Source organism: Mauremys reevesii, linkage group 14 (assembly GCF_016161935.1).
Source record: "Mauremys reevesii isolate NIE-2019 linkage group 14, ASM1616193v1, whole genome shotgun sequence".
NCBI classification, from domain to species: Eukaryota; Metazoa; Chordata; order Testudines; family Geoemydidae; genus Mauremys; species Mauremys reevesii.
The window spans coordinates 22,832,239-22,903,533 of NC_052636.1; the positions used below are offsets into that span (position 1 = coordinate 22,832,239).

The 71,295-nt window shown below is 52.4% G+C and overlaps 2 non-coding genes across 2 annotated transcripts; both read left to right on the forward strand.

The window, feature by feature from the left end:
• The first annotated feature begins 27,719 nt into the window (after positions 1-27,719).
• Positions 27,720-27,793, forward strand: TRNAT-AGU. The gene has a single exon. It is a non-coding gene; the product is annotated as a tRNA-Thr (tRNA).
• A 17,373-nt stretch (positions 27,794-45,166) lies between these two features.
• Positions 45,167-45,239, forward strand: TRNAF-GAA. The gene has a single exon. It is a non-coding gene; the product is annotated as a tRNA-Phe (tRNA).
• The last annotated feature ends 26,056 nt before the right edge of the window (positions 45,240-71,295 follow it).

Below are 71,295 nucleotides of genomic sequence, written 5' to 3' on the forward strand. Positions count from 1 at the left end.
CCACCAGCCACTGCCCTCTCCTGCACCCCTTCACCATTAACCCTGTGCCCCCTCCTGTACCACCAGCCACTGCCCTCCTGCACCCCTTCACCCCTAACCCCTGTGCCCCCTCCTGTGCCACCAGCCACTGCCCCTCCTGCACCCCTTAATCCTAACCCCTGCACCCCCTCCTGTGCCCCCAGCCACTGCCCCTCTCCTGCACCCCCTTCACCCCAACCGCTGCACCGCCTCCTGCGCCACCAGCCACAGCCCCTCTACTGCCCCCCTTCACCCCTAACCCCTGTGCCTCCTCCTGTGCCACCAGCCACTGCCCCTCCTGCACCCCATTCACCCCTAAACCCTGTGCCCTCTCCTGTGCCACCAGCCACTGCCCTCTCCTGCCCCTTCACCCCTAACCCTGCACCCCTTCTGTGCCACCAGCCAGTGCCCCTCTCCTGCTCCCTTCAGCCCTAACCCTGCACCCCCTCCTGTGCCACCAGCCACTGCCCCTCTCCTGCACTCCTTCACCCCTAACCCTGTGCCCCTCCTGTGCCACCAGCCACTGCCCCTCTCCTGCAGCCCTTCACCCCTAACCCCTGCACCCTCCTGTGCCACCAGCCACTGCCCTTTCCTGCACTCCTTCACCCCTAACCCTGCGCCTCCTGTGCCCCAGCCACTGCCCTCTCCTGCACCCCTTCACCCCTAACCCATGCACCTCCTGTGCCACCAGCCACTGCCCCTATCCTGCCCCCTTCACCCCTAACCCCTGCACCTCCTGTGCCACCAGCCACTGCCCTCTCCTGCACCCTTCACCCCTAACCCTGTGCCCTCCTGTGCCACCAGCCACTGCCCCTCTCCTGCACCCCTTCACCATTAACCCCTGTGCCCTCCTGTACCACCAGCCACTGCCCTCCTGCACCCCTTCACCCCTAACCCCTGTGCCCCTCCTGTGCCACCAGCCACTGCCCTCTCCTGCCCCCTTCACCCTAACCCCTGCGCCTCCTGTGCCCCCAGCCACTGCCCCTCTCCTGCCCCCTTCACTCCAACCCCTGCACCCTCCTGTGCCACCAGCCACTGCCCTCCTGCACCCCTTCAGCCCTAACCCTGCACCCTCCTGTGCTGCCAGCCACTGCCCCTCTCGTGCACCCCCTTCACGCTAACCTCTGCGCCCTCCTGTGCCCCCAGCCACAGCCCCTCTCCTGCACCCCTTCACCCCTAACCCTGCACCTCTCCTGTGCCCCCAGCCACTGCCTCTCTCCTGCCCCCTTCACCCCAACCCTGCACCCTCCTCTGCCACCAGCCACTGCCCTCCTGCACCCCTTCAGCCCTAACCCTGCACCCCTCCTGTGCCACGAGCCACTGCCCCTCTCCTGCGCCCCTCCACCCCTAACCCCTCCCCTCCTGTGCCCCAGCCACTGCCCCTCTCCTGCACCCCTTCACCCCTAACCCCTGCGCCCTCCTGTGCCACCAGCCACTGCCCTCTCCTGCACCCTTCACCCCTAACCCTGCACCTCCGGTGCCATCAGCCACTGCCCCTCTCCCGCCCCTTCACCACTAACCCCTGCGCCCCTTCTGTGCCCCAGCCACTGCCCTCTCCTGCCCCCTTCACCCCTAACCGCTGCACCTCCGGTGCCATCAGCCACTGCCCTCTCCTGCCCCCCTTCACCACTAACCCCTGCGCCTCCTGTGCCCCCAGCCACTGCCCCTCTCCTGCACCCTTCACCCCAACCCCTGCGCCCCTCCTGTGCCACCAGACACTGCCCCTCTCCTGCCCCCTTCACCCCTAACCCCTGCGCCTCCTGTGCCACCAGCCACTGCCCTCTCCTGCACCCCTTAATCCTAACCCCTGCACCCTCCTGTGCCCCCAGCCACTGCCCTCTCCTGCACCCCTTCACCCCAACCGCTGCACCTCCTGTGCCACCAGCCACTGCCCCTCTCCTGCACCTTCCCCAACCCCTGCCCCCTCCTGCGCCACCAGCCACAGCCCTCTACTGCCCCCTTCACCCCTAACCCCTGTGCCTCCTCCTGTGCCACCAGCCACTGCCCCGCCTGCACCCCATTCACCCCTAAAACCAGTGCCCGCGCCTGTGCCACCAGCCACGGCCCCTCTCCTGTAGCCCTTCACCCCTAACCCTGCACCCTTCTGTGCCACTAGCCAGTGCCCTCTCCTGCTCCCTTCAGCCCTAACCCCTGCACCCCCTCCTGTGCCACCAGCCACTGCCCCTCTCCTGCACTCCTTCACCCCTAACCCCTGTGCCCTCCTGTGCCACCAGCCACTGCCCTCTCCTGCAGCCCCTTCACCCCTAACCCCTGCACCCTCCTGTGCCACCAGCCACTGACCCTCTCCTGCACTCCTTCACCCCTAACCCCTGCGCCCTCCTGTGCCCCAGCCACTGCCCCTCTCCTGCACCCCTTCACCCCTAACCCCTGCACCCTCCTGTGCCACCAGCCACTGCCCCTATCCTGCCCCCTTCACCCCTAACCCTGCACCCCTCCTGTGCCACCAGCCACTGCCCCTCCTCTGCACCCCTTCACCCCTAACCCTGTGCCCTCCTGTGCCACCAGCCACTGCCCCTCTCCTGCACCCTTCACCATTAACCCCTGCCCCCTCCTGTGCCACCAGCCACTGCCCCTCTCCTGCCCCCTTCACCCTAACCCCTGCGCCCCCTCCTGTGCCCCCAGCCACTGCCCTCTCCTGCCCCCTTCACTCCAACCCCTGCACCCTCCTGTGCCACCAGCCACTGCCCCTTCCTGCACCCCTTCAGCCCTAACCCTGCACCCCCTCCTGTGCTGCCAGCCACTGCCCCGCTCGTGCACCCCTTCACGCTAACCCCTGCAGCCCTCCTGTGCCCCAGCCACTGCCCCTCTCCTGCACCCCTTCACCATTAACCCCTGTGCCCCCTCCTGTGCCACCAGCCACTGCCCCTCTCCTGCCCCCTTCACCCTAACCCCTGCGCCCCCTCCTGTGCCCCAGCCACTGCCCTCTCCTGCCCCCTTCACTCCAACCCCTGCACCCTCCTGTGCCACCAGCCACTGCCCTTCCTGCACCCCTTCAGCCCTAACCCCTGCACCCCCTCCTGTGCTGCCAGCCACTGCCCCTCTCGTGCACCCCCTTCACGCTAACCCCTGCGCCCCCTCCTGTGCCCCCAGCCACAGCCCCTCTCCTGCACCCCCTTCACCCCTAACCCCTGCGGCCCCTCCTGTGCCCCCAGCCACTGCCCCTCTCCTGCCCCCTTCACCCCAACCCTGAACCCCTCCTCTGCCACCAGCCACTGCCCCTCCTGCACCCCTTCAGCCCTAACCCCTGCACCCCCTCCTGTGCCACGAGCCACTGCCCCTCTCCTGCGCCCCTCCACCCCTAACCCCTACGCCCCCTCCTGTGCCCCCAGCCACTGCCCTCTCCTGCACCCCCTTCACCCCTAACCCCAGCGCCCCAGCCAGTGCCACCAGCCAATGCCCTCTCCTGCACCCCTTCACCCCTAACCTCTGCACCCCCTCCGGTGCCATCAGCCACTGCCCCGCTCCCGCCCCTTCACCACTAACCCCTGCATCCTCCTGTGCCACCAGCCACTGCCCCTCTCCTGCCCCCTTCACCCCTAACCCCTGCACCCTCCGTGCCATCAGCCACTGCCCCTCTCCCGCCCCCTTCACCACTAACCCCTGCGCCTCCTGTGCCCCCAGCCACTGCCACTCTCCTGCACCCCCTTCACCCCAACCCCAGCGCCCCCACCAGTGCCACCAGCCACTGCCCCTCACCAGCCCCCCTTCAACCATAACCCCTGTGCCCCCTCCTGCACCTACATGGGGACACTGACCTGTGTGCATGGAGCAGCTGGCATTGCTGCCCCCTGCTCCTCCCTGGGACATTACTCCTCCGGGCACCCCTAGGGGCTGCGGGGTGGGAGGGCGGGGGGGGTGCGAGAAGGGACATCATCCGAGCTCCCTGCGTCCAGGTCACTTTCCTCAGCCGGGCTGCGTCAGGGGAGGGCAGAGAGCAGCAGCTTCTGATGCTCCCCTCACAGCCCAGCCCCGGTGGGGAAAGTGGCCAGATCGCAGGGAGCACATAGTGCTGCTCCTCGCTCCCCCCACCCTCTATGGGGCCACGGAGGAGCATTGGGGCAGGGGAGAGCAGTGAGCACCTTTGCACGGCCACACGGTGCCCTTTGACCCCCTGGAGCCCTGGGCGGCTGCCGGGGGCCCCACCCCTAAGGCCGGCCGGGCTCCCCAGCATGAACAGCAGAGACACAGGGAGACTGGCCACACACTCTGTCCAACCATTGCCATTGCAGGAGAGAAGGTGTCAATGGAATCGAATGCCCTGGCTCAGACAAGAGAGACAGGGAGATTTTGCTGTTCATGGATCCATGCAAAGGAAATTGTGTCTGTGTGAAAATAGGGAGGGAAATGTAACACCCACCTGGTGGTGCCCAAGGCGGAAGGGACCCCTATGGGATTAGAGCAGGACACGTTCTCAAGCAGCATGTTTCTCACTCTGCCCATCTGTCAGGTTTGATGATTATCAATGGAAATATTTTGCCATTGGGTCGTGTGTTTACACAGAAATTGACATTTACTAGCAAACACGTAATTCTCCCAGTCCTGCCTAGCCTGCCGGGGGGGAGTGTAGAAGGACAGAGTCACTCTGCCCAGAGCCCATGCCAGGCCTGGGCTCTCCATGCTGCCCACTTCCCACAACGCTGGGATACTTCCCTGACCTCCCCCAGACCTCTGCCCCCCACCCCCACTGCTGGGCTCCCCTCCCCACACTGTCCAACTCCCCTGCTTCCAGGATCCCTCCCCTCTGCCCTCCTCCCCTCTGAGCAAAAACTCGACATTATTCCAGGGCCACCCACAGGATTCAGGGGGCCTGGGGCAAAGCAATTTCGGGGGCCCCTTCCAGACAAAAAGTTGCAATACTGTAGAATACTGCAAAGAATCCTGTGGCACCTTATAGACTAACAGACGTTTTGCAGCATGAGCTTTCGTGGGTGAATACCCACTTCTTCGGATGCAAGCAGTGGAAATTTCCAGGGGCAGGTTTATATAGGCAAGCAAGAAGCAAGCTAGAGATAACGAGGTTAGTTCAATCAGGGAGGATGAGGCCCTGTTCCAGCAGCTGAGGTGTGAAAACCAAGGGAGGAGAAACTGGTTCTGTAATTGGCAAGCCATTCACAGTCTTTGTTTAGTCCTAAACTGATGGTGTTAAATTTGCAGATGAACTGGAGCTCAGCAGTTTCTCTTTGAAGTCTGGTCCTAAAGTTTTTTTGCTGTAGGATGGCCACCTTAAAATCTGCTATTGTGTGGCCAGGGAGGCTGAAGTGTTCTCCTACAGGTTTTTGTATATTGCCATTCCTAATGTCTGATTTGTGTCCATTTATCCTTTTCCTTAGAGACTGTCCAGTTTGGCCGATGTACATAGCAGAGGGGCATTGCTGGCATATGATGGCATATATTACATTGGTGGACGTGCAGGTGAATGAACCGGTGATGGTGTGGCTGATCTGGTTAGGTCCTGTGATGGTGTTGCTGGTGTAGATATGTGGGCAGAGTTGGCATCGAGGTTTGTTGCATGGGTTGGTTCTAGGGCAGAATACTGGATTCCCGTGGGCAGCGGCATAGCCAGGTTCTAACATGAGGGGAAGCGAACACATAAAAAAAGGCACCACCCAACATATCAAATTACTAATTACATCTGCTCCCTCCCAATTCCTGCCCCCTTCAGAATCCCCAACACCCCCCCACTCCTTGTCCTCTGACTGCCCCCTCCTGGGACCCTGTCCCCTGACTGCCCCGACCCTTATCCACACCCCTGCCCCCAGACAGACTGCCAGGACTCCCACACCTATCCAACCACTCCCCGCCCCCTGACAGGACCCCCAATATACACCAAGACACACCCCGTAATCCAAAGTGGGGGGGCAGGGACCACGCACTGCTCCTGCCATTGAGGGTACATGGGCAGCTGCTTCTGCCCTAGCACCTGGCTCTAGTGTGTAGCCAGAAGCCCTGGCAAGCAGGCGGAGGGATCCTGCTAGCAAAGGGAGCGTTTGATTTTAGAGTCTGATCCAAACAGACCCAGCAGAGAACACAACAATAGCTCTGCCTCTGCCATCCCAGCACAGGGCCCATGAACAAGAGAGGCAGAGACGTGCTCAATACAGTGCATGAGGTGGAGAGGGAGCACAGACCAGGGACGGGGCATGGAGAAAAACCACAGAGAGGGAGAGAAGGAGAAAGTGAGGAAGGAGGAGAAGCCCGGAGGCTGTGTCTCTGGAGGGAAGGTGCGTTCAGATGCAGCATGTTAGTGAGACCCTTGCAAACACAAGGGAAAGACACAGGGAAGGGATTGCAGAGGACAAGCCGGGCTACTCACTCAGTCTCCCTTGTGGCATTGGGTAGCAGGGCCCAGGAAATGAAAATCTCTTAACCACAGAGAATTGTTAACTGCTCCCAAATCCTTTTGTGCCACGGCTGCAAGCTTAGAAGAGCTTAAGCTGTGAGCTGCATGGACGGCCTCAAGAAATCTCTCCTGTGCGGAGCCTCAAGCAGGTTTGCATTGTGTGACCCCGATGAAAAGCCCAGCAGAGAAAGCTTGCAACTGTCCCAGCTCTTTCAGCCGCGTTTGGGGCCTTTAAATCACTCAGGCTGCATCTTCCAAATAAAATGCATTAACAATACAGCTCAGGCAAGCGGCTGGGGGCCGTGCAGGCTGCCTGGGCCAGCTGATAGCACTTCCCGCTGACGGCTGCTTTTCTAGGCTTGTGTTTTGCTGTTGGACAGAGGCCCAGACTTCCTCCCATCTAACCCCCCCCCGCTCCCTGACTGCCCCAGCCCCCAGAAAGTCCCCCCCCGAACCATCCAACCCTCCCCCCACTCCCTGACTGCCCCCCAGGACTCCTCTTAGCACCCGGCAGCTCGAGCCGCTGGCTGCCTCTGGAGCCAAAGTTAAACACATGCCAGCACACAGCCCCTCCCCCGCAGCGTGCTGAGGCAGCGGGGCGGGGGTGTGTGTGCCAGGGGGGGTCTGGCTGCTGGAGGCCGAATGGGAGCAGCTCAATCAGGCCCCAAGCGGCCAATCAGCAGTGCCGCACTCTGCAGGGGGGGAGAAATCCAGATCTTTCCACCTTATTCCAAATTCCTACTAAGGCGCCACTTTGGGGGAATGTGCTCAGTGGGGGACCGGCAGCCCCCCCCTGCTCCCCCCAGCTACGCTCCTGCTTGTGGGGGCCCCTGCAAGACCCAGGGCCTGGGGCAAATTGCCCCCCGTGCCCCCGCCTCTGGGCGGCCCTGCTAGCAGCTCTTCTGGGAGCGCAGGGAAGGAATGACTCCCCCTTCTCTAGCTTCTCCCCGTGGGGCTCTGGGGAGCAGGGAGGGTTGGGTGATAAATTCCATCCAACTCCCCCTTTGATCCAAGCCGAGGGGCGTCTCAGCCTCCGCGATCCCCTTGGCAGGGCCAAACAAGGGATGTTTTCCACTGCCCAGGAGACCCAGCCAGGGACTCAAGGCAGCCCCAGACTTTCCCTTTCTCCCTTCTGGGAAATCAAGTTCAAGTTCGACAAGCAGCTAAAGAAGCCTCAACCCTGCATCTGAATTAATGTGTCATTTCTCACTGCCCGACACAAACAAATGTCATTTCAATCCCAGGTGAGTCCACTTCAGTCATTCCTCAGCCCCATTCCTTCCCCCTCCTGCCTTAGCTTAGGGCATTTCGCCACCCTGTGGGCATTTCATGTCCCTTCTCAGTTTCACACAGAGACACAATTTCCTTTGCATGGATCCATGAACAGCAAAACCTCCCTGTGTCACTAGTCTGAGCCAGGGCATTCGATTGTATTGACACCTTCTCTCCTGCAATGGCAATGGTCAAACAGAGGGGACGTGGCCACCTTCAGCCCTGGCAGTGAGATATTCACTTTCCTCTTTCTTCATGCTGATGTTGTTATTCCATAAAGCATGAACCATGGAATAAAAAGGTGAGTTTACTCCAGGGTGAGGAAAGAAAGGAGCCACCAACTCCCCAGAAAATCTCAGTGCCCCAGAGAAAAGCTGCCCCTGTTATTAGAACTAATGATGTGCTGGAGATATGTTGGGAAAAGGGACTGTCTGAATTGCCAAGGCAGGAAACGAACAATCTACAGCAACACCATTAACCACAGACACACTCTAGCCATGCTCCAGCCAGTGGGGAAATGGGCAGGAATTCATAACGTCAACTATAAAAATGATACACATCTAGAAATAGCATAATTATAATCAGCCAGTCAGAACCTCTCCATAGACCCCTTACGTGACAACCTTTCTACAATATTGGCTGCAAATATAGAACAGTGGTCGCAATGGTGATCTATACAGTTACAGATTATGTCAATAACATCACAGGAGACGACACGGCATCAGTGAGACTGATACTGGAATACTGCCTCAAGTTTTGGTGTCCTCATTTGAAAAAGATGTTGTGAAATTGGAGGTGGGGCAGCAAAGAGCCACCAAATGTTCTGAGGGCTGGAGAAAAATGCCTTCTAGTGAGCTATTGAACAAGCTCAACCTGTTTAGCTGATCAAAAGAAGATTGAAAGGTGACTTCATTGAAGTGTTGAAGTGCCTTAATGGAGAGAAAGGATTGGGTATTAAAGGGCTCTTGAATCGAGCAGAGAAAGGCATAACAAGACCCCATGGCTGGAAGGTGAAAAGAGACAAATTCATATTACAAATAAGGCACAAATATTCAACAGCGAGGATGATTCACCACAGGAACAAGCTACAAAGGAAAGTGATGGATTCTCCATCTCCTGAAGTCATTTAATGAAGACTAGATGCCTTTCTGGAATGTGTTTGCCCCCAAAGTAGCTCTTGTGTCATACAGGAGGCCTGTGATATGCAGGGGGTCAGATTAGATGCTCTAATGGTCTCTTCTGGTCATAAAGTCGACTCATTTCTGAAAAACTGAGTGTAGCATTGGGAGCAGCGTCTGATGTTTCCCTGTCTAGCCGGCTTGCTGCCTAGAACGAACGCTCCTTGAGTGGGGTGATCCCCAGGGAGTAGCTCAAACCTGCAAAGTGCCTGGCCAGGGGCAGGACATTGGCACAGCAAGGGAGGGGTGTGGCAGTGACATCACAAAGGCCTTTGGCAGGACCTCAGCCTATTGGTCCAAGGTGGTGGGGAGGTGGTGACCTCACAGAGAGATGCTGACATCAGCCAGGCAGGACAGGGGCGAGGGGCCAGGGAAACCTCAGAGACCCCTGTGGTCTTTTTCTTATCTAGGATCCTATTACCCTGTCCCAATTTTTCACACTTGCTGTCTGGTCACCCTCGGGTGTGCACATGTGGGGTCCCAGCTGCTCCCTGCCCCCCTCATTGAAGCAGGTGTGCAGGGTTACTGCCCTGGGAACTGCAGGGCACCAGCGGGCATGGGGCTGGCTGGAGGCAGGGCAGGGGCTGACTGGAGGTAGGGTCTGGCTGCAGGCAGGGCAAGGGGTGCGGGGCTGGCTGGAGACAGGGGTGTGGGGGGGCTGGCTGACTGCAGGCAGGGCCAGGGGTGCGGGGCGGGCTGGAGACAGGGGTGTGTGGGGCCGACTGGCTGGCTTCAGGCAGGGGGTGCGGCAGGAGTTGGCTGGAGACAGGGCAGGTGTGCACGGCTGGGGGTGTGGGGGCGGGCTTGGGGGGGGGCCACAGGGGGGTGCGGCAGGAGCTAGCTGGAGACAGGGCAGGGGGTGTGGCAGGGGCTGGCTGTGAGCAGGGCAGGGGGCGTGGGGCTGGCTGCAGGCAGGGCAGAGTTGCAGAGCTGGCTGCAGGCAGGGCATAGGGTGCAGGGCTGGCTGGAGACAGGGGCTGGCTGCAGGGAGGGCAGGGGGTGGAGGTCACGCAGAAAATGTCCTGAGAGGTATTTTAAGGTGAAGATAACACCATGGTTACCAGGTGACTGGCACATCCTGGGTTAAAGAAAGGAAGGGACCTGGAGTTAATAGTCTGAAGTATTTGTGTTACCAACCCTGTCACTGTCTGACCCCCCTTCAGTGCGGAGCAGGTGTGTACGTTGCTGTGTGGAACGCACAGACTCCTGCAGTGCAGGGGCAGCTGTTTCCATGGCAGAGAGCCTGGCACTTAGGAGACTTTCCTGACTTGTGTTTTGAAGCAATTCAATAAAATAACGGTGGAGCTACAATGTCTGGTCCAAAATTTCAGCCCCCCCCCCAGTGCAAAAACACTATTTTAGGATCTAAACAGGAGGCTTCCAGCGCTAGGACACCTGACCAGAGAGCTCAGTGGGGGCGTAACAGCTGCTGACGCTGATGGTACGTCCAGACTACCAGCCGGATCGGCGGGTAGCAATCGACTTTCCGGAGTTCGATATATCGCATCTCATCTAGACGTGAAATATCGAACCCCGAACGTGCTCCCGTCGACTCTGGAACTCCATCGGCGCGAGTGGCGGTAGCGGAGTCGACGGGGGAGCCGTGGATGTCGATCCCGCACCGTGAGGACGGGTAAGTAATTCGAGCTAAGGTACTTTGACTTCAGCTACGCTATTCACGTAGCTGAAGTTGCGTACCTTAGATCGAGCCCCCCCGCCCCTAGTGTAGACCAGGCCTCAGGGTCCTGGGCTAAATCCATTTGCAGGTGGAGGCGTTTCGATTTATTTGATCGATAATGAGGAAGGCGAAGATTTAATCCCAGATTTTTTTAGTAAATGTCATGGACAGATCACGGGCAAAACCCAAAAGCTCATTGCCCATGACCCGGCCATGACTTATACCTTAAATACCCGTCATTGAATCATGGGGAGGGAGGCCCAGGGGGTCCATGGCACCAGCTGTGGGCGCAGGGAGTCCAGGGGGCCCGTGGCACCATGTACTGGGGGAGAAGCCCCGGGGACCCACTGCCACTCCAGATGCTGCCAGGTGAGGGGAGCCCCAGGGCCAGCCCTGCTCCGGCCACCTCAGGACAGGTGCCAGGAGCCACTGAGCTGTGGCTGCGCCTGACACCCTTGGAACCACTGCTCAAGCTGCCCCCAGGCCAGCTGCTGGGGCAGCCATGGAGTCAGCCACAGTGGCCACTGCAGAAGTCACAGAATCTATGACTTGTGCAGCCTCCGTGACACAGAGGGATCCCTAATAAAGAGACAACCCCACCCCCTGCTGTGACTGCAGTTCCTGGAAGGAAAGAGAAGAACAGAAAGTGAAGAGAGAAGGAAAGAGAGAGACTCCCTGTCACCTCTCTCCCCTGCTCCCTCCCCCTTGTATTCTGTAACCCCATCTCACTGGGTTCCTGTGCTGGTGCCATGGGGTGACACTAGAGTTCTGGGGATTTGAGGAGGGGAAGGGGGCCTGGGCTCTTCACTTCTCAGCATTTCACACAAATTTGTCTTTGGGCTGAAATTTCTCCTGTTAGGCCTCTCAGTCAGAGCTGTACCCCACCCCTTCAGTGGGGGTGTGTGTAAATTGCAGAGCAGGCAGAGAAGTCGCCCATAAAGGGTCATATTGTTCTGGTGACTGGTTCGGACCTGGGTCACACGTCCTCTGACACAGGATCATGTGCAGAACATGGGAGATCTGGCTTGTCCTAAATGCTGTAGACTGTGAGTTCCTGGAAAGGGCAGGGAGAGGAGCAAGAGGAGAAAGGCAGAGACATTGGAGACGAGGAATTGGGGGGAGAAGGAGAGAACAGAGAGACAATAAATGATTGAAGCAGAACAGGTGTCCCAACTCCATCTTGCTCATCACAGGTGTTCAGAGAGACAGGTAGTTTTCCAGTGTCAAGTCTGAACTTTGATTCTAACAATGTGCATTGAAATATCAAGGGGATCTCCACATACCTGATCTCTTCCCTCTCCTTTTTAGTATTAATTTTTATTTTGATGTGTTTGGCTTAACCGTGATCGTCTCTTTCCCCACCTGTATTGCAATTTGGGGTTTATGTTTATTTTGCCTCCCTGTTGTTCATGTCATTATAATTGTAACAGCAAAGGAATCTGCAGTAGCAAAAACTGACTCAAAACTTCATTTCCCCATCATGCCGGAACATCCTACAAACAGCTCACGCAGCTGGAATCATAACACGCAAGGCCAGGGGATGGGAGATGCAGGTTTCCAAGGGTTCTGTCTTTCTCAGATGACACATTCCAGCCCCTTGTGTGCCTCCATCCTGTATGACCTGCTGGACTTCGACACATTTATTGTCTCATTCTGTAGATAATGTGATTGTAACACAACGTGACTGAAATTAAACCACTTCCAGATGAGGAAACAACAGAAGAGAAAATCCATTATTGCATTGGCTGGGAATCAAACCCAGATGAACTGCTTGGAAGACACCTACGCACACCACTATACCACCAATGCATCTCGCAGGAGTAGCTTTCCTGCAGGCTCTGTGTGCTGACAAAGGGGGTGACACATGACCATGGAGTTAATGAACAGGGTGGATGGGCTGGAAGCTGCCTGAGAGCTGGGGGCAGAGTTACCATCCCAGAGTGACTGAAAGGGGGCAAAGGTGAAAACAGATCTCATTGGAAGCTGGTCCCACACCCGCCCCGCCCCTAGGAGAGGGGAACTGAAGCTCAACTTCAATCACAGAAAAATCTTCCCTGAGAAGGAAGGGGACAGCTTGTTTTAAAGACCAGGTTTGTGTTTGTTTCTGGTACATACGGAGGGGCTGGGTAGTGCTGATTCCAGCCCCCAGACTCTGGGAGGATAAGGAACAAATTCAGGCTGCCAGTGACCTGCAGGAGGGAGATGATGTTTTGACAGTGACGGACGCCTCGTCCTAAAGGCCTTTGTCTGCTCCCTTCCAGTGACTGTTTGGCACAGGAATGCAGCCCCCACTCCTGGGTCTCTCCTGGGGAAATAATGTTTCTGTGCAAAACACCAAAGCTTTTAACAGAAAAGGAAATGGCCACACGATGGGACTAGTACATAAGGAATGAAACACAAGATCCTTCTCTCCTGTGCATTGACTTTTAACCTTGTTTGTGGTGGTGTTGTATCCATGTTGGTCCCCGGGGTCCTCTGGGGTGCCGGGCATTGGCCACTTTCGGGAGAGTGGGCTAGATGAACTGGTCTGACTCAGTGTGGCTGTTCTTATGTTATAACTGCTGGTTATGGAAGAGACGACCTTCCAGGCTACACAGAACTGAAGAAGTGTGTGGGGTTAGCTCCACAGCTTGTCTCTTTCACCAACAGAGGTTGGTCCTCTTACCCTCACCACCTTGTCTCTCTTGGACTCTGAAAAGTGCTTTCTCTACTCCCCTTGGAGAGAAGTTAAGTTTCCCTTTGGGCAACTATCAGGCTGAAGCAATTGTATTGACTGTGACACTAGAATTGAAGATTTAATATTATAAATAAGTGAGTCTAAACCTGAGGTTCTGGTTTTCACATTGGTTTTTCTAACTCAGTTCCCAGTTCTCTTCTAGAAAGGCCTCCAGGCTGCCTGCCCAGCCCAGCAAAAGTGGCCAGGAGAAAGCCCACACTGCTGCTCTTTCAGGTAGTTGAAGGCTGCTATCAAACCCCCCTCACTCCGTCAGTCCCCAGTCTGTGGAGTGCCTGGGATTCTTCCATCCTAAGTGCAGGACTCTGCACTTCTCCTTGTTGAACCTCCTCAGATTTCTTTTGGTCCAATCCTCCAATTTGTCTAGGTCACTCTGGACCCAAACCCTGTCCTCCAGCGCTTGGATTCTTTACATGCTTTCACAGAGCAAAGAGCACATATTCCATGATTTCATAGGGCAGAGTTTTGTGCTATCGGGAGCTTTCCCTGTGTGAATTTGACAGGTGGATCAACATAGAGACACATTGTGACCCTTCTCAGGGTGCTGAGGGCTGTGAGTCTCCTTGTTGCCACCTGCCACAAGGAAGAGGGAGTTTTGCATTTGGCAGCTGGATGTTAGTGACCAAACTCACCAGCCAGCTGGAACTCAAGGACCCTCCTCTGAGCTACAACAGCCACCTTAACCCTTGAGTTCCTTCAATGTGTCCCCCTCTGGGGTCCAGCCCAGATCACCAGATACTCGGTGAAATCCCAGATCCTCTCTTCCCCAAGTATCCCAGGTTACTAGTTTTACTGTGGACCATTGCTACTGTATTTCACACAACACCTGAGTCCAGTTATCGAACAAGCAAAAAATTTATTTAACAGTGGATAGAGATTTAAACAAACCAACGTGAGTGATGGAAACCAACTGTTACCAACTAAACAAAGGCAGAAAATGATAGAATAGAAAGGCCAGCACAAAAAACAGAGAGAGGAACAATAAGATACTAAAAGGACAATGGTTGGAACTCTCCATTTCTCTCCGTCTTTGGATTGATGGGTACTAGAGCTGTAGCAACAGTTGAGGAACCAGGGTAAATTAAATCTAAGGTTTGAGCTGCTAGTGAAGCATTTCCCACACTCACGGTATTCATAGGGCCTCTCTCCTCTGTGGATTGTTTGATGCCTAATAATGTGTGAAATGCGATTGAAGGTTTTCCTACACTCATGGCATTCATAGGGCCTTTCCCCTGTGTGGATTACCTGATGTACAGAAAGGGCTGAGCTGTGAGAGAAGGTTTTTCCACACTCCCTGCATGTATTTTTTCTCTTTCGCCTGAGGATTTCCTGCTGTGTTGTGGTTTCCATGAGGACCTTCTGAGTTCCCCAACAGGAAATAAATTTATCCACTTTCTTCCCTGGCTGGTTTCCTTGATCTGTTTTTGGTCTGTGCTGAATCTCCCAGGATTTTCCCTGCTCATGACTCCTGGACACATTCCTTTTCGATCTTTGCGATAATGGTCTGTTTTTACCCACTGGCTCAACATTTTCAGGCTGAGAATTCTGCTCCTCTTTCTCACATGCCATTGCATCACCTGCTGTGATAGAGACAGAAACCTCAAACAGGGATGGAAAGGGGAAGACCAAACAAAAACAAGTGCTGAAGACAGGTCAAATAAAAATCAGGAGCTGAACTCCCCCAAAGTCTTCCCCCAAATAGGAGAGAGGAGGGGGATGAATTCAGCCTTCACATCCCATCCAAATACGCAGGGGGAAGGGAGGAAGCTACTGCCTGGTGTCTGCTAGGATCTATAGGAAGCCATGAGCTATATTTACCCTGAGGATATGACCCCTGCAAGGGACAATAATGAACTGAGAGACCTCCCCAAGGGCTTTGTTGGGCATTCCAGATGTTTCCTTCAGGCACTTACAGATTCTGAGGTGGTTTAATGTTTCCTCACCTGTGCAGGGAGATCTCAGGATCTCTCTTTCCTCTGAACCCTGGAGGTCTGGGACCCATGGCTCTTCCCCTTGTTCCAGCTGGGAGATCACATCACGCTGGAAAACTAGAAACCCTGCTCAGATGAAAGAAAACAAAGGAGTTCAGATGATTTCATAAGACTTGGTCATAAAAAAAAAACTTTCTATTCATTTAACCTCAATGCTTAGTGTGACCATGTGGCCTGTACTTCCTGTGTTCCAAACACAAGATTCACAGCCCCAGGGGCAGTTCTCACTGAAAATGCCAAGATCAGGGCAGGCTGAAAAAGGGAGAGCAGATGCTCCCAAAACTGCTGGTTAACACTGAAGTTAAACTCACCGACCAGTCACCAACTGTGCTTCTGATCCCCCACACGGGTAATCGAGAAGCTGAAAAAAGAAATCACACGGCCCCCTTTATTCCATCCCAGTTCTCTGGCTCCTAATCAGCAGCGAGGTCCAGTACAGTGAGAGGTTATTTAAAAACTCTGCTCACATAAACAAAGTGTTCCTCTGACCCCAAAGGCTCAGCCACATCACCAGGTCAGTATAGGTTTGGATATTACCCAAAATTCCATCCTTCCAGACAATCCTTTAACATCTAAACTAAAGGTTTAAACGAAAGAAAGACAGAAAGAAGTTAAATGGGAAAGCAGTCAGATACATTCCAAAATGGATATATCAGGTTCTTAGGAGTATTGGTGAGTTGCTGGCTTGAAAGTCCGTCTGGAACACATCCACAGTTTGGATGGGTCATTCAGTCCTTTGTTCAAGGCTTCAGTTTGTAGAGAAGTTGCTCCAGAGGTAGGAAGGGGGATTGAAGACAAAATGGAGATGATGCAGCTGCCCTTTATATTCCTTTTGCCATGTGGCCTGTACTTCCTGTGTTCCAAACACAAGATTCACAGCAAATGGCATGGAAAAGCCTTGGAGTTCTCAGTAGAAAGGCATACCCCGGCATGTCTTGCTGACTCAATAGGTGTATCCCCTTGGCCCTTTCCATGGGCTCATTGTACAGCTGATGATCGTCAATGGGCCATCAAACAGGCTAGGCAGTGTTGTTCCCAATATGTCTGGGGGTGTCACCCAGAAACACTGCACAAGTCTGGAAATACAGATATACCCTACATATCTATAACTCACAATACAAAGGTGATACAAACATAGAAATAATATTATCATACTTGGCAAATCATAACATTTTTACTGACACCTTACATGGCATATCTAGCACGATTCATTATTATTTTATTATTAATACCAAAGTGTCTCACAATTCCATACAGTGTCACACTTGGTAAACCAGTGAATTCCCAGGACCAGTTCCCCAGGGCCTTGAAGATGCCGAACACTATCCTTATAAGGGATTGAAATACCCACATATCTGCTGGGAACACACACACAGACACTGTGTCTGTCTATACCCCTGTGTTCACTCTTCTAGAAAATTATGATCAATTTTGTACACAGTATGGCTTGTGAGGTATCATTTGAAAACGCATAATCTACTGAATATTATCCTCCTGTTAAAATGTGTAGTAACACTGTATGTAAAGTTATGAGATTTTACAGTATGAGATTACTGAAAATGTTACAATTCTGGGGAACACGCACAGACCAGTTCCTCAGAGACATCAAGGCAAACAGCTGGTCAAACAGCCATTCTCCTGTAGGGGGAAGGTGTGAAGAAGACATTTACATTCCATCACAGGGACCTCTTGAAGCTGTTGTGGAAAACGACCACATGATTGATTTTGAACCAGCTCAGACTGAGACTTTTTTCTTGGTTAAAAGTGCGTAGGGGGCAACAGCTATTGGAATACTGTCCCCCTGAGCTAAAAATCACACAAGCCTTTTAAAGCTTAAAACCCCAAACAACGACACATATGTTGCACGTTAATTACCTTATTTGGAATATATTGCAAAGTATGATGCAAGCAATGTTGGAAATAATTAAGAAAGGGTTAGATACGACAGAATATATCATATATCATAATTGTAAAAACAGCAAATAAATCCATGATAGACCCACATCTTGAATACTGCATGCAGATGTTGTCGCCCCATCTCAAAAAAAGATATATTGGAATTGGAAAAGGTTCAGAAAAGGGCAACAAAAATGATTAGGGGTATGGAACAGTTATGCCAGACCTAACCCCCAGTTTCACTTGAGTAAACAGGAGCTATTTGACACTGTGCGATACGGCTCCTGTGCTCTGTTCCCAAAGTGTTCTGCAGCAGGGGAGGGTCTCTGGTAGTGTGTGTGTGTCACTGGCATATTGGGGTGATGCTGAAACAGGACAGAGTAGAGGTGGCATTGTGGGGCTGGCGTGAACCTTAACTCTTCATTTCCCCTTCCAAGAACCGAGGGGACAGAACTCCTTACCCAGCGAGGTCACAGTCTCATAGTTCTCCTGCATGACATCCCAGTAGAGGGCTCTCTGAGCGGGGTCCAGCAGAGCCCACTCTCCCCTGGTGAAATGAACAGCCACCTCCTCGAAGGTCACCGGCCCCTGAAAGAGCAAGAGTCCAACACTCAGGACCTCTTTCCCCACTCACAGCCCCACTATTTGTGGCAGAGAGGAGCCAATCAAATGGAAGCTCTGGGTGGATCCCACTCAACAGAGTCCCACCCTGACCCCGCTCAGCGTATCCAGCAAATACCAGGGTGAGGGGACAAAGCGAGAGCCCCTTGTCTCTCCCAGCAGATCCATCACACACCTACTGGCCACCGACTGATACAGGAGATGGAGCCCCTAGCAGGGTCCAGGGAGAGCTCCCTGGTAGGAAGCCCAATAGCCTCCTCATTGTGAAAAGTGGGATACGAAGGGAGAGGCAGCTCCAATAAGCCTGACTCATGGGTGCCCCCTTCATATCTCACAGCAGCCGCTGGTTAGTGAGGTCAGGCTCCAGCACTGGGAGTCTGGTCAGTTTGACTAGCTCCATGTAGGTGGGCTATTTTCTTTCTTCACAAATTAGGACATTTCCACCTCCGAACTTCCTGGGTCTGTACCTAGAATCTAGGCCACTTATTAAATAACTCCCAGCAGGTTTGCCACACCCTGGCCTCCTCCTTTCTCCACCCTGTGCATTTCCTGCCCCGCTCCAACCTCCAAACCAGACTGTGCAAACCTTCCCATCTCCGGTGTATTTGCTCTCCCTCTCCTCCAGCAGGAACCCACCAGCAACCCCCTGATAATCTCTACCTGAGTTGGCTCCACTGCAGCCATTTCTCTTCCCTGTCCCACGCCAGGCTGGGATGCGCTGGAGCAAAACATGGATGTCATTCTGCAGCCTGTCTGGGGGAGAAGGGCAGTTGTGGGTGTTTCAGAACCGGTTTTAGTTAATTACACATCAGAATCCCCCAGGCCCTTTCCCTGCAGACAGACACCCTAGATTCTGCCATGCTGGGAAATGCTCAATCTGTTTATTACAATGTAGATCTGGCCCCTGCTGCCAGGCTAAGCCCACATTGACATTTATAACCTCCCTTCTCCCTCCCCTCACCCCACCGGCCAGAGAACCCCCACCAGATCTTCATTGCCAGGTTGGGAGTCCCAAAGTGTTTCCCCCCTCCCCCCAAGAGACCCCAAAAGCCAGAGACCCCAAAAGAGACCCCCACTGGGAACTCAGTCCCTCACTGCCTGCCTAGGACACCCTCCGCCCCTGCCCTCCAGCAGGATCTGCCCTGCCTTTGCCTGGCACCCTCCTGCCCCTGCGGGATCCTGATGCTTTACAGGGCACCCCTGGCCTAGCGCCGGGGATTCTCCCACACACACTCTGTGCACTGGGCACGGCAGCAATCCCAGGAGTCTGCGGGGGAAGCCCAGACAGAGCCCCTGGCTCAGCACCAGGCTCCCTCTAACCCCCTGTCCCAGCTCCCCAAGAGACACCCACCCCGGCTGTTCTGCAGCCCCCAGCGATACCCACCTCCAGGACCCACAGCCTCAGGGCTGGGCACATCACAACCACCCTCTGAAACCCCAAATCTCCAGAACCCACCAACCTCACTAGGGTACCCCCTGCCCAGCCACCCAGAGGCCTCCCCCCACCACACTCCCCCTGCCGCTGCTATCTCCCCACCCAGCCCCACCCCCACCCAGCCACCCTGTTACCTCACAGTGCCTGAGAAGTGGATAGAAAGTGACCACCGCCCCCTGCTGGCCAGTCACACAGGCAGAGGGAGCCCTGGGGGATGCCTCTTGAACTGGAGTATGGAAGGCCTGGAGGGACAAAATAGATAAGAAATGTCCATGGCCTGTCACTACCAAATAATGGCCACCATGGATCCACCCCAGAGGTGGCTGCATCTTAGCACTGCGGGAAGCAACCCCTCACCAAGGCCATTTGCCATGGGGTTTGGGATACTTCTCAACTCACACTGCACTCAGAGTGACCTCCTCATCCCGTGCCAGCTGGAGAAAAGAAAAGAGTCCAGCCAACTCTCCCGTTACCAGCTGGGAACCACTGATCCCCAAACAGGGGGAGGCCTCTGGCTTTGATGTGTATTAAATATCTGGCTGGTCTCTTTCTTTGGCAAACATTTTAACAGAGGTAAAGGAGGGAACAAATGATTCGCAAAGGAGTCTGGAAAGATGATCTCTGGGCAATTTAACCCCCTACAACATCCAGGATGGAGAAGAACTCAGGGCAACAGGTTCCCTCGAAGGAAGAAGTTGCTGGGATTTAGAAACATGGGGAACAGCCCCAAACCCGATAGGATTTTTAAACTGACATTTGATAATGACACAGAAAGAGGCAAAACCTGAGCTTTGAGAGCAACGTTCAGAAATGAAAGAGTTCCCAATCTGAGAGATTTTGGATCCATTTTGCAAATTAGAGAGAGGAAAGTGGAAAATCAGAGGGATTTTATATCAGTTGTTGATAGGAGGTAAAATATGAGTGTTTCACATCAATATTTGATAAATGAATAAAGAGGAAATGGGCAACATTTGCAAACATTTTATATCCAGGTTCAAGAATCTGAGAAAAGGTGTAAATCTGAGATTTTCTTGGTATTTTATAATTAGAGAGACAGGGGGAAATCTCAGGGCATATTCAATTAGACATAGACAACTAGAGAGAAGTGGGGCAAACATTTAGGTTATTTTATATGAACCTTTGAGATTTGCAAGGAAAATGTGTCACAAACTGCGTATTTGATAACATGAGAGAACCACCAAGATCTGAGGGGATTTTATATTGCTGTTAACGAACTAGTGGAAAAGGGGGACTGTTGGACTGGATTTTATACGACTGTCCAATACATAAACACAAAGTAATGGTTCCCCCCACCCCCACCATTGCCATGGGCAGCAGGGAGCCCTTTGAGGAGCTGATTAAAAGGGCAAGGGAGGGGGAGCTGAAAGGTCCCTGGATAAAGGAAGGGGGCAGCAGTGGGGGATGGACAGGTGACTGGCAACTGATGGTTGGGGGCAACTGTGCTGGTAGTTAGGGGGCAACAACTGGGATTGGGAAACTGGGGTCTGGGCAGTCCCCATGGGACACGTGCGCCTCCCTTCCCTGCCCTGGCAGAGACCCGGCATCTCATAGACTATCAGGGCTGGAAGGGACCTCAGGAGGTGTCTACCCCAACCCCCTGCTCAAAGCAGGACCAATCCCCAACTAAATCCCCAAATGGCCCCCGCAAGGAGTCAGCTCCCACCCCTGGGTTTAGCAGGCCAGTGCTCCAACCACTGAGCCATCCCACCCCCACTCCAGGGGCAGCCATGTGCTGGGGAATGACTCAGGGCAACAATTTCCCACCTACACAAGGACAAATCGCTGCAGATAAAATGGGTGGGAAAATGCCCCTCACTAGAGAAGATTTTAAACTGACGTTTGAGACTCATGGGGAGAACGGGGGAAATCGGGGGGGACGGGAGAGCTGATCATTGGAGGGGATGGGGGGGAATCGCCCCAGATTTTATAGCCCCATGTGAGATACTGAGAGAGAAAAGGGGCAGAACTAGAGAGAATTTGTATCGGCGTGAGAGGCAAGTGGCACAAACAGGGACAGGATCCAATTAACCCCCCTCCCCCCTTCGCCCACCTGCCACTCCCCGGGAATTTCCTGGCTGCCCAGAGACAGTTCAACACCCCCGCGTCCCACTGACCTTCCCCTACAACTCCAGCTTCTCCTCCCTGCCTGACACCCCCATCTCCCCCACCACAGGATCCCCACCAGGCCCCAGTCTCTGCCCCCCAAATCCCACTGGGGCTGAGGCAGCTATGAGGCTTCTCCCAGGTTACCCGGGGCAGAGTCACTTTCCTGCCCAGCCCCAGTGCCCCCCCCCCCCCCCCGAGGGGCTCATCACTCTCCGGCTCGGGAGCGCTGGGAAGACCCGACCGTGGAGGGGCCGTCGCTGGGGGGGGACGGCCCCGCGCAGGCGCTGAGCACGTCCTTATATGACTTCTGTGGCAGGAAAAGTGCTGAGGAGATGGAACGCTGAGGGCTGGTTTTGGCGGGAAAAACCGGTTTGGACTGGTTTGAGCCTGTCCCCTGATGGTAAACAAGTCCCCTCTCAGAGCTGGAGTCCAGGGGTCAATAGTTCATATGCTCCAGATTGGATCTTATTTTAAAGCCAGTGATTTACTTCATAAACACCTTATTAACCAACTAATTAAACCTATTGAACAGTTTATACTTCTCACACCTAACAATGAGATCAAAAAAAGAACACAGACAAACTTGGTCAGTAACGGCTAATGTCCCAACTGGGAAGCACGTGAGCTTGTTGCAGAGCTGCTGCTCAGGGACAGGAACCTCCTGGCACCCAGCCTCCAAAATCACTCAGGCTGCACTTTCTGCACGACTAGGTGCTGGCTGAGGGGGGCGTGGGAACTGGTGGCCTCTGCTGCAGGTGATGGGAATCTCAGGTATTTAAAGCCATGGCCTAGAGGAGGGAAGTGCCTAACTCCAGAGTCTGCAGCTGCCTAGGGCCAGGGCTGAGAATTTAGAGTCCCTAGTGCAGCCGTTGCAAGGTTCAAGCATGCTCAGTCCTGGCATTGCCACCCCTCCTGCGGCTAGTAGCTGCAGCTGGCTAAGGCTGGCCTCTGGGAACTGGCCCCATGGCTGTAGCCAGAGAAGCTGCAGGTGGCTCTGTGACTACTGGGGCCATTAAGCTAGAGCAGCTAAAGACACTGGAGTTCACCTCAAGGAACAGAGGTCACCAGTAGGACAGGAATGTCAGGCGGAGCAGGGAAAGAGGGAGCAGGTCAGGCTGGCAGAGGGAGCTTCCAGCTGGGTGGGAGCATGTCCAAAGTGGAAAGGAAACAAGCATGGGGAGAGGTGGTGGGGACCAGGTAGCAGACTAGCATGTAGATGGGAGCAGAGGGAGAGAGGCTGGTGGCTTCAGATTCCCAAGGGCTAAGTCCTGACCTTGGGGAGATGGTGTTTGCAGGTGGCTGGCTCACATGGCAGGATGGTGGCTGAGGGAGGGATCTGTCAGAACTGATCAGGTGTCTGCTGGCTTTAGAACTGAGCTGAGACTAGGACCACATGCCGTGACTGGGGACGTGGGGGGTACTGGAGACATGGCTAGAGAAGGTCTGAATGAGGAAGGAGATAAATCTGTGGGGAGTTTGCTTGATCACTATGAAAGTTCTGCTCACTGTGGACACTGGTAAACCCACATGGGTGCACAGCTCAATAAGAAAACCCGGGGGCTGAGGGAGCTGTGTATGGCAATGCGTACAGTCACGGAGAGGTGTGTGATCAAAATGAAAAATGTCTCTGAGGTTCAGCACTGGGTATGCTATGGCACCAATGGCACAGCCCCACCAGGCCCACACTCGGAGTCCACAGTGACTACATAGGGGCCTACAAATATGTTTGGTACCAGGTCCCACAGAAGGTTAATCCGGCCCTGACTGCCCAAGCACTATTTCAGCCACACATTTTTGGATGGACCTCCCACAGTGGGAGCTGCCGAGCCCTCCCCCACAACACACACACACACACCCCTCCTGGTGTTGGGAGGGGAACAGGAGAAAGGAGAAAAGAAGCAAGAGAAGAAGAGAAAGGAGGGAGGAAGAGGTGAAGCAAAAAGAACAAACCCCAATGTCCTCAGTGATTCTAAGGGACAAAATCCCAGATGTGCAATAAAATTCTGCCTCCTTAAGCTCATGTTTTCCATGCCTAGAATTCAACTCTCACCAGGTGGATCAGACTGAACAGGTTTCAAACCTCCAGGAGGCTCTTACCTTCTAAACAGGGACGGCTGTTTTCTAGTAAAATCACTAAAAGGGAAGGAGAAAACTCGAAAGAGGTCCCTCCTGGTGCTCACGTCCGTGAGCCCGAATACTCTCTCAGTCCTCAAAGAGAGACCTGGAGAAGGAGACTTGCTGCAGCAAAGCCACAGGGGTCTCTGAGGTTTCCCTGGCCCCTTGCCCCTGTCCTGCCTGGCTGATGTCAGCATCTCTCTGTGAGGTCACCACCTCCCCACCACCTTGGACCAATAGTCTCAGGTCCTGCAAAAGGCCTTTGTGATGTCACTGCTGCACCCCTCCCTTGCTGTGCCAATGTCCTGCCCGTGGCCAGGCACTTTGGAGGTTTGAGCTACTCCCTGTGGATCACCCCACTCAAGGAGCGTTCGTTCTAGGCAGCAAGCCGACTAGACAGGGAAACATCAGACGCTGCTCCCAATGCTACACTCAGTTTTTTAGAAATTAGTCGACTTTATGGCCAGAAGAGACCATTAGAGCATCTAATCTGACCCCCTGCGTATCACAGTCCTCCTTTATGACACAATAGCTACTTTTGCGGCAAACACATTCCAGAAAGGCATCTAGTCTTCATGAAATGACATCAAGAGATGGAGAATCCATCACTTTCCTTGGTAACTTGTTCCTGTGGTGAATCATCCTCGGTGCTGAATATTTGTGCCTTAGTTGTAATATGAATTTGTCTCTTTTCACCTTCCAGCCACTGGGTCTTCTTATGCCTTTCTCTGCTATTTTAAAGAGTCCTTTAATATCCCATCTTTTCTCTCCATTAAGGCAGTTCAACACTTCAGTGAAGTCACCTTTCAATCTTCTTTTGATCAGCTAAACAGGTTGAGCTCTTTCAATAGCTCCCTAGAAGGCATTTTCCTCCAGACCTCACAACATTTGGTGGCTCTTTCTGCCCCAGCTCCAATTTCACAACATCTTTTTCAAATGAGGACACCAAAGCTGAAGGCAGTATTCCAGTATCAGTCTCACTGATGCCATGTCACCTCCTGTGACATTATTGACATAATCTGGGAACTGTATAGATCACTGTTGCGACCGCTGTTCTATAGTTGCAGCCAATATTGTAGAAAGGTGTCGTGCAAGGGGTCTATGGAGAGGTTCTGATTGGTTGATTATAATGATGCCATCTCTAGATGTGTATCATTTTTGTAGTTGACGTTATGAATATTGGCTCTATGCTGCCCGTATTTCAATCTTGTGCTCTGCTTCCGGTGTCAGTTCTGTCTAGCCTGCTTGATGGCCCATTAAGGACCATCAGCTATACAATCGCCCCATTGAGAGAAGGCAGATACACCTTGTGACTCAGCAAGGTCTGCAGGGACCTGCCTATGGAGAGAACTCTAAGGTTTTTCTGTGCCACGTGCTGGATAGAGTGTCCTTGGGACAAAGAAAGCAAAGACCATATGGCAAGAAGCAGCAAAGAATCCTGTGGCACCTTATAGACTAACAGATGTTTTGCAGCATGAGCTTTCGTGGGTGAATACCCACTTCTTCGGATGCAAGCAGTGGAGAGTCTGTATTTGTGCAAGTTTCTTCATGAGGTTGATGGATTTCCACTCCATACGGCTAAATGCAGTGCCTTGCATGGTGTCAAGTATCAGAGGGGTAGCCGTGTTAGTCTGGTAACATATGGCAAGAGACTATAAAGGCTGATGCCTCATCTCCATCTTGTCTTCAATCCTGCTTCATACCTCTGGAGGGACTTTGCTACAAACTGAAGCTCTGTACAAATGACTGAATGACCCATCCTAGCTTTGAATAGACTCCAGAGACTTGATTTGAACCTGCAGTTTATTCCATCACTGTTACAAGCCTGAACCAAGAACTTTGCCATTACTGTATGTGAAGGATTCAAATCCCAGTGCATTTTATATAACAACCTGGTCTATGGATTGTGCCAGCTCTTTTCCAGACCCAAAGTCCAGAGTATGGTCAAGGACCAGAGGCCTAGGAAATCGTGATCAGCTAAGAGAAAGCTGGGGTAAACAGAAAGCCTTGCTTGCTAAGATAGGCCCGGTCAGCAAATTGCCAGGTGTTGGAGCTAAGAACTAAATGATTGTGTCTTATTCAGAATTGCAGACTGAACAAAGAATCCCTATTCCTATTGTGTTTGTTTCTTCTCTAGGGAGACATTCTTCCCACAGATCCAACCTTGAGTTTATGAAAAGTTGGCACATCAGTATAAGATATGGCATCCTTCCACCTCCCTTCCACGGGACCAATGCCTGCCTTAAGACACACAGAAAATCTTTATTGCCATATACTTTCACTCTTTCTTTGCTTTAACCCCTAGGAATGTACCTGTTGGACAATCAAAGGAGTTGCTCCATTCCTATGGATCCCAAATCAGAATTCAACATATATATTTTATACTAATAACATTTTATCAAAGTATTAATGAAATGTTAACTTGCTAACTTGAGACCATGGGTGGAGACATTATCTAATCTGTTAATCATTGGCTAATGTGCTTATCCTGTCTTGCAAAACGTGTCCCGGGGTGTGGAACTGCCTAGCCTGTCACTTTCCCCCGCCCGTGGAAATAGAATTAATATTCTATTGTAATTAATTAATTAACAGTGTCTCTGAGCCTAATAATCCCACTCCGCCAGCACTGTGTGTAATAAAGTCCTATTCTTGACCTCTACACGGTGTAGATTTATGTCCTTCACAGACACCTGCTGAATAAAGAGGAGATTCAGCGTCCAGCTTGGCTGAATGTGTCTCCTCTCCCCACAGCTTGGTGATCTTTTGAGGAAATGGAGAAGACTGCCTTTGCCTAGCTGTACATCGCTTGCAAAAGAAACAGGTCTTTTTGGTGACAAGTGTTGAAAGGAGCCATTAGACAAATGTGGAGACAGGAAAAATGTCCCCCAGTTGAACTGGCATCTGTGGATGCTGAAGCCACAACACAGAGCGCTAAACACTATATGAGAACGGGTGGTGTCAGAAGAGTCTCTACCAAAGCCTTTCCCACCAGCTGGGGCCTCTCTGTGCACAGAACTCCTGGTAGCGTAATGGCTGCAGGCAGTGGAGAACTCCATTTTGGCATCTCTTTTGTGGTGAACATCTGCAGTGGCTATTAAAAGGTCTCTAGACAGTGATCTTTGGGAAGAGTTGGCTGAAGAACCTTCCTACTAACCAGGAGAGCCTGGCTTGGCCTGCCAGTTCTTCCTTGCCAAACCTAGTGTGTCTGTTGGCTCCTTTTTTTGTAGCTCTTTTCAGAAAAAGAAAAGATCTGTCAGCAGAATCCTTCTAAGTGCTTGTTCAAGACAGAGAGAGCCTTCCTTGCGGCTAAGTCTTGGTGCCATGGGGCATGCCTCACTGCAGCACCTCCTGTTGACCATCCTCGCAATTAGCTCTGGTTCACCGGTGCGCCCTCATCTAGTAGCGTCTGGCCACCATCTGTTCTATCATTAGGACCCATGTTGCTCTCAGGACTTCAGTGTCCTCTTATGGACACAGCCCTCTGGCTGTGCCCCACTCAGTTCTCTCCCCCCTGCTGGGGAGGGGGGATGTCCTCTACCCAGACACTTACCTCAGTGGCCGGCTGCAGTCCAGGGTGTAGCCACCTGTGTCAGTGGCTACTGAGGCAAAAGGTGTGAACCTCCAACCCTGCCATCTGTTCCCCTGGACCATTTCCCAACAGACCTAGAACCTTCCTCCACCTTTGTATAGGGCCTTAGACTGGCAGTAGTCAGCCAGGAGATCACTCATGCACCCGTTACCCCAGCACTACTCTGATCATGGTGCCCTCCCTGCTCCTGCCTTCCTTCCTGGCAGCCAATCCTCCCTCCTCAAACTCCAAGGAGTGACTAACTCTTGCTGTGCTGAGCAGCTCTTTATATATGGGCTGCTCCAGCAAGCCTTCTCCTGATTGGCTCTCCCAATAAGCCCTTTCTTGATAGGCTGGGTTCTGCACAGCCTCTTCAAGGCTGCCTTAATCTTTCTCCTGCTTGTTTGGGGCAGACAGCCCACCACATGTGGAAAGTGGCAAATGAGAAGTCTGGAGCTGAAGGAAAGGTTACCATGACTCAGAACTGAGCTGAAGTTGCTGCGACTGAAACACAGTTCACTAACCATTATATGATCACAGTGACTGGTGGGAGAGGCACATGTTAGAAGCCCTCTGTCTACTCAGCTGTGGCTTTCTGTGCACAGAGAGCCAGACACCTCAAGATCTGCAAGTCTTGAGGGAAATGGGGAACATCTGTACTTTAGAATTTGCAGGTGTTGATTTGAACCATCAAATGAAACAGTTGCAAATACCTTTTTCATGCAGGCACCATGGCTTAGCTGGCTAAAGCACCTGTCTAGTAAACAGGAGCGCCTGGGTTCAACTCCCAGTGGTGTCTTGGTGTATGGCTTTTGTCTCCTCTGCTCACATTTTCCTGTGTCTGCCTAGGAAACAGAAGAGGCCTCCCTTGGTATCCAAGTCATTGCTTGCTAAGGAAAAGGCTTCTTTGGAGAGAAGCATTGGAAACAATCAAATCACAAACCTGGAGTTGATGAAAACGCTGCTATGACTGGCATTGGCATGGCAGTTGTTTCGACTGCAATTGCTGCAACACAAGAGCCTGCGCCACACATCCTTGTGATTCCCTGGAGATGTTCACACACAGATGTCATGTCACCTTCCTTTTGATTGTCATTGATGAAAAATGGAGCGGTTGGGAGAAAAGTCCCAGAGAGTCGCACCGTGGCTAAGCTGGGTGACTCGCCTGCCAGGTAAAGTGGAGTTAGGGATGCAGCTCCCAGTAGCGCCTTAACAAATGTGTCTGCTCTTCCCACCTTTTGGTGAATCTTTTGCGGAAACAGAGAAGACTGCCTCTGCCTTGCAATGCAAATGCTTGCAAAAGAAACCAGTTGTTTTTTCTGACAAGTGTCAGAAGGAGGCACATAAGAAATGTGGAGACAAGGAAAAGGTCATCGTAACTCAACTTGCATCCATGGCTCTTGAGGCAGAACGCAGAGCACTAAGCATTGTATGACCACAGCAAAATCTAAACTTTACACCTTATTACACTAGGCAGTAGTTAGGTCAAGCAATTTTCTCATCCTACTGGATGTTACCCTCCTTAATACATAGAATTTCCCCTAAAACCTGGATTACTGTCCTCAGATGACCTTCATTTTCTCAGGATTCCCGCTGCTTCCAGCATAGGTGGGGGAGGAGAAAGGCAAAAACATGATGCCACAGTCTCCGATTTTATATCCTTAGTTCAAGTGTCTAGAAGACACTTGCCCAGACGTGTCCGGGTGGGCTCTGCTGAGTCACTAGGTTGGGGAATCCTCCTGGTGTGGTCTTGTGCAACTGAGTCATAGACTTGAGCAGTCCCCACAGTGTTGTGTTTGGGCATCTGTCACTGAATTGGAAATCCCTTAATTACAATTCCTCTGCTGATTCATGGCTGTTGAACACCCTCCTCCGCAGGGTTCACTAGCAAAATTAGAGCCTATTTCAGTAACAACCATACAGCAAAATGCATAACGTCACACACCCTCATGCTATACATATTTGGACAGAATAACCGATTTCAGCAGATCATGACTTTTCATATGATAACTTACATGGAATGGTTGGTAGGACATATCACAGCCATATATGAACGATGACTATGTGAGCTACAGGGAGCTATTTTGAAGTACATCATGTCACAAAAGCCTCTAGAGACTGGCCTTTGGGAAGATCTGGCTGAAGAGCCTTCTGAGTCACTGAGAGATCCAGGCTTGGCCCTGCCAGTTTGTGCTTGCGAACTAAACTTGTCCGTTGGGCTCCTTTTTTTGTGTCTCTTTCACAGAAACAGAGCAGAAGTTCTTGGCCAATCCTTGAAAGAGCTTGTTCAAGACACAGAGAGCCTCTGTGCTGGGGCAGGGGTAGGGGTGCAGGAGGTGGTCGGGGGGTGGAGGTGCTTACCTTGGGCAGCACAGCTCCCAAAGTGACTGGCACACACTCCCCTCCGGCAGTGGCTCCTAGGCAGTGGGATACGGGGGCGGGTCAGCTGTGGCGTTTGCACTGAGGGCTGCAGGGATATGCCGGCCACTTCCAGGAGCAGTGTGGCAGGGAGGGAGGGGGCAGAGTGGGCAGGGAGCCACCTTAGCGCTGCTGGCACATCTCCATGTGTCACTTGGGGAGACATCAGGTCTCTGTGGGCTGCCTGGGGCAGGGGCAGTGGCCAAGGGGGCTCGGGCCACCCCTTTGCCTCCTCTCTCCAGGCTCCCAGCCCATCTTGACGGCCGACAAGGATTTTAGGGTGCAGCAGCGCAGGGAGCAGGAAGGGCGAACCACAGCGGCTGCCTCCCCCACATGCAGGAAAATGGCTTGACCTGCTGGCCCCACAGACTAAGGCACCAGGCCTCCAGCTTGCCCCATTCGACCCAATGGGTTGATCTTGTGGCCAGAATTATTTCCAGTCGGGATTTCCCCCAACAGTGCCCCACAGGGGTCCAGGGTCAGCTCCAGCACAGGCCACACAGGAAGGCTTAATGCTCGAGCTGCAGTGCATGCTGGGCAGGCTCTAGGCCGGGCTCCCCATGGCAGGAGAGAAGAAGAAGACTCGGCCCCTGGAGGGGCAGGATGGGGCTTTCTGGATCCCATTTGCTCACAGCCAGCACCCTGCCCCCACTCCCAAGTCATTAATGGCTCCCCCAGGTCAGCCAGAATGGAGCAGCGGTTTTCACTGCACCAAGTCCACTTATGGCTTACAGGCAACTCCCAAACCCACCACAGCCCACCATCTCGGCCAGAAAGGAGCCCACTCAGCCTCGCCATTGCTGCTTTTCCGTCCCCCCAGGACCCCGCTTCTCCTGGGCTGCAAGGAGCCATCCCAGGGATGCCAACAGGCAGGCACAGGATTCTGCCTCCCAGCAGCCAACCGCACCTCCCCCGGCTTTGCAGAACGAATGGTGATGCTCTACTAACCCCACGTAGCCGCACTGAGGCGCTTAACTTCTGCCCTGCCTTCCTCAGCTCGACTTTCCTCTTTTGCCCCATTCCTGCCTCACTTCCTCCTTTGGCAAGTCACACAGAGGAGGCCAGCAGGAAGAGCCGGCCTCCACCGGCCAACCTCCAACAGCAGAGGAGGCCAAGCCACAAGCCTCCAAAAGGTGACACGCCGCACTCCTCTAGGTTCTCCCGCCTGACGCCAAGGTGCTTTCTCCACTGCTGTCAGCACCCTCTGTCATGCGGGGGTTGGAGTTATCCCAGGGACAGGCCAATAGGAGAAGGAGGAGGCCTTCCTGAACAGCAAGGGGATCTGGCAAAAGGAAGCCAGCATATTTCTGCCTGGTTTTGAACCAGGGACCATTCACGTGTTAAGCAAACGTGATAACCACTACACTACAGAAACTCCACCTGCTTGGCTGTTGCTCACCCTGGCACAGACCGATGGACAAACCTGGAGAAAGTGGTGGCAGCCCTTCAATGGGTCAGCTGGCAGAGCAGAGGACTGGAGCCGGCACTCAGGAAGTCGTCCTTACGTCACCCTTGTGACTCCAGCTTGAGGGAGAGTTTCTTTTTCTTCCCCTTGCTGACAAAGAGCAAGAGAAGAATGAAAGGTCAGGTGGGCCAACTCGGTGCAGAAGCCCATGCTGTCTTTTCCTGCTGCATAGCCTGAAATGAGGGACTGATGGCAGTTAAAAGAACTGCTGCACTTTCAGAAAACATCCCACCCGTGCACAAAGGGGGACAGAAGAGCCTGTTAGTCTAGCACGCTCCCAACTGAACTACTTCAGCAGCTGCTCGGTTTCTTTTTGGCCTCCTGCTTTTCTGTCTGGGATGTTGTTGTCAGGTGTGGCACAGAAAAAGGACGTCATTGCGAGCGGCCCATGCAGACAAGATTCACTTTTGCCTTCCTTGCTCGGCTTTACTTGCTTCCTCGCCCTATTCCTGCCTTAGTTCCTGGGTTACCCGAAGGCGATGGGGGGCCAGCAGTACCAGGAGGAAGTTGGGCAGCTAGACCCTGGTGGCAAAAGTCCTGCCGCCACTTGCCACCCCACTCTCTTCTCCCAGCGTCACATATTGGCCACCAGGGACTTGGGGCTCAGCAGCGCAATGGAAGGCAGTGGACAGAGCCACCCTCACCTTGAAGCACCAGCTCATTAAACCACATCTTCAGTCGCTGATGGCCAATGAGAGACAGACATCGCTTGCTATTTTAGCACTTGGAAATGCCATTGGTCAGTCACTGGATCTCTGTAATGCTGTTACAGAACAAATGAACATAGAATCTCAGTGTGACATTCTATACCTTTGGGGGAGCGGCTGTAACCCCCATAATCCTCATTTTCATATCATCGTGATCTTACATATAGAGCATGACTTGTAAGGTATCAGGAAAAGGATATGATCTGCTGAAAGTCATTTCTCTACCCATAGATGTAGACCATTCATGCATATGAAGTTATGAGAATTGTGCAGTGTGGTTGTCACTGTGCTGCAAGGTGGGGGAGTCAGCCAAATATTAGCTTCCCAGTGGCAACAGCAAGGAAAGTAACCAACACCCAGACAGGGTGTCAAACAACCCATCGACAGCCATTGCCCAGCAAGGGAGCTACAATGCAATGACTCACCTGCATGAGGACACCCCAGGGGAATTGCTCAGACTTGCTTGGAGAGACGCAGTGATGCTCACCTGACTCTGAAGGGGCGGGGGGCAAAGCCATGAGGGAAGAAAGGACATGATAAAAGGAGAGACATTTGCCAGGCTTTATCTCTCTCTGTCACCTACATCTACAGACACCCCCACACCAAGGAACTGAAGCGCTGATGAAAGGGGAGAGCCTGGCTGAAAAGCCACCAGCCAGCCTGTGGTGAGAAGCATCTGAGTTTGTAAGGGTACTGAAAGGGTTAAGATCAGCTTAGAATTAAAAGCAATGAGGAGTCCGGTGGCACCTTAAGGACTAACAGATTTATTTGGGCATAAGAGTTGGTGGGTAAAAAGCCCACTTCTTCAGATGCATGGAGTGAAAATTGCAGATAGAGGCATAAATATAGATTGGAACATGAAGTGACGGGAGTTACTGTACAAGGGGAGAACCAGTGTTGAAGGCTAATTCAGTCAGGGTGGATGTGGTCCTCTCCCCATAATTGATGAGGAGGTGTCAATACCAAGAGAGGGAAAATTGCTTTTGTCGTGAGCCAGCTACTCCCAGTCCTTATTGAAGCTCAAATTAATGGAGTTAAGTTTGCAAATCAATTGTAACTCTGCAATTTCTCTTTGAAGTCTGTTTTTGAAGTTTTTTTGAATGGCTACTTTGAATTATTGGGTGTGAATGTGTAAAGGTGCTATTGACTATACAAGGTCCATATGGTCTTGTGATTTGGATCCCTGGTTTTCACCCAGGCAGCCTGGGTTCCATTCCCATTGTGGGAACAATGCAGAGCTTTTGCTCAGAGGGGAGGCAGGAAATGAAAGGAATGGGAAGGGATCCTGCCAGCAGGGGAGTTGGACAGTGTTGGGAGGGGACCCCAGAAGTGGGGGTGGGGCAGTGGTCTGGGGGGAGATGAGGGAAGGATCCCAGCTCTGTGGGAAGTTGACATTCTGGAGAGCACAGGCCTGGCATGGGGGGAAGAGTGAGTGTGTCCCTCTAAACTCACCACCAGCAGACTAGGCAGGCTTGGAAGAATTACGTATTTGTTGGTAAATGTCAATTTCTGTGTAAACACAGAACCCAAATGGCAAAATCTTTCCATCGATGATAATCAAAAACAACAGATGGGCAAAGTAAGAAACATGTTGCTTGAGAACTTATCCTGTTCTAATCCTCTAGGGTTCCCTTTTGCCTTAGGCACCACCACGTGGGCATTTAATATTCCTCCTCATTTTCACACAGACACACAATTTCCTTTGCACAGATCCATGAACAGCAAAACCTCCCTGTGTCTATTGTCTGAGCCAGGGCATTCGATTCCACTGAAACCTTCTCTCCTGCAACGGCAATCGTCAGACAGAGGGGATGCGTCCACCTTCCCCCTGGCAGTGAGATATTCACTCTCCTCTTCATGCTGCTTTTGTTATTCCATGAGCCATCAAGGATGGAATAAAAAGCTGAGTTTCTCCAGGTTGAGGAAAGAAAGGAGCCACCAACGCCCTCAAAAATCTCAGTGCCCAGAGAAAACCTGCCTCTGTTATTGGACTCCCAGAGGTGCTGGCAATACAACGGGAAAAGGGACTGTGTCTGAATTGCCAAGGCAGGGAATGAACAATCTACAGCAACATCATTAACCACAGACACACTCTAGCCATGCTCCAGCCACTGGGGAAATGGGCGGGAACTCTGGCTGTTCAGCCATGGCCACACGTACAGAGCTGCACAGCAGTGAGTGTGCTGGGGAAGCTGGTCTGAGCAAACAATTTGTAATGACCCTTCAGTGAGAACAGAACCAGAGTGTAGAACAGCCCCTGTGTTAAGTGGTTGTGGCTGAGGCCTTAGGTAGCTGGGCTAACAAACCATGGGGGCCTTTCTGTGAAGGTTTGATCCTTGCCAGCTAGACAAGGCCGGTGTGTGATGTCTCCATGGCTGTACTTTCAGGGTCTGATCACAACAGTGCCATAGGGAGCCAAGCCTAGACATATTCAGAGGCTAAGGACAGATCAATATTTCAAACAGTGAGTCTATGCTGCTGCAGCTCAGTAATGGAGATGCTCTATGCCAGGGTTTCTCAAATGTCCTTTCACTGCAACCTCCTTCTGCCAAAATAACTTAATACGTAGCCCTGGAAAGAGGGACCAAGCCCCTCCACTCGGGGGGGGGAGTGCCAAAGACTGAGCCCCAGTGGGGGGAGGGCAAAACCAAAGCCTGAGGGATTCAGCCCTGAGTGGGGGGGCTCAGACTTTTGGCTTCAGCCCCAGGACCCAACAAGTCTAATGCCAGCCCTGGTGACCCCATTAAAACAGAGTCACAACCCACTTTGCTTTCCTGATCCACAGCTTAAGAACCACTGCTCCATGCTGAGGGGGGAGAGTTTTCCTGTTGGTGTAGTCAATCCACTTCCCCAGGAGGTGGCAGCTCTGTCATGGGGAGAAGCTATATCAGTGGGTGTGCAAGCTGTGGTGTTTACCACATTTAAGAAGTTTAATCAAACCCCATTTTTAAAACCACCTGTGGTCTGGGAATGGCAAAGGAGCTCGATGAAGCAGGGTCTGTCCTTCAAAGTCCTGGAGATCACGATTCCATATTCCTGTTGTAATGGGGGTATAGCTCAGGGGTAGAGTGTTTGATTGCAGATCAAGTGGTCTTTTGTTCAAACCCAGGTGCCCTTTTGAAAAAAAATTTCATTTCTATTCTCCATTATGTTCAGGAGCTCCACCGTACAAGGATGCTTGAAATGAATGTGAACACTCAACATTTCACTGTCCAAATGCATAAAAACCTAGCAAACCTGTCCATCAGCTGAAATCAGTTCCAATCCTCTAAGTGTCTAGTTTATGTTTTCATCAATTAAACAAAGGTATCATTCCCTGAAGCAGAGCACAAGTTTGAAATACAGGCAGCATAGAGCCAATATTCATAATGTCAACTACAAAAAACGATACACATCTAGAGATAGCATCATTATAATCAGCCAATCAGAACCTCTCCATAGACCCCTTACACAACCACTTCTCTGTAATATTGGCTGCAAATATTGGTGGTCGCAATGGTGATCTATACAGTTATAGATTATGTCAATAACGTCACAGGAGGTGACACAGCATCAGCGAGACTGATACTGGAATACTGCCTCCAGTTTTGGTGTCCTCGTTTGAAAAAGATGTTGTGAAATTGGAGCTGGGGCAGCAAAGAGCCACCTAATGTTCTGAGGACTGGAAAAAATACTTTCTAGTGAGCTATTGAAAGAGCTCAACCTGATTAGCTTATCAAAAGAAGATTGAAAGGTGACTTCATTGAAGTGCCTTAATGGAGAGAAAAGATTGGGTATTAAAGGACTCTTTAAAATAGCAGAAAAAGGCATAAGAAGACCCAATGGCTGGCAGGTGAAAAGAGACAAATTCATATTACAACTAAGGCACAAATATTCAACAGCGAGGATGATTCACCACAGGAACAAGCTACCAAGGAAAGTCGTGGATTCTCCAACTCCTGATGTCATTTCATGAAGACTAGATGCCTTTCTGGAATGTCTTTGCCTCAAAAGTAGCTCCTGTCCTACAGGAGGCCTGTGATATGCAGGGGGTCAGATTAGATGCTCTAATGGTCTCTTCTGGCCATAAAGTCGACTAATTTCTGAAAAACTGAGTGTAGCATTGGGAGCAGCATCTGATGTTTTCCTGTCTAGCCGGCTTGCTGCCTAGAACGAACGCTCCTTGAGTGGGGTGATCCACAGGGAATAGCTCAAACCTCCAAAGTGCCTGGCCAGGGGCAGGACATTAGCACAGCAAGGTAGGGGTGCAGCAGTGACATCACAAAGGCCTTTTGCAGGACCTCAGCCTATTGGTCCAAGGTGGTGGGGAGGTGGTGACCTCACAGAGAGATGCTGACATCAGCCAGGCAGGACAGGGGCGAGGGGCCAGGGAAACCTCAGAGACCCCTGTGGCTTTGCTCCAGCAAGTCTCCTTCTCCAGGTCTCTCTTTGAGGACTGAGAGAGTATTCGGGTTCACGGACGTGAGCGTCAGGAGGAACCTCTTTCGAGTTTTCTCCTTCCCTTTTCGTGATTTTACTAGAAAACAGCCATCCCTGTTTAGAAGGTAAGAGCCTCCTGGAGGTTTGAAACCTGTTCAGTCTGATCCATCTGGTGACAGTTGAATTCTAAGCATGGAAAACACGAGCTTAAGGAGGCAGAAGTTTATTGCGCACCTGGGATTTTGTCCCTGAGAATCACTGGGGACATTAGGGTTTGTCCTTTTTGTTTCCCCTTTTCCTCCATCCATCCCTCTCTCCTTTCTCTTCATTTCTTGCTTCTTTTGTCCTTTCTCCTGTTCCCCTCCCAACACCAGGAGTGTGTGTGTGTGTGTGTGTTGCGGGGAGTGCTCTGCAGCTCCCACTGTGGGAGGTCCACCCAAAAATGTGGGGCTGAAATAGTGCTCGGGCAATGATCCCCACCAGTGACCTGGGCCATCCTTTGGGCTCTCTGGTGAGAACCCTCAGCCGCCTATCCTCAGTCTCTACCCTGATTGGCTGAGCAGGGGGTTATTGACAGGGAGGAGACTCAGGTCCTTGTTGTTCTCTTTTAAGACCAAGGAAGTAAGTCAGAACCAGTTCTATGTTTGATGAATTTTGCTGCTTCTCTGCATTAATGGTCTCTGAGCAGTTCATGATTCTCTCTAACCTTGCAGTTCTCCTCAAATACTTGCTGAATAATTCCTGTGCACTGTTGTTGGTCTGGAGCTCATCTGAGAGCACTTTATTCAGGTCATTCAATGTCTGAAATTCAAGATCCAATGGTTAGTTTGAAAATCAGGGCTCTTGGGTCCTATTCCCAACTCTGCCACTGACTGGCCATGTGACCTAAGACAAGTCAATTCTCCTTTCTCAGCCTTAGCTTCTCCCTCTTTCAAGTAGGGATAATAATGATCTGCTCCTACCTATCTCAACACACTCACTCTTTCCCAACACACAGGGTACGTCTACACTACGGGACTGTTCCGAATTTGCATAAACCGGTTTTGTAAAACAGATTTTATAAAATCGAGTGCGCGTGGCCACACTAAGCACATTAATTCGGTGGTGTCGTCCATGTCCGAGGCTAGCGTCGATTTCTGGAGCGTTGCACTGTGGGTAGCTATTCCCTAGCTATCCCACAGTTCCCGCAGCCTTATTTCCAGGTTGAGATCCCAGTGTCTGATGGGGCAAAAATCATTGTCGCGGGTGGTTCTGGGTAAATGTCGTCATTCACTCCTTCCTCCGGGAAAGCAACAGCAGACAAGCATTTCGCGGCTTTTTTCCCTGGATTGCCCTGGCAGATGCCATAGCATGGCAATCATGGAGTCTGTTTTGCCTTTTGTGACTGTCACCGTATGTGTGCTAGATGCCGCTGACAGAGGCAATTCAGCAGCGCTACACAGCAGCATGCTTTTGCTTTTGCATGACAGTAGAGATGGTTACCAACCATACTGTACCATCTACCAATCCATAAATTGGTAAAAAGATGATCATGGTTACCAGTCCTTTTGCACTGCGCCATCTGTTGCTGTCATAAGTGCCCCTGGCTGCTCTTAGCCAGGGGCGCAAAAGCCAAAATTGGGAATGACTCCCTGAGTCAATCCCTCCTTTATGGTATCAAAAAACAGAATCAGTCCTGCCTAGAATATGGGCAAGTGTACTAGAGAACCACTGTATCATAGAACCAGAGAGCACAGCTGCTCTGTGTCAGATCCTGCAGGAATGATGAGCTGTATGCTATTCACAGGGGGTGCTCCTGCAACAACCCCACCTGTTGATTCCGTTCTTCCCACAGCCTTCCTGGGCTACCATAGCAGTGTCCCCCCACTTGTGTGATGAAGTAATAAAGAATGCAGGAATAAGACACAGTGACTTGTTAGTGATAAATGAGTGGAAGGCAGCCTCCAGCTGCTATGATAGTCCAGACAGGACATTAAGGAGTGTGGAGGAGAGGAGCCCAGCATCCTGCTGCTAGTCCAGGGGCAATTGAATCTTTTCTTTACACATGAAGGGTGGGGGCTGATGAAGCTCAGCCCCCTGTTGCTATGATGAAGACGGTTATCAACCATATTGCACCATCTACCATGAAAAATTAGGTGCACATGGCATTGGGGGACCTGACAGATGCTAGTCGGCACAGTTACCAGTCCTTTTGCACTGCACCACGTGCCAAAAAGCTCATGATGATGAGGACGGATACCAGTCATATTGCACCATCAGCCACCCATAGCGGGGGAGGTGGGAGCAAGGATGTTGGTGTTGAGTGCTGCAGCATCGGGTCTATCTGCAGCATTCAGTAAAGATAGGGTGACATGTTAAAGAGTCAAGAGAGGATTGTTTTCCCTTTCACTTCTGGGGGTGGGTGGGGGGGTGCGTAAATTGCCGAGCTATGCCCTGACCCACCGCGGACACTGTGTTTGACCCTAGAAGCATTTGGAGCTCAGCCAAGAATGCAAATACTTTTCGGAGACTGCAGGAACTGTGGGATAGCTTGAGTCCTCCAGTCCATGAGCGTCCATTTGATTCTTTGGCTTTCCGTTACGTTTGTCACGCAGCAGTGCGCTGAGCCCCTGCTATGGCGTCTGTCTGGAGATTTTTTTAAAATGATTTTGAATTTCGTCTTCTGTAACGGAGCGCTGATAGAACAGATTTGCCTGCCCTTACAGCGATCACATCCGCATGGTCCATGCGGGAGCTCTTTCTTTATTTTGATTTTTAACTGCATCGCCACATGTGCTGATCTGAGCTCCACGCTAGGCAAACAGGAAATATTCAAAAGTTCGCGGGGCTTTTCCTGGCTACCTGGCCACTGCATCCGAGTTCAGAATGCTGTCCAGAGCGGTCAGTGGTGCACTGTGGGATACCACCCGGAGGCCAATACCGTCGATCTGCGGCCACACTAACCCTAATCCGATATGGTAATTCCGATACTAGCGCTACTCCTCTCGTTAGGGAGGAGTACAGGAACCGGTTTAAAGAGCCCTTTATACCGATATAAAGGGCCTCTCAGTGTGGACAGGTGAGGCGTTAAATCGGTTTTATGCTCCTAAAACCGGTTTAAACGCCTAGTGTAGACCAGGCCACACACTGTCTCTCCCCCCACACACACAGTCTCCACACCGCAGTTGAAAAGCAGCTGGTAATCTAGTAAGATGCCCATGGAACGGTGGGATAGAGAAACCTGCATCATGTGATGCTGTACCAGCCCGTGAGGCATTGCAAACCCTTCCCAAAACACCCTGCAGCTAGTTGCACAGTGGGATAGTTACTCACAGTGCACTGCTCTCTGTTGCCATCCAAGAACTGCTAGCATGGATGTGCTCTGGGGACACAAGGGGCATAGGGAGGATATTCAATAGCTGTTTTAACTAAACACTTTAACTAAAGCAGCAATGCTGGGGGGTTGGTGACTTCTTTGTTTCCTCACCCTGGAGTAAACTCAGCTTTTTATTCCATTCTTGATGCTTCATGGAATAACAACAGACGACCGAAGAAAGACGTGGACAGGGTGGGTCTCAGGGGAGGGGCAGAGAGGTTCGAGCGGTGGGCAGAGAAGGTCTCGGAGGTGGGGGCAGTGGGCAGGGCAGGTCTCAGGGGAGAGGCAGAGAGGTGTGGGTGGTGGGCAGGGTGGGTTGCAGGGATGGGTCAGAGCGGTGGCGGCTGGTGGGCAGACCTTGTGGTAGGGGGTGGAGAGGCACGAGCAGGAGGCAGGAAGGCCTTGGGGGAGGAGAGGAGCGAGCGAAAGGTGGCTCAGCAGTCCTCAGCCAAAGAGGAAGAGCGGGGGTGGGAAGTGGGCAAACAGGAGCACGGGGGGAGCACAGGTGGGGCCTCAGAGAGAGGAGAAGGGGGGGGCAGTGCCATGGTCTGGGCACCAATGGGCCCCCCATTTCCAAGGAGCTTCCAGCGCTCACACCCAGCCTCCCCAAATGCAAGAGCCATGGGCCACCTATTCTCTTCATCTTCACTAACCAAGCCCCTCCCCAAGCTATGTTGATGGGAGAAGCCCTCCTGTTGACACAGCGCTATCTGCACCGGGGTTAGGCTGATATAACTGCATTGCTTAGGGAGGTAAATTTTTCACACCCCTGAGTAATGTAGTTACACCGATCTAATTTTGTAGTGTAGACCTGTCCAAAGAACCTTGGGAGTAAAACTTCCCCTGCTCCTCTGCTTTACTGAATCCAAACACCAGCAAAGCTTGTCAGGCCCAGATGGAGGTTGGCAGAGAGTCAGGTGTGTGCAGACATGATCCCTTCAGCAGCTGTAGGCACCATGGCTTAGCTGGCTAAAACCACTGTTTTGTATGCAGGAGATCCTGGGTTCAAGTTCCAGTGGTACCTTACTGAGTTGCTTTTGGGGCACCTGGTACTGGCTTCTGTCAGAAGACAAGATTCAGAGCTAGATGGACCTTCGGTCTAGCCTAGTGTGGTTTTCCTTATGGTTTAAATTACACTCACAGGCACTGAAGATAGAGTTACTGAAAGTTTGGGAGTTAGGAGCTGATAGGTCAGTGGTCCAGTCCCCTCACAGACGACCCCGTCCCTCTGGGACAGGGGCAGGTCTGAGCTCTCTCACCAAATGCTCATTGTGGCTGCCAGAATCTGTGGGCAGCTCGTTTCGTTTATGCCGAGGGTTGAGTCCTGTTTTGTGCACCGAGTATGAGAATGAAAATCCTAACCCGCCCTTTGAAATAACAAAAGCAGCAGGACGTGTTTCTGTCCCTGCCCCAGAGCAGACAGACCAATGGAGAAATGCCATGAGTCCAGGGTAATACTCCCCTGCGGTTTTACCATTTCCACTTGCTAAACCCCCTCCCAACCTTCTGGGCTCCTGGAGCAGGGGACTGAGCCTGAGCCGAGACACGGACACTGCAACTTTACAGCCCAAGCCGCATGACCCTGATTAATGTGACACGGGCCAGTCATGGGTGTTTCATTGCACTGGAGACGTAGCCTAATGTTATGTCTGCACTGCGATTAACACACCCAGGGCACCTGTCGCAAAGCCCGGGTCAGCTGACTCAGGGTTATGGGGCTTGGGCTGCAAGACTATAAAATGACAGTGCAGACAGATGGGCTTGAGCCCAACCTCTGAGACCCACGAGGGGTGAGGGTTTCTGAACCCAGGCTTCAGTGTGAACACAAATATCTGCACCACAGTTTTTAGCCTCTCAGCTTTAGCTTCATGAGGTCAGATGGTCCAGGCCAGCCCTGCTGCCATCTTTATCCCAGGAGAGATGGACTCTAAGGGTACGTCTCCATTGCAATGTCAGCCCAGGTGTGGCACGCTGTGCTCAAAGCAGCACCCTGGAAGCCCCATATTCACCAGTCTCATATAATGATGATATGGTTTGTACAAAGTCTGCCTGGTGAGGTATCATTTCAAAAGTCTTGGTCTGTTGAACATTAATATTGTGTTGGATTGTGTGTGTAGCATTGGCTGGGAAGTTTTGCTCTGTGTGTGTGACTGAGATGAGGTTGGGAAATGCCCACCACCAGCCTTTCAGGTGTGACAATGGAGGAGCCAGACCCGCTGCTGGCCCATTAAAGGGATCCACACTCCCAAGGACTATCCCAGGAACCGTGTACAATGCAGACTTCTCCGAGATAGCACAGCGACAATGGACACTGCTTGCTCACATCCTAGCAAAGGTACTTCCTAGCCAGTTGGAAGAAACTATGAAAGGGGGGGTAGAGACATTATGAGTTAGCCTCTCTCCCCCACAACTCAACAGCTGGAAACACACCTGGATGACAAAATTGATTCAGAAATCAGAAGAGAATAATAATAGTACATTCAAACCAAAGTCCCCAAACAGACTAGTAGTGGTTTTTCAGCAGAAAATTTTCAGTTTGGGGAATTCTGTTTTCTCAGTCAGACTTTGCCAAGGGAAGCAGAGAGAAAATGGTTGAGTTGCCTCCTTCAGAACAGCTTGGCCTAGGCACTAGCTCTGGTTCACTGTTGTGGTCTTGCTCAGGTTGGGGGTAGTTTAATTATTTGGGGAGGTCCCAGGGTGTTTGGGGGAGATTATGAGGCTGTTCCCTTTTGAGATAAAAACTAAGAAATGCAGGACTAGAGAATTGTTTTAGAAATCTGGTATTTAGACATTTTATTTGAAGCAAAGGGGGGGGGGGAGAGATTCTGAGAAGGTTTTTGTTTGCAAGAAGCAACATTGTTTGATCTGTCATTGTACCAAGGGGGGAGACGGTTGTCTATAAAGGAGGGTGAAGACTAAATGCAGCCGCTGAGGATAGGATTTGAACCCATGCATGCAGAGCACAATGGATTAGCAGTTTATCACCTTAACCACTCGGCCACCTCATCTGAGCTATCAAGAAGTGGACAGGAGGAGAAATCTAAGGCCAGCAGAGAGAGGGCCACTAAGGAGTTTTTAAATACTAAGCGTAAGCAGGGGCTGAATGAGCTCCCCGCTCACATCTAGTGAGGAGCTGTGGGAAGACTTCAGGAACAGGCCGTGTTTGCACAGACACCCCTACTCTGCCTAGCTATGCAGCATGATGGGGCCGCTTCCCCAAAATGACCAGTTTGGGATGGTGGTGGGTAATAAATCACTTTAGCATTGAGTGCAATGAAATGTTATTCTCCTCCCTGTACGGGTGAAGGGCAGCGGAACGTACCTAGGCCGTCCTGACGGAGGGGTGGGTGGGGGAGGAATCGCTTTCATTGGACTGCAGAGAAGTGATTGAGGACATCACCCTAACCCAGTGGTCCCCAAACATTTCACACTGCGCCCTCGTACCCATGGCTGTGGCCCCTCGGAAGCCGCGGTCGAGAACTGGGGCTGGGAGTGGGGCCGTTGCTTGCTGGGGAGAGGGGTGCGGACAGGGGTCAGGGGGTCGAGGCCGGGCCAGGAGCCAGGGGCCCAGGCTGAGGGTGGGATTGGGGAAGAGCTGGGACAGAGTGGGGCTGAGTGGGGCTCCCTCCCTGCCCTCCATGGGGGCTGGCTCAGGCCCTGAGGTGCCCCCATCAATCTTCCTCTGTGTCCCCCTAGGAGTCACACCCCACATTTTGGGGTCCGCTGCCCTAAACTGACCCCTAGTCACTCAGCAGGGGCTAGTGATGCTAAAGCCTAGGGACAGGGAGCTTTGCCAGAGTGGAGCCTGTAGGTCACATGCTGGGGGGCTGTGACGGGCACACAGGCTCCGTGCTCTGGAACAGCTCGGAGTCAAACCCAGGCAGGAGCCTCCTCAGTGTGACCCCCCCAGGGGATGCTCTCACTGGGGGAAGCCTCCTTGGCTTCAGCACCTCCTGGGACTGACCTTGGACCTTTCAGCCCCCCTGGTCCACACCAGGAGCTTCCTGCAGTGAGTCCACCTGAATCGGACACCTGGGAAAGCCTCACCCCCCCCGAAGGGGAGTCCTGCACCCCAACTTCCACAGTCGCCAGTGACTCTCAGCCAGTGCTGTACAACAGAAGGTTTGTTAGGGGTCTGGGATCCAGCCTGGGAAAGTTCTGTGTTCGCACAGGAAGCAGGAAGATTCAGCAATGTCCATCTTGGGGAGACCCCGAACTCAGAGCCTGGGCTCTCCCCTCGACTCCCCAACCCAGCAGATTCCTTGCTCCCAACAGCCCAACTCAGCCAGGCCCTTTGCCCCTCTTCTGGCCTTTGTCCTGTTTCCCTGGCAACCTGCTCACCTGGCCTCCAGCTCGTTCTTTGTTCTCCGACTCCTCCCAACCAGCTGGCCTCTTGCAGCAGGTGCGCCCCGGCCATCGGTTGCTAGGAGACAGAATTTGTGGCCATTGTCTGGGCCCAGGCAGCCGGACAGCAGCCACACCTGCCCTTTGGGGGTCTCTGCCAAGATTTAACCCCCTTGTCCCACCACTGAGATCCGTGGTCCCAAAACACTTCAGGGTCATGTCCCCCACCCCTGTCCATGCTCCCCCCGAGTCGTGGCTGGGAGTGGGGCCGCAGCTAAGGGGGAAAGGACACAGACAGGGGTAAGGGGGCTGAGGCAGGGGCCAGAGCTGGGGCTGGAGCCAAGAGTGGAGCTTGGTGGCTCCTCCTCCCCACCCCCATGGGGGCTGGCCCAGGCCCAGTTGCATCCCCCTGAATGTTACTCCATTCCCCTGAGCTAGAACCTGGGACTCCTTCCCCTTCCCCAGGCTGTGGGCGGGGAGGCATTTCACAGAGCTCTCGGAGCTATAGCCCGTGGCTAAGGAGAGAGAAAAAGCCTCCTATCCCCCTCTGCTCTGGGGGCTGGGTTTCCTCCTGAAGCCTCTGCCACCCACCTAGTGCCTATGGCTCATCCCTGACCCTTGCTGCTGCTCCTTGCTATAGACTGTGAAAGGAGCGGAGGCAGCGCAGGAGCCTTCTGGGGACGCAGATCTGAGGCTTTGGGAGAGACACATTGTCGGAGACATCAGAGCGCTGCAAACCCACAGCCACCCCCTCAATCCGGGGCCTGTTCCAGCCCTGAGTCTGGGCTGCCGCGATCCCTCCCCCAGAGCAGGGCGCCCACAGATTACAGCCTGGAAATAGGCGTGTGAGACTAACTCCTGTTTTCCCTGACAGGGCCTCCCCTAGACCAAGTGGCATCCCAGGCAAGAAGTGTCTTCAGTGCCCCCCAGCCCCGCTCCATATGTTAAAGCATTGAATACCTTATTTTTATCGCATTTGTAGCTCATTTCATGATTTTGATGCACAGTTTGGATGCATGATTTTCTCTATCATATAAGACAATAAATGTTCATGCTAGGATGTGTAAATCTGTATTTATTCATGCCATATATAAGCAAATTAAAAAAATCATTTCTTTTAAGCATATAGAAACTTTTAATTTTGACAGTAACTGAAATGTACTAACATCTAGAAATGGAACTGTCACCAGCACAGGGTGGGCCGGTATTAAATAGTGTTACAGTCGGAGACAGACAGCGTTAGGATGTTAACCCCAGCCCTTTGTTCAAAGGTCGCTTCTCTCGCCTTTCCCCCATGAACTGAAGCGCAGCATTCAAGAGATCCGGAGACTAGTTGATGACGTTTCCAAGTGCTAAAATAGCAAGCGATGTCCGTCTTGCATTGGCCATTATTGACTGGAGCAATGGTTTATGGAGAATAAACTTCAAGGTGAGAAACAGTAGCCCCAAAAGGCCCCTGCAGGGGCTGAAGTAGCTCAGTTGGGAGAGCATTAGACTGAAGATCTAAAGGTCCCTGGTTCAATCCCAGCTTTCAGCAGGCTGTTTCATCCCTCTTCCTGCAGCAGTGGGCTCTTTCCTGGAAGCCCAGCACTGCCTTTACTCAATGCAAGTCCCTTATTTTGGGCTTCACTGCAGGAAAAGGCAGCATTGGCTTTTGCACTCAGTTGGCCCACTGAACCTTTCTTTCTTCTCTTGCTGCTTCTCAGCAAGGGGAAGAAAAAGAAGCTCCCCTTCAAGCTAGAGTCACAAGGGTGATGTAAGGACGACTTCCTGATCCCTGGCTCCAGTCCTCTGCTCTTCCAGCTGACCCATCAGAGAGCTGCTGCCAGTTTCTCCAGGTTCGCCCCTCGGTGTGTGCCAGGGTGAGCACCACCAAAGTGCAGGGAATTTGAGGGCAGGGCAGGGCAGGGCAGTGCACTGTAATGGAGTTTCTGTAGTGTAGTGGTTATCACATTTGCCTAACCTGCATCGAGCAGGCTAGGCAGAACTGACACCAACTTGTCTGGGGTGTTTCCCAGAAGCAGAGCACAAGTTTGAAATACAGGCAGCATAGAACCAATATTCATAACGTCAACTACAAAAATGATACACATCTAGAGATAGCATCGTTATAATCAGCCAATCAGAACCTCTCCATAGACCCCCTTACACAACTACCTTTATACAATATTGGCTGCAAATATAGAACAGTGGTTGCAATGGTGATCTATACAGTTACAGTTTATGTCAATAACGTCACAGGAGGTGACACGGCATCAGTGAGACTGATACTGGAATACTGCCTCCAGTTTTGGTGTCCTCGTTTGCAAAAGATGTTGTGAAATTAGAGTTTGGGACAGCAAAGATCCACCAAATGTTCTGAGGGCTGGAGAAAAATGCCTTCTAGGGAGCTATTGAAAGAGCTCAACCTGTTTAGCTTCTCAAAAGACGATTGAAAGGTGACTTCATTGAAGTGTTGAAGTGCCTTAATGGAGAGAAAGGATTGGGTATTAAAGGGCTCTTGAATCGAGCAGAGAAAGGCATAACAAGACCCAGTGGCTGGAAGGTGAAAAGATACAAATTCATATTACAACTAAGGCACAAATAGTCAACAGCGAGGATGATTCACCACAGGAACAAGCTACCAAGGGAAGTGGTGGATTCTCCATCTCTTGATGTCATTTCATGAAGACTAGATGCCTTTCTGGAATGTGTTTGCCCCAAAAGTAGCTCTTGTGTCATACAGGAGGCCTGTGCTACGCAGGGGGTCAGATTAGATGGTCTAATGGTTTCTTCTGGCCATAAAGTTGACTAATTTCTGAAAAACCGAGTGTAGCATTGGGACCAGCATCTGATGTTTTCCTGTCTAGCCGGCTTGCTGCCTAGAACGAACGCTCCTTGAGTGGGGTGATCCCCAGGGAGTAGCTCAAACCTCCAAAGTGCCTGGCCAGGGGCAGGACATTAACACAGCGAGGGAGGGGTGTGGCAGTGACATCACAAAGGCCTTTTGCAGGACCTCAGCCTATTGGTCCAAGGCGGTGGGGAGGTGGTGACCTCACAGAGAGATGCTGACATCAGCCAGGCAGGACAGGGGCGAGGGGCCAGGGAAACCTCAGAGACCCCTGTGGCTTTCCTCCAGCAAGTCTCCTTCTCCAGGTCTCTCTCTGAGGACTGAGAGAGTATTCGGGTTCACGGACGTGAGCGCCAGGAGGAACCTCTTTCAAGTTTTCTCCTTCCCTTTTAGTGATTTTACTGGAAAACAGCCGTCCCTGTTTACAAGGTAAGAGCCTCCTGGAAGTTTGAAACCTGTTCAGTCTGATCCAGCTGGTGACAGTTGAATTCTAGGCATGGAAAACAAGAGCTTAAGGAGGCAGAATTTTATTCCGCACGTGGGATTTTGTCCCTTAGAATCACTGGGGACATTAGGGTTTGTCCTTTGTGTTTCACCTTTTCCTCCCTGCCTCCCTCCTTTCTCTTCATCTCTTGCTTCTTTTGTCCTTTCTCCTGTTCCCCTCCCACTACCGTGAGTGTGTGTGTGTGTGTGTGTGTGTGTGTTGCGGGCAGTGCTCTGCAGTTCCCACTGTGGGAGGTCCACTAAAAAATGTGGGGCTGAAATAGTGCTCGGGCAGTGATCCTCACCAGTGACCTGGGCCATCCTTTGGGCTCTCTGGTGAGAACCCTCAGCCTCCTGTCCTCAGTCTCTACCCTGATTGGCTGAGCAGGGGGTTATTGACAGGGAGGAGACTTAGGTCCTTGTTCTCTTTCAATACCAAGGAAATAAGTCAGAACCAGTTCTATGTTTGATGAATTTTGCTGCTTCTCTGCATTAATGGTCTCTGAGCAGTTCATGATTCTCTCTAACATTGCAGTTCTCCTCAAATACTTGCTGAATAATTACTGTGCACTGTTGTTGGTCTGGAGCTCTTCTGAGAGCACTTTATTCAGGTCATTCAATGTCTGAAATTCAAGATCCGATGGTTAGTTTGAAAATCAGAGCTCTTGGGTCCTATTCCCAACTCTGCCACTGACTGGCTGTGTGACATCAGACAAGTCAATTCTCCTTTCTCAGCCTTAGCTTCTCCCTCTTTCGAGTAGGGATAATAATGATCCGCTCCTACCTACCTCACGGTGCGTGGAGGCAGGGTCGGCTCTAGATTTTTTGCCATCCCAAGCAAAAAAAATTTTTGGCTTCCCCCCACCCCAGCCCTGGGCTCCCCCCTGCACCTCCCTGCCACTCCAGACCTGGGCTCTGCCCCCTCCACCCACACCCCTGCCACCCCAGCCCTGGGATCTCCCCCACCTGCACCACCTGCCATCCCAGCCCTGGGCTCTCCCCACATACCCCAAGCTGCCCCAGCACGTGGCTCCGCCCTTTCCCCCCCACAGCTACCCCCCCAACAAAACCCATTCCACCCCAGCCCAGGGCACACCCCACACACACAAACCCCAGCACCCTCCTTCTGCCCCAGCCCTGGGTCACTGGTAACTTGCTCCCAGGGTGGGTCATTCAGCAGGGATTTTGGATGTGCACAGAACACAGACAGGATTGGTTCCCATAGAGTTACAGAACTGCAGTAATGTGGAACAATTTTCAGCTTGTGTGATTGGAGGAGATCTGGATGCATATTGTAAGACTGTCCTCCATACATGAGGAAAAGTTGAGGTGCCTTTATTCTTTTGTTCCACTCTTTGTTTCTATGGGGAATTTGCCAATGCAATATCACTGTCTTCCTTTTAAACAAATAAAACAAAAACAAACAAAAAGGCAATGGCTGTTGAAAATAGCAATTCCAGTCCTAATAACCCCTGGGAAGCATTTCTTGCTCAATTTTATCCTACCTTTTCTACAGCAAATGACAGTGGATCAGTATATTTGATTTGGAAGAAAACAGCTGCCCAAACTGAGCTGGAGCACTCCTGAATGTTGAGGTGTTCAAATCTGGAAGGCAGGCGCTAGATTCCCTTTCTGAACATTAGCTAAATCTGGAAAGGAAAAGTCAATTTCTGCTTCCACGGCTCAGGAGTGGAAATCCTCCTACATGCCTGGTGCTGTATCTAGAGCTGCCCAGGTCCAGCAGAGCCTCCCCTCCCTCACTTTTCATTTTAACTTCTGGAGGGATCCACGTACCTCCCTTGCCAGGCTTCAGCTAGAGAGGGGCCCTGTCCATTTAGTCCCCCCAATTCCGTCTTTGGGCACTGCCAGGTGAGGTCACACCAGTATCCCTCAGCCCGTCTGGGGGTGTCTTCTGAAGGGGATGTCTGGGGCAAAGCTTTCTAGTCCAAAACGTCGGTGGCTGGAGGTGGGGGGGCGCCATTTTCAGTAGTTTAATTTTTGTTGCTGCATTGAGTGACTGCTGTGTGCAGTGATATAGTGACCCCTGGGTCTCTGAATGAGGCTTTACACTGGGGGGGGAGAGGGGGCAAGTGGGGAGCAGGTGGGGGAGCGGGTGGGCGAGTGGCAGGTGGGCACAGAGGTGAGCAGTGAGCCAGCAGGGGCTCTAGGGGCAGGCAGGGGGGTTTCTGGCAGGGGAGGGAGGAGGTGAAAGGAGGGGAGTGGTGGGTGGGGACTGACAAGCAGGAGATGCAGCAGGCCAGTGGGGGCTAGGGGTGAAGAGGGGTGTGATGGTGAGATCTGGTCACCCTACGGGGGCCGTTTCTTCTCCCTCCCCCAAACCTTCCTTTTCGGCCCACAGCTGTTTCAGGGGGGCAGCGCTGGGGAAGGAGGGTTGGTTTCTGTGGGGCGGGCAGCGCTGGGGGGGGGGGTGGTTCCACAGGGATGGGTGGCGCTGGGGAGGTGTTTCAAGGGGGATGGGTGGCACAGCGGGGGGGGGGCACAATTTTATATTCTTGCCTTGGGTGTAAAAATAGCTGGTTATGGCTCTGGGACCCCATATTGCGCTAGGTGCTGTACGATCCCTGGACAACACTGGGACACCCAGGGGGTTCCCCTCAATTTCCCTGAGCCTCTGCTGCCCAACTGCTTCTGACTCCATCCGGATCACCCCCCCCCCCCCGCAAAAACCCACCTTTCCAAACAGTCCTTCTTTCCCTGCCCCCGGTTCTGCTTACACACCCTGGGCCCATCTCCTCTCTTTGTGGCTCCCCCACCCCCAGGTGAGCAGAGATGGAGGCAACTTCAGCCACTGGAGCCAGGCCCAGCGAGCGCTGCAGCCCGCCCGGGGGGTGTTTGCAGACACAGGAAGGGAGCAGCTGGGAGCGGTGGGTGCTGGGAAGAAGGAGGCAGGAGAACAAATCCCAGGGGCGGGGCAGCTCCTGGGGGCGGGGCTCTGGCACAGACGGGGGCGGGGCAGCTCCTGTGGGCGGGGCTCTGGCACAGCCCGGGGGCGGGGCCGCCCCGGGGGGGGGGGCCCGGGCACAGCCGGGGGGGGGCGCAGCTCCGGGGGGCGGGGCCCTGCCACAGCCCGGGGGGGGGCAGCTCCTGGGGGCGGGGCTCTTGCACAGCCCGGGGGCGATGCAGCTCCTGGGGGCGGGGCTCTGGCAAAGGGCGGGGCGGGGCAGCTCCTGGGGCTCTGGCACAGCCCGGGGCGGGGCAGCTCCTGGGGCGGGGCAGGTCCTGGGGCGGGGCTCTGGCATAGCCCGGGGGCGGGGCAGCTCCTGGGGCGCGGCTCTGGCACAGCCCGGGGCGGGGCAGCTCCTGGGGCGGGGCTCTGGCACAGCCCGGGGCGGGGCAGCTCCTGGGGCGGGGCTCTGACAGCCTGGGGCTGGGCAGCTCCTGGGGCGGGGCTCTGGCACAGCCCAGGGGCGGGGCAGCTCCTGGGGCGGGGCTCTGGCACAGCCCGGGGCGGGGCAGCTCGTGGGGCGGGGCTCTGGCACAACACAGGGGCGTGGCTGCTCCTGGGGGCGGGGCTCTGGCACAGCCCGGGGGCGGGGCAGCTCCTGGGGGCGGGGCTCTGGCACATTGTGACGCAGGAGCCCGGGCTCAACAGCTGCTCCCTGGTGGCCACGTGCTGCCAGCAGCGCTGGAGCCGCCCGGGCCGGAGCCGCTGTTCTCAGCTGCAGCAGGAGCTGCCCCCGGCCCCGCTGGGCTCCAGGTGGAGACAGAGCCTGGGGCCCGGGGCTCCCCTGGGTGCGGCTGGCGGGGCGGGAGGGGAGAGGCCGGAGCTGCAGGCGGAGAAGGGCGGGGGGGCAGGCGGGGGGTTGCTCGGTCTCTGGGCACCAGGGGAGCCCCGGGGCAGAGTGTGTGTGTGAGTGTCCCGGGCCCAGGCGTGCGCAGGGGGGGAGCCCCGGCACCCCAATGCCCTGAGCCCCGGCTGGGGAGGCTGCTCCCCCCTCCCGTGGGGGCTCCGGGCGGGGGGGAGGCTGCGGCGGCTGCAGGCGGGTGCTCGGCCCCCCCGGGAATGACCCGCTGCCGGCAGCTTGTGGCGCCTCCTCCGTGGAGCTTTTCCCCGGGGGCGGCCTGGGCGCAGCTGCGATCAGCTGTTTGCTGGGCGGGCTCCGCTCCGCTGCTCCCCCCCGCTCCTGGGGGGCTGAGTTAGCCCCCCCCAAACAGCCCCAGGGGTCGGTGGGGGGGGCGGGGCCAGCAGCAGCAGAGCCCCCCCCGCTCCCCTGGGGCTCCCCCGCCCCGCTCGGGCTGGGGGCTCTGCCAGGGCCCCCTGCTCCCTGCCCGCCAGGCTCGGCTCCGGCCACAGCAGCGGCGGGTGCCCTGGGGAGCCCAGCTGGGCTGGGGCAGGAGGAGGTTGGGGGGGGGGAGCAGTTCCAGATACCGGCAGGAGCTGCGCTGGGGTGGGGGGTTGGAGCGGGAGAGGAGCCCCCCTGGGGCAGGGAGGAGAAGCCCCGGACCCTGGCAGAAGTTGTAGGGCTGAAGCCCTGACCCCCCTCTGTGTGGAGCTCGCCTGAGCCCCTCTCGCCCCATCCCCCCTGTGGAGCTGGCTCTCACTCTCCGGCTGTGGAGAAATTCAGCCCAAATCTCCCCATGTTGGTATCTCCATTCCCCCGCCCCCCCAATCACCCAGCCATGAATGGATTTAGCCCAGGAGGCAGGGTCAGTGTTGGCCCCATTGGGCAGGTGGGATCTAGGGCACAACGAGGTGAAGTGACTTTCCCAAGGCTAAGCAGGGACTCTGTGGCAGAGCAGAGACGCAAGCCCAGAACACCTGAGCCTGAGTCCTGTGCCTTAACCACTAGGCAACCTTCCCACCGAAGGAGAGGCCACCTCCTCCGCCACTTTGAGTGTGTGGGTGGGAGCAGGCACTAGACAGAGCTGCCAGGAGGTGGGGAGGGGGATTGGATAGTTGGAGGTGTGATTAGTGGGTGGGGGGTCTCTGGAGGGGGTGATTGGGACAAGGAGCAGGGGTTGGATGGGTTGAGGGTCTGGGGTGCCTGGTGGGGGCGGAGCGGGGTCAGGGCAGGCAGGGAGCAGAGGGAGTTGGATGGGTTGGGAGTTCTGGGGGTCCTGTCAGGGGCGGGGAGCGGTTGGATGTGGTGTGGGAGTCCCGGGGGTTTGTCTGGGGTCAGGGGTGTGGATAAGGGTCAGGGGGACAGGTAGGGGGTAGAGTCCTAGGGAGGCAGTTACGGGGGGTGTCTCAGGAGGGGGCAGTCAGGGGACAAGGAGCAGGGGGTTGGGGTTCTGAGCGGGCAGCCAGGGGCAGGAAGTGGGAGGCAGTGGATGGGGTGGGGCTAGGGCGGGGCTCCTGGGTGCACACCCTCATGAAACAAAGTGCGACGCATATGGTCACGGGGGTGAGCTACTTGCATCCTTTCCCTGTTTGTGCCGTTTCTTTCCCTCTCAAAACCTGAGAACAATTCTCTCTAGTTCTTCCCCTTCTCTCTCCCCTCCCCACATGTGGTTAGAAAACCCAAGGAGATTCCCTCGTTTTCCTTAAAAAATTATTGACTCTCTCGTCTCTTATTTTCCCTATTTTCTCCATAATTCTTAAATTCTCCTCAGCTTTGTGATGTGAACCCAGCCCGTTTATCTGCAGCAATTTGTCCTTGGGTAGGTGGAATTTGCTGTCCTGTGTCACTCCCCCAGCGTGGGTGGGGGTTAGTAGGTGCTGGCTGGGGGAGCCCGCAGACACGGCTGCCTCTGGGGGGGAGATGGGGGGGCCGATCTCTGCCAGCGACAGGACATGGCCGCACAGGAGGGGAAGGGAGGAGCCAGTGTCCCTATGGAACCTGCCCAGCCCCTTTGGTTCTGCTCCTTTCCAGCATTTTGTTCAGAGACTTTATTACTGGGGAGGCTGAAAAATCTCCCTGTGGGCTTAGCCTGGCAGGAGGGGCCAGGTCTCCCCTGCAATAAAGAGCTGGAGCATGTTCCCAGCATGGCAGAGCCTAGGCTGTGTCTCTGCAGGGAAAGATCCTGGGGGAATCGTGATGTGACATGAACTAAAGCCTGTTCTGAAACCTCCACAACTGCCCTTCTCGCCCTGCCAGGCTGCAGGATGTCGTCCATGTTTCGCTCCAGCTCATCCCATCCTCCCATGGGACAGGGAAGGGAAATGGCTGCAGAGGATCCCGTCCAGGTAGGGGTTATTGGGGAGTTGCTGGTGGGTTTCTGCTGGAGGGAGAGGGACACCAAATGCACCGGAGGTGGGAGGTTTGGGCAGTCTGGTTTGGAGGTTGGAGTTTGCCAAAAAATTCCCAGGGTGGAGAATGGGAGGAGGCCAGTGTGTAGCAAACCTGTTGGGACTTGTTCAATATGCGGCTTCCATTCTAGGAACAGACCCACGAGGTAAGAGGGTGGAAATGCTCTAATTTGTGGGACAGGAAACAACCCCCCTCGGTGGGGCTAGGAAAATGGGCCAGAATCCCAGGGCTGGAGCCCGACCTGATTAACCAGCGGCTGCTGTGAGATGTGAGGGGGCACCCACCAGGGAGGCTGGGGTGGGGGTGGGGGGTTCTTAACCTTTTTCTTTCTAAGGCCCCCAACGTGCTATTAAAAACTCCACTGCCCTGCATGTGCCTGGTTCTCTGCATATCACTATCATGTATGTGACTCAGTAAGATTTGACTCCATCATTGCTATTAGTATCATACTTGGAGCTGCGTTTATTTTCATAGAAATTTTGTTACTTTACAGACAGATTTAAAAATACAGTTTGCAGATAAATGATCTTCATCTGCACAGTGTCTAAAGTTTTGAGTTTAGCTATTTTTTTTCTAACGAGCCCTGCTAAGGTAAGTACAAGCAAAATGTACAGTCTGTTATTTGATTGTAAATATTGTAAATAACGAATGACAAAGCACAATACGGCAATAACAGTAATAATGATAATTACTCCAGCCAGGCCAGGTGAGTTGTTTTAGAACTCGTTACTCAAAGAACTGAATTTAAGCATAAGACAGAAATAAAATGATGAAATGCACAGACCCGTTAAAAAGCTAAACTACCAGCACTGTCATCCTGACCGAATGTGAAAGAATAAAATTATGGAGACTACATGTACTTTGCGCATTTTGACAGGAAGTAACAACAGTAACTGATGTGTCTGTTGTGGGGTATGTGTGTGTGGGGGGGGAGGGTGAGACACGCCCGCTGTCACTCCCAGCCCAGCCACACTCACTAGTCCGAAGGCTCGTTCACACGGCAGCAGGGGCCAGCAGACCCCACTCCTGACCCAGAGGCAGCAGCACAGAATCTTGTCCCCCCACCTCAGCTCAGCAGAGACTGGGCACAGAGGCAGGAGGGTGGGGCCACCCCCCCACACAGCACAGGAGGCTCCTGGGAGCAGCTTGGCCGGGGCAGCTCCAAGTAGGGGGGAGAGGGCAGGGCTGCAGGAACAGGTGCAGGGGCAGGCAGCTGAAGAGAAGTGGGTGGAGGAGAGACAGGACACCCCTGCTGGAGGAACCCCCTCAGCAAGGCCCCCCTGGACCGTCATGTCGTCTGCCCCCCACTGAGTCTGGCCCCGTCCAGCTCTTCACAATGAGAACAGCGCTGGGCTCCCTGCCAGCGAGCTCTCCCTGCACCTGCCAGGGCCTCCATCTCCTGTGTCCGTCTGTGGCTAGTAGGGGGGGATGGATCTGCTGGGAGAGACAAGGGGCTCTCACTTCGTCCCCTCCCCCTGGCGTTTCCTGGCTGCTCTGAGTGGGTTGGGGGTGGGACTCTGCCTGTGAGCCACCCAGAGCTTCCATTTGATTGAAAGTTTGAGTGGGGCAGCAGGTCCTGAGTGTTGGACTCTTGCTCTTTCAGGGGCCGGTGACCTTCGAGGAGGTGGCTGTGTATTTCACCAGGGGTGAGGGGGCTCTGCTGGACCCCACTCAGAGAGCCCTCTACAGGGATGTCATGCAGGAGAACTATGAGACGGTGACCTCGCTGGGTAAGGAGTCCTGTCCCCTGGGTTATTAGAAGCTGTGGGGTCTCTAAAGAACCTGAGTAGTAATAACTTGATACCTTTATTCATCATACAAGTTTTGACAAGTTTCCTTGCCCCCCCCCTTTTGCCTCATCTCCCACCCACTAGAATAATTTTTAGACATTTGTCATCAATCATTTTGAAATTGCATTTAATGTATCCTTATTGGCTACATTAGCATCTGTTTTTTAAAATTAATTAATAAAATTATATAAAAATATTTTAAAAATTATTAAAAAATAAATAATTAAATTAATAAAAATAGGTGTGTGACTGATGCATGGCTTGGGTGACAGTCAGATGAGCTCATCTTTTGATAGGAGAGTGTAATGTTGCCATTCAGGACCCCACGGGTGAAGGGAGAACAGAGCTGTGGGAGGGGAGGAGAAGGGGGGAGTAACTAATTCTGGGGTGCCAGGACATGGGGAGGGTGTGTGCAGGATTAGAGCTAAGAAGCAGCAGGGAGGGAAGAGGTTGAGAGACGAGGAGGGAACACAAGAAGCTCTCAAGGTGCCGGGAGGTGGTGCCGGCTGAGAGTAATGGGAAGAAGGGGAGGGCAGTGTGGGAGAAGGGCACCCAGGAAGTGGTCTGGGTGGGTCAGTGGGAGGGAGGAGAGGTTTGGGGATCTAGAGCGCTGGGGGATCCCAGACCTTTAACCCTGAATCCCTGCCCAAGCCTTGTTGTTCTAGAGCCTACACTCCAGTTTTATTTCTGTTCTGTTTCACTTCATTATACGTTTCCTCCCCCAAATATTCTTTTAACTCTTGACCTCCCTCTGCCGCTCATTACCCCCCTCCCCATATAACCTCCCCATCTCTGTGCACAGCGACCCCGGCCACCAATCCTGAGTCCTTGCTGCATCCTCCCTCCCAGAGCAGGGCCCCTACCCAGGCACAAATGGGCACTTTGTTGATGATGTCACAGGGTTGTGGTGTGGCCTGTCCAATTTTTACACCTATAAGATGACGTATTGGGGCACAACTCGCCCTTGTACATGGCTACTCACCGTTAATGGAGGAGATGGAATTTGGTGAAACACACAGAAACTTGATTAAATACAGACAGTTATAACTGAAATCACAGGCAAGGATCAATCCACGTAACAGTTAGACTAAGATCAGTATAGTAAAGAGGGGCTTGCACGGTGCGGACGTACAAGTTATGACACCAATGGAAACAAAGATCGAGGGGCAAGGGAGCCCGTCAGAAGGGAGGCCCTGCTTCAGTTTACACTGTCTCGGGGACCTGACAAAATGAAAAAATGGTCACTAGGAGAGGTAATTTATCCACTTCCTTATGGTAATAGGATGGCGATATACCGCATCTGCTGCTTTGCTCTGATTACAATAATGTCAATAGCTGCCCCAACCCATACCTGGCCTTTGGGAAGTCCATAATTTAGCATCAAGCCTTAATACTCATGATTTACATCACTTAGTTATTAATAATCCCAATATATAAATGTGTCCAACTGCTGAGATCCTGCATAGCAACCTAATTGCTAAAGCCCACCCCAAACTTCCTTCTTTCAGAATCCTGTGGCATATTCCACCTGTTTGTAGTTACTCCTTAGTCTGTAAAAATGAGGGTGCAAAATATCTGACCTGGGATTCTCTCCTTAGGCCTGGTCAGGTAAATCCCAGACTTCAGCAGAACTTCTCCCACAAATCCTCCACCTAATATAAGGCCCTTAACTGTAGCAAGCTGAATAACCCATTTATCTATGTTCACCTCCTTGCCCCTCCACACATGGTCCAAGCTCATAAGCAATTCTCTGATCGTGACATCTTACCGCTAGCGAGTATGAAATTGCCCACAAGACGTGAGACTGGGTCATAGATCGTAAAATCAGGTCAGGGTCAACAAGAGTGAGAGTTTGGAGAGAGTCTTGTCCCCCCTCTCCCCATCTGCAGCAGCCACAAGCTGTCTTCCCTCCCGGCTCCTTGGATCTCTGAGCCTGTCCCTCCTGAGGCTGCCTGGCCCAGTTCTTGTTTCTGACCTTCTCCTTTTCCGGAAGAATTAGAGGCTGTTGCTCCTGAATGTTAGTGTGTAATTCCCCAGCCTTCTCCTCCCACTGGGGGAGTTTAATTCTCCCTCCCATTACACCTGAATCACTAGATTTCCTAATTCCCCAAAATGTGCTTTTGCAATGTCACAGTTCTGGGGTAGCGAAGCCTTTCACCTGCCTCCATGGTCTGCTCACGGAATGGCCCCTCAGGTATCAGGCCTCTAGCCAGCCCCTCTCTATGGGCAGGGACCCACATGCCTCTCCTTTTTGACCAGTGTGTGAGGATTGCAGCTTCTCCTCCACTGTGTTTGCTGGACTAACGGCCAGTTCCAGGGGCTGTGAGCAGTGTGTCTGTCTGAGACAGAGGTGGGACTTTTGGTGATACTTGTATGATGCCAATACACACCTCAGTTTCCTGCTGTGATTGGTATTGCTATGATTGTAAAGAGCAGGAGACGTGAGGTGTTTTGTCACGTAGCTGTCATGGGGTGATATGAATGGGTCATTAAGGACTGGCTGGGGCCAACATAGATCAATGGGATACCCGACAGAGACAAGGGAATAATTGTCACCTGTCCATGGGAGGATCTCAGCTTGGCTGAGTGAAGCACACATGGACTCGTTATGTTTTTGAGAGCAGGAAGAACTGGGCTCGCAGACACAGGGAGCTTTGCTGGAGTGAAGACAAATGGACAGAGACAGTGAAAAGAAACCAAACTGTTTTCTACAGCAGCCTGGCTCAAGGGCATTGGCCAGTGTGGACTATATTGTCTTCATTGCTTCTCTGTGCTAATGAAAAGACTTTCCAGTGCTGTGTTTCGGTTGACTAATAAACCCTGCAATGTTTTAAAAGTCTGCCCAGTGTCACAGCAAAAACTTGCTGAGGTGCATTGAAGCATGAATGAGGAACAGTCTCTGAACAGGAGTGTCATTCAGCTGGACCTGCTGGCAGAGCTCACAGGTTGAAGTAGGAGTGTTGAAGCCAGAGGCTCAGTCTCGGGTGTTGAAGCTACATGGCCTGGCCTTGTGGAAGAGTGGGAGCCCTTAGGGGTCTAGTGCACGCAAGGGGCACCTCCCAAGGACTGTTTCAAAGCCAGGGCATTGCACAGATCCTATGGATCCATGACAGTGCCAAAGGTTCAGCCTTATGGGGAAAAGATACAAAACAAGAAAAGGATCTAAATGCGTGTTTACCATCGCTCCCTCTCAGTCCTCATGGGAATCCCTGATCCGTTCCAAAGTGTATTAAAACCTTCCTCAAAGGCTCACCTCTTGGTTATCAGGTCATGTCCGTTTTGTTAGAGGTTTTCCCTTCACCCTCCCACTTCCCTGGTTCTTGTCATGCAGACAGCAAGCAGCGAAAGACCAGAAGTCCAAAGCGCAGACAGTACCATGTTTATTGGGGTTAGTTTCCAAGGAAGCATATTCTGAAGCCCTTCACACCAGTCGGGCTTATCTCGATATACGGATACAGTCTGTTCCCCAGTGTTCCCTTCCCAGCTCTGATGCCGCAGAGCCTTTATCCCGTGTCCCCCTTCCCAGCTCTGATGCAGCTGAGCCTGGCCTGTGTTCCCGTTTCCCCCCACACCTTAACAAACATGACTCCAATTTCCCTTCCCCCTCCTGTTGGACCCCGTTTATATAGTAATATTCTCAGCTATACCTTAACCAAACATTTTACTGAAATGTAACGAACCAATTCTAACATATTGTAACATAATTATCTAACCAATTATATCCCACCACCCTAATTAACTTAAACCTAGCAAAATTAACTGTACAGCAGAGAGAAACAATTACAGAACCAGACAGATTAACAATGGAAAAGTGGGGGCCATAAAGATAGAACAATACAGAAATGAGGGTTTCACAACCACAAGCATTGAGAAGTGATTTCTTGCCAGACAAGCTGCTGTCAAACTAAGTTTTCTTTAACCATCTTAAGATCTGTTTCTTTATCTGGTGGTGATGGGCACTATCAGGACAGGATCGTCTTCCTAACAGCCCAATAGCACCTTATTTCAGTGTGACTGGTTTGGGATGTGAGGATGTGACCCTTCGCTTCCCAGCTTATGGCTGCCCCTGCTGCTTAGCCAAAGGCCTTAGCCTAAGATCAAGGTCTCAGACGGTCACAGTAAGAGAAGGCCCTTACAAATACAGACAGTGATTTTGATTCTTTGTTTTCATACTCCCGTAAGCAGCTAAGCGATAAAAATACCCCTAAGTTCTTAAAGTACAGGCTTTACAGACAGGCCTGAATATCTCTGTTCTAAGAGTTGGGTCTATCCCTTCCCCCATTCTGTGTCTGTCTTGTCTATTCAGATTGTAAATTCTTCAGGGCATGGCCCAGCTACTATTCTCTGTTTGTACTTGTCGTAGCACAATGGGGACCCACTGTTAGTTGCTCCTTAGGCACTAAGGTAATGAATATGATTTATAATAATAACTCTCCTGCCACTTGGAGCCAAGGAAGCTGGTCTTGGGATGTTACTGCTTAAAAATGAGCTGGGGGTTAAAACCATGGACTATTCTTTGTGACAAGTATCCCACAAATTCCATTGACCTCCCTTGTTTTCTTTGCCTGGAGTAGGGTTTCCACTTTCCAAACCTGATGTGATCTCGCAGCTGGAACGAGGGGAAGAGCCGTGGGTCCCAGACCTCCAGGGCTCTGAGAAAGAAGTGCTTCCAAGAGCTGCCTGCACAGGTGAGGAATTGGTTAAACCAACTCAACAACTGTGCGGGAATGCAGGAAACATTCGGGATGCCCTACAAAGACCTTGTGAGCTCTCCAAGTTCAGGATTGTCCCCTGCAGATGTGGAATCATTATGGCAGATGTCACTCATGGCTTCCCTCTTATTCTGACTAACAACTGGCAGCAGGTCCCTCCCCAACCTTGCTTTCCTCTGAGTGTTCTCATGAGATGCAGACCAAAACTGATCCCTTCCTCTCTCCTCTAGGGAAGGGTTTGGGGAAAATCAGCTCCTGATAGGACTGATCTCTCCCCCACATATTTTGGATTGTTCATCCCTTTTTCCATTCCTCTCTCTGACATTTCCTTTCTCTCAGGTGCGGGGAGTGACCTATGTCTGGATTCTCTCTGTCTCCCATCTGGTGATGGGCTGGTGAGTGAGAATGAGGAGGAGAAACCCCAGCAGGAAGATGCTGAGCAAGGAGAACCACATTGGATGTTATCAGGAAGATCCAAAGGGAATGTTTCTGGGAATTGTGCACTCCCAGAAAAAGTAAAAGCCTGTGAGACTCAGCAGATGCCAGAGGAGAACTTCAGTAGCCACTCAGAGCTTATTACACGTGAAAGAATCAACTTGGAAGAGACACGCTACACATGCCAGGAATGTGGGAAAAGCTTCAGTCGGAGCTCTCACCTTATCAGACATTGTAGAATCCACACAGGTGAGAAACCTTATGGATGCTCTGAGTGTGGGAAATGTTTCTTTAATCGTTCAGACCTCATCTTACATCAGAGAATCCACACAGGGGAGAAGCCCTACACATGCTCAGAGTGCAGGAAAAGCTTCAATCACAGCTCACACCTTATCAGACATAGGAGAATCCACATGGGTGAGAAACCTTATGGATGCTCTGAGTGTGGGAAATGTTTCTTTAATCGTTCAGACCTCATCTTACATCAGAGAATCCACACAGGGGAGAAGCCCTACACATGCTCTGAATGCGGGAAAAGCTTCAATCAGCGCTCAAACCACATTAGACATCAGAAAATCCACATGAGAGAGAACTGTAGCAAATGCCTTGACTAGGGCTGGCCAAAGTGGGTTTTTGTTTTTTTTTTTAAATCACATTTGCTAATTCCCACATCGTGATTTTTGCACTGTCTTCACCGAGGTCTCTCAGCTCCACCAGATCAGTTGCCTGCTTCTCCCTTTTGCAGCTCACCCTTCTTTGGGGTCAGTCCTGTGATCTTTTCTATCAACTCCTTTCCTTTGAGTCGTAGGAGTGTGTGTCCCTCCTGCCAGGAATGTTCATCAGCTCCAGGTGGGGGAGAGGTTTGATTCCCAACAAGCTACACTGAGGCAAAAACTACCTGTGCCTTCCATCCACTAGGGCTGCACATGGCGTTGGCTGCTCAAGTTAGTGATCTTGGGGTAAAAAGACAATTATAGTTGTAGTGCAGATGCAGCCCAGGTGCAGGGGTTGGCATTAGCTTCCCCCTTGACCTGACCTAAACTCCATCACTTTTCCTAGTCTAAACAAACCCTGAGCATCACGGTTATACTGTTCCCCCATTTCACAGCAATTGTTAGTGATCAGGTTTTTTTCTGGTTCTCTCCCTGCCCCCTCCTACTATATCGGAAATGGAGGCTAATCCTGAAATTAAAACCTCCCTCCAAAGGAATTAGAGTGGGGGAATAGGTGAGAGAAATAGCCTGTGTGAGAATAGAGACCCAGGATAGACGGTAACAATTGTATTAGTAGTATTTCAAATGGAATTTATTTTGATAAATTTTAAAATAAATCTTCTGTTAAGAGGAAAATTACTTAATACAAGAGGTGTAACCTTTTACCCAGTTAGAGGGTAACAGCCAGAGAGTTCCCCAGGTCTCTTGTTTGCAAAGCAAAGACGTCACATCAGGCAGCAGATGTCAAAATCTACAATGGTGATGGATGTGTGATGGGAGCTTTTCTGGGTTGGTTTTTTGGTTTGGTTTTTTTATTTAATTTTTTTTTGGTTTTTCAACCAGTTATTTTTATAGATGCTGAGGCCACTTTTCCTGTTGAGCACAGCTGTTTAACCCTCAGGCCTGGCTCTGGAAACCTCCTCAGTGCTGGCCTTGTGTTTCTTTCATGTTTGATATCTTTGGGGTCCACACATCCACACTACATGCGGTTCACAGCGACAGGTACTTTGAGAAACCTGCTGGGTTAAGTGGGCCTTTTCCAAACGGACATTGACCCAAAGTCTGCCTCAGTTCAGCTGGATTGGGACACGTCTGTATCAAAGGAGTGGTTCACACCGGATTTGCGCAGTAACCTCGGGGGAGGGGTGGTAGGATAACATCAGTAGGAATTGACAACAATGAAGTTAAAGATAAGGGTGAAAGACTCACCTTGCAGGGCAACAAGCCTGTTCTGTTCATTCCCTCTGACGCATCTGGCACTGGTCACTCTCAGGCAGCACACGGGGCTAGATGGACCATTGGTCTGACCCAGTAGGACCAGGTTTGGGTTCTTATGTTACGTAAGCCATCTACGGCCTTGTCTGCGCTGGCAAGTTTCTGCACGGTAACGCCGCTGTCTGCCCTGTAACTTCCAAGGTGTGCACGCTTTCAAAGTCCCCTCCCTGTTTGCTTGGTGATGCCTGCCGTGGTCTCCGCGCATCTCTCCAGGTGACCAGGCCTGCTCCACGCACCAGGTGAGCCCTGGCTTGGAGCAATGCCAAGCTGCTGCACCTCATCAGCATTTGGGGAGAGGAGGCTGTCCAGTTCCAGCTGTGCTCCAGCGGTAGGAATTATCACGCCTATGGACAAATTTCATGATGCATGAGAGAAAGGGGCCATGACTGGGACACACTGCAGTGCAGGGTCAAAGCGAAGGCCCTGCAGAACACCTGCCACAAGACGTGGGAGGCAAACTGCCTTTCCAGGGCTGTGCCCACGAGCTCCAGATTCTACAAAGAGCAGGACGCGATACTCAGTGGTGACCCCACCTCCCCTGCAAAGGCCACTGTAGGTACTTCGGTGGCTTGTGTGCCCGTTGAGAGTGGATCGAGCCAGGAGGAGGAAAACTTGGAGGTGGAGGTGGAGGGGGACCCAGAGGCAGAGAATGACTTGCAGGTCAGAGATGTTTGCAGCCAGAAGTTCTTCTCTGCCCTGGAGGAGGCTCGCCAGTCACAGCTGGCTAGTGGCTTTGATTTTGGGAATCACTGAAGCGAGTTGTTGGGGGCAGGAGGGTTGCAGAAAGCAGGAGTTATGGAGTGACAAGCGGACACGCTCTCCAGGTGCTACTAGCACTGCAAACCAGGCAGCGCTGTGCGTGCCCTCCCCTGCAGCCACTGTCACAAACCTCTGTCCCGTGTGCCCCCAGACACAGCCAACGCACTCTTATCAACCTCCTGGCTCCAGTCTGGACCCTTCTGCATTCCACTCCTGCCCCATCGCAGTCCAGCCCTGCGGACTCCTAGTACCCAGTCCACTCAACACCCGTCCCTCTGCAGCTCATTCCTGCCGAAGCACAGTACCTGCTGCACTGTACTCCCAAGGATACGGTTGCATAGATACTTAGACTGACACAAATCTTTAACCTTCATCTACTCAGGGGACACTCCCTTCCCTCATCCCCCACTGTGCTGGTGTGTGTGTGTGTGTGTGTGTCTCTCTCTCCTCCAGTGGTTGTTTTTAATAGAGTAGTTCTGGTTTGGAAGCAATCTTCATTCCATTAATTGAAAGTGAACAGAGCCCTGCAAAGCAACAGGCAATTTTCTGTGCCCCTCTAATAGTGCTGGTCTCTGGCTGTTCAGATTCAACCTCCAGACACTGAGCCTCAGTGGTCCCGCCCTGAGTGAAGCTTTCACCCTTCCCGTCACAGATATTATGGAGTGTACAACATGGGGCTATAAGCACAGGAATATTGTCACTGGCCAGGTCCAGCTTCCCATAGAGGCAGCGCTAGTCGGCCTTTAAATGGCCAAAAGCACTCAACTGTCGTTCTGCACTTGCTCAGCCTGTTGTTGAACCGCTCCTTGCCGCTGTCAAGGTGCCCTGTGTATGGCTTCACAAGGGGTAGGCAGGGTCTCCCGGGATCACAATGGGCATTTTGACTTCCCCTATGCTGACGTTCTGGTCTGGGAAGAAAGTCCCTGCTTGCAGCTTCCTGAACAGGCCAGTGTTCTGAAAGGTGCGTGCGCCGTGCCCCTTTCCGAACCAGCCTGCGTTAATGTCTGTGAAATGCACATGGTGATCCACTACTGCATGGAGAACCATAGAAAAATACCCCTTGCGATTAATGTACTCGGGGGCTAGGTGGTCTGGTGCCAGAATTAGAATATGTGCCATCTATCACCCGCCACAGTTAGGGTCGCGCATTTGTGCAAAGCCATCTGCAATGGCATGTACTTTGCCCTGAATCAGGGTCTTTCAGAGCAGGATTCAATTAATGCCTGGCACACTTTTGTCAACACGCGTCCAACGGTCGATTTTCCAACTCTGAACTGGTTAGCGACTGATTGGTAGCAGTCTGGAGTAGCCAGCTTCCACAGTGCTATTGCCACATGCTTCAACAACAGGGCAGCTCTCATTCTCATGTCTTTGTGCTGCAGGGCCGGGGCGAGCTCATCACAGAGTCCCTTGAATGTGGCTTTCCTCACCCAAAAGCTCTGCAGCCGCTGCTCATCATCCCCGATGTGCATGAGAATGTGATCCCGCCGCTCAGCGCTTGTTTCCACAGCAGCATTCCACTGTGGTCAGCAGCTCTGTGAATGCCATAAGCAATCTCCTGTCGTAGCTACTACGTGTGGCGAGATCAATGTCGAACTCCTCTTTCCTTTGTAGTTGAAGGAATAACTCCACTGCCACTCGTGATGTGTTAGTGAGAGCGAGCAGCATATAGGTCAACCATGCGGGGTCCATGCCTGCTGCCCAAAGGGGCAGAATGCGCAGTACACCCACCATTGAAAGATGGCCCCTAATGTGAATGGAAGCACAGGGATTGCTGGGCTGCGAAGCGATGCATCATGGGGCATTGGGACAGGACCCAGGATGCTCCGCGACCCCTTCCGCCTTCCCACAACTCTTAGCAGCATAAGAGGAAGAGATGCTCAGTGGGATTCTGAGTGCACCGCTCCGAACACTGCTGCAAGTGTGAACACGCTATTGCACAGGCAGCTGACAGTGTGAACACACAATAGTGGTTTCCCTTCAGCGCTCTCTGAGCGGCACTGTAACTCCTGGCACAGTAACTCTGCCAATGTAGACATAGCCTCAGAGAGACTGACTGCCAGGATCCCAGGACTGATCCCCTCTGGGGAATGAAGCACAACGGCGATGGGCTAAGCAGCCTGCACTAGTCTCCCTGTACCTGCAAAGCCTGCTAGCCCAACGTGCTGGAGCATCTATGCCATTACCTGGTTCCTAAACTGCAGCTACAGTTCCTACCCCAAGTGAATCCAAAGACCGAGAGGTGCAGAGACCCAACCCCTTCTAATCTTAGAAACGCTTTGTCCCCTTTTCTATTTTTGTCTGTTTCTTTTTATGAAGTTGGAGACCTCCCGGCCTTTCTATGAGCTTGGGGTGTAACAGTGCGGCTCAGTGGGTGTGAGTGTGTGAACACCTCTGAAATCTACACAGGGAAGATGCTAGGAAAAATAGTTCCCCAGATCTTAATAGCCTTAAAAACTCTGCCCTATGAAATGACTGAACGCATGCTCCTCACCTATGGAAGAATTGGAAGGAATTGAGTGGTCAGATACGTATTGTTCAGCAAGAGCTGTTTGAACTTCTTTTACAAACGTCTCTCTAAGGTCTGTATGTGTTTTGGGGCGAGAGGGTGAGGAGAAGTATTAGCTACAGAATAGTGAAATCTAAGGAGAAAACTAATTAGCTTTGAGGTTGTGGGCTAAATGTCAGCAATGATTTGGTTTCGGTATTGAAATATTCAGCTGGGTAAATCTGGGTTGCACTGCCTGGGTGAAAATCTCTGATTGGGGTTTCGGCATCACTAAATGTGCACCTGCCTTCTTGGGTTGCTCTTTTAGGATTCGTAGGGGTTGTTTTTTCTACTGTATTAATCTGATGGTTGGACTAAATTGACAACTTAATTCCAATGCAGTATCCTTGTTAACTCATTGATTTCCTGATTTGTTATTAACTTTATCACTGTGTTGTTTAACCCTTAGCTGAGTGGTGTCTATAGTCATTTAGCCTTAGTGACGTGCGCTCTTGGCTTTATTTGTTCGTGTTAATAAAACATGTAACTGGGAAGTTGAGTCATTTCTTTCAATAAGCAACGGGGGCTGGAACTTTTCTTTGTCTATTTCCCTTTAATTCAATCTCCATTTTCTTCATTTCACACTGTTCTAAGTTAAGGAATGTGGAGCAACAAAAACTGACACAGACCTGTTACTGCCCCATTCGGTGTCCATCCAGCAGGAGCAGAGAACAAACCCCTCCTGGAGCCGGGATTGTCACACTGGACTGGAAATACAGACGCGTGTCCCCAAGCTTTGCTGTCCTTCTCCAATCATGGCATAAGGGTGACACCCGCACCTGCTTGTAATCACGTCTGGCAGGAAGGAGATCCCTATGTGCATTGCCTTGGGAGCAGGGGGATCTGGGAGACACTGGGGCCTATTTACCCAGAGCTCAGGAGCAATCTGCTCAGGGGCGATGCAGCAGAAAAGAGCTGGGTGCTGCTTTCCTCACTTATTTCTCCTTATCCACTTTCAATCTCTCCTCTTTCCCTTTCTTCCCTCTTCCCCCACCCTCTGGCAGGGAGACTTGGTCACTTCCCTGCTCCCAGGGGCGCTCACTCTCCCGTAGCTGGATTGGCCCCTGCGAGCGCTAATAGGAGCGAGAGCCTGGGTGCGGGTCAGTCCCTGCAGCGGCCCTGGGACACACAGGGGCAGGAGGAGGAGCAGAGATGGGGCTAGTTCCCACCTCAGACAGTCCCTGGCCCGGTGAGTGCGGCAGCTGCAGCCTGGGTTGGGCTTGAAGGAGCCAGGAAGGGGCCGGAGCAATGGGGGGCTGGTAGGAAGGAAGCAGGAAAAACAAGGAAAAGAGCCGTGGGGCAGCTCCTGGTGGCCGGGCTTTGGAAGGTACCAGACACTGCTGGTGCTGCTGTCTCCAGTGTGCGCTGGGAGCCGGGCTGAGCTCCGGGCTGCTGCTGTGGTGCCAGAGGGGCTGCTCCAGGGACAGACTTTCACTGAAGCACTTTCTGTGCCCAGCCGAGGTGGGGACTTTCTCCAGCTGGACCCAGTCCCAGGCTCTGCTGCCCCCGGCCAGGGGCTGCAGGCACCAGGGGCCAGAGGGACCCCAGGGGCAGCCCTGGGTGGGCAGAAGAGAGACTCCACACACAGGTCCCAGAAGCTGAGGGTCTCGCAGCCCCTGGGGATCTGCCCTTGGGTGGGGTCTGGACAGCGATGGAGCCCCTGCCTCATGCTGCGTCAGGTGCAGTGTGAGAAACTGCTGTGTGTAGGAATTTGCTATTTATGGTGCATTGAGCATGCTCACATGAACTGAGCATGCTCAGTAAATCTGCTGAAGCCACTTCCCTTTACACTGCCCTTTCTCAGAATCAGATTCTGCAGATTGCTATTTACAGGGTGTCATAAACATGTAGCTACGGGTAGCATAAAATACCCTGTAAAGGGTTAAAAAGCTCAGATAACCTGGTTGGCACATAACTAAAAGGACCAATAAGGGAAGAAAATACTTTCAAATCTTTGGGGGAAGGTTTTTGTTTTCGTGTTCCTTTGTTCTCTCTGGGTCAGCGAGGAACCAGGGCATGGAAAATACATCTCCCTAAGCACATAGCATAGAAAAACCTTAGAGATCTGTCCATAAGCAGGTCCTTGCATAGCTTGCTGAGTCACAAGGTGTATCTGCCTTTTCTCAGTGGGTCGATTGTAGAGCTGATGGTCCGTAATGGGCCATCAAGCATGCTAGGCAGAGCTAACACCAACTTGTCTGGGATGTTCCCCGGAAGCAGAGCACAAGTTTGAAATACGGACAGCAGAGAGCCAATATAACGTCAACTACAAAAATGATACACACCTAGAGATGGCATAATTATAATCAGCCAATCAAAACCTCTCCATAGACCCCTTACATGACAACCTTTCTACAATATTGGCTGCAAATATAGAACAGTGGTCGCAATGGTGATCTATACAGTTCAGATTATGTCAGTAACGTCACAGGAGGTGACATGGCATCAGTGAGACTGATACTGGAAAAGCCTCCAGTTTTGGTGTCCTCATTTGAAAAAGATGTTGTGAAACTGGAGCTGGGGCAGCAAAGAGCCACCAAATGTTCTGAGGCTATGGCTACACTTGCACTTCAAAGCACTGCCGCGGCAGCACTTTGAAGCGCTAAGTGTAGTCAAAGCGCCAGTGCTGGGAGAGAGCTCTCCCAGCGGTGTCCGTACTCCACCTCCCTGTGGGGAATAACGTACGGCTCCCAGCGCTGGGGCTTTGACCACACTGGCGCTTTGCAGCGCTGCAATTTGCAGTGCTGGAGAGGGTGTTTTTTCACACCCTGCTGCAGCGCTGCAAATTTGCAAGTGTAGCCATGCCCTGAGGGCTGGAGAAAAATGCCTTCTAGTGAGCTATTGAAAGAGCTCAACCTGTCCAGCTTATCAAAAGAAGATTGAAAGGTGACTTCACTGAAGTGTTGAAGTGCCTTAATGGAGAGAAAAGATTCGGTATTAAAGGGCTCTTGAATCTAGCAGAGAAAGGCCTAACAAGACCCAATGGCTGGAAGGTGAAAAGAGACAAATTCATATGACAACAAAGGCACAAAGATTCAACAGCGAGGATGATTGACCACAGGAACAAGTTACCAAGGAAAGTGTTGGATTCACCATCTCCTGATGTCATTTCATGAAGACTAGATGCCTTTCTGGAATGTTTTTGCACCCAAAGTAGCTCTTGTGTCATACAGGAGGCCTGTGATATGCAGGGGGTCAGATTAGATGCTCTAATTGTCTCTTCTGGCCATAAAGTCGACTAATTTCTGACAAACTGAGGCTACGTCTACACTACCCGCCGTATCGGCGGGTAGCGATCGATTTTTCAGGGATCGATATATCGCGTCTCATCTAGACGCGATATATCGATCCCCGAACGCGCTTCTATCAATTCCGGAACTCCACCGCCGCGAACGGCGGTGGCAGCGTCGACATGGAGAGCCCCGGACATCGATCCCGCGCCGTGAGGACGGGTAAGTTATCGATATAAGATACTTCGACTTCAGCTACGTTATTCACGTAGCTGAAGTTGCGTATCTTATATCGATTTTTCCCCTTAGTGTAGACCAGCCCTGAGTGTAGCATTGGGAGCAACATCTGATGTTTCCCTGTCTAGCCGGCTTGCTGCCTAGAACGAACGCTCCTTGAGTGGGGTGATCCACAGGGAGCAGCTCAAACCTCCAAAGTGCCTGGCCAGGGGCAGGACATTGGCACAGCAAGGGAGGGGTGTGGCAGTGACATCACAAAGGCCTTTTGCAGGACCTCAGCCTATTGGTCCGAGGTGGTGGGGAGGTGGTGACCTCACAGAGAGATGCTGACATCAGCCAGGCAGGATGGGGGCGAGGGGCCAGGGAAACCTCAGAGACCCCTGTGGCTTTGCTCCAGCAAGTCTCCTTCTCCAGGTCTCTCTCTGAGGACTGAGAGAGTATTCGGGTTCACGGACGTGAGCGCCAGGAGGAATCTCTTTCGAGTTTTCTCCTTCCCTTTTAGTGATTTTACTAGAAAACAACCGTCCCTGTTTAGAAGGTAAGAGCCTCCTGGAGGTTTGAAACCTGTTCAGTCTGATCCAGCTGGTGACAGTTGAATTCTAGGCATGGAAAACACGAGCTTAAAGAGGCAGAATTTTATTGCACACCTGGGATTTTGTCCCTTAGAATCACCGGGGACATTGGGGTTTGTCCTTTTTGTTTCACCTTTTCCTCCCTCCCTCCCTTTCTCTCTGTCTCTTGCTTCTTTTCTCCTTTCTCCTGTTCCCCTCCCAACACCAGGAGGGGTGTGTGTGTGTGTGTGTGTGTGTTGCGGGGGAGTACTCTGCAGCTCCCACTGTGGGAGCTCCCCCAAAAATGTGGGGCTGAAATAGTGCTCAGGCAGTCAGGGCCGGATTAACCTTCTGTGGGTCCTGGTACCAAACATATTTGTGGGCCCCTATGTAGTCACTGTGGGCTCTGAGTGTGGGCCTGGTGGGGCAGTGCCGTTGGTGCCATAGCATACCCGCTACTGAACCTCAGAGACATTTTTCATTTTGATTACACACCCCTACATGACTGTACGCATTGCCATACACATCTCCCTCAGCCCCCGGGTTTTCTCATTGAGCTGTGCACCCATGTGGGTTTACCAGTGTCCACAGTGAGCAGAACTTTCATAGTGATCAAGGAAACTCCCCACAGATTTACCTCCTTCCTCATTCAGAGCTTCTCTAGCCATGTCTCCAGTACCCCCCATGTCACCAGTCACGGCATGTGGTCCTAGTCTCACCTCAGAGTTCTAAAGCCAGCAGACACCTGATCAGTTCTGACAGATCCCCCCCTCAGCCCCCATCCTGCCATGTGAGCCAGCCACCTGCAAACACCATCTCCCCAAAGTCAGGACTTAGCCCTTGGGAATCTGAAGCCACCAGCCTCTCTCCCTCTGCTCCCATCTACATGCTAGTCTGCTACCTGGTCACCACCACCTCTCCCCACGCTTGTTTCCTTTCCACTTTGGAAATGCTCCCACCCAACTGGAAGCTTCCTCTGCCAGCCTGACCTGCTCCCTCTTTCCCTGCTCCCCCTGACATTCCTGTCCTACTGGTGACCTCTGTTCCTTGAGGTTAACTCCAGTGTCTTTAGCTGCTCTAGCTTAATGGCCCCAGTAGTCACAGAGCCACCTGCAGCTTCTCTGGCTACAGCCATGGGGCCAGTTCCCAGAGGCCAGCCTTAGCCAGCTGCAGCTACTAGCCGCAGGAGGGGTGGCAATGCCAGGGCTGAGCATGCTTGAACCTTGCAACGGCAGCACTAGGGACTCTAAATCCTCAGCCCTGGCCCTAGGCAGCTGCAGACTCTGGAGTTAGGCACTTCCCTCCTCTAGGCCATGGCTTTAAATACCTGCGATTCCCATCACCTGCAGCAGAGGCCACCAATTCCCACGCCCCCCTCAGCCAGCACCTAGTCGTGCAGAAAGTGCAGCCTGAGTGATTGTGGAGGTTGGGGTGGCAGGAGGTTCCCGTCCCTGAGCAGCAGCCCTGCAACAAGCGCACGTGCTTCCCAGTTGGGACATTAGCCGTTACTGACAAGGCTTGTCTGTGTTCTTTTTTTTATCTCATTGTTAGGTGTAAGAAGTATAAACTGTTCAATATGTTCAATTAGTTGGTTAATAAGATGTTTATGAAGTAAATCACTGGCTTTAAAATAAGATCCAATCTGGAGCATATGAACTATTGACCCCTGGACTCCATCTCTGAGAGGGGACTTGTTTACCATCAGGGGACAGGCTCAAACCAGTCCAAACCGGTTTTTCCCGCCAAAACCAGCCCTCAGCGTTCCATCTCCTCAGCACTTTTCCCGCCACAGAAGTGATATAAGGACGTGCTCAGCGC